Source organism: Cryptomeria japonica, chromosome 3 (genome assembly GCF_030272615.1).
Source record: "Cryptomeria japonica chromosome 3, Sugi_1.0, whole genome shotgun sequence".
Lineage (NCBI taxonomy): Eukaryota > Viridiplantae > Streptophyta > Pinopsida > Cupressales > Cupressaceae > Cryptomeria > Cryptomeria japonica.
This window is the reverse complement of record NC_081407.1, coordinates 834,251,299-834,323,387: the sequence shown is the minus strand read 5'-3', so window position 1 is coordinate 834,323,387 and position 72,089 is coordinate 834,251,299. Positions and strand designations below refer to the sequence as shown.

Sequence of the window (72,089 nt, the reverse complement as noted above, 5' to 3'; positions counted from 1 at the left end):
CAACTTAAGATTTAAAGCTCTAGCTATATATCTTTGAAGACTTGACTATGTATTCAAGGAAAAAGCCTTAGTTTTATTACAATTGATTTGTTTACCTAAGACATCATAATATCTGTTCAAAAGCTTCTTAATTGTCATCACTTCTCTCCTACATAATTGACCAAAGAGGATGGTGTCATCAACAAATTGTTGATACGTTAGTGGACTCATCCCAACTACTATTTTAATTCCAATACAACCACCTTCATTTTTAATTTTCTTATCACTCCTTAGATATTATGACATTATAATGAAAAGAAAGGGGGAAATTGGATTGTCTTACCTAGTTCCTCTTTGCCTGTTAAAAAATCCTTGAGATGCTCCATTTATTAGCACTGATAATTTTGGTGAAGATATACAACTATTGATCCATTCTATCCAATTCTTACTAAAACCAAATCTCTATAAAAATTCTTTTGAAAAACCTCTATCTACCTGGAAATCATAAGCCTTCATGATGTCTAATTTGAGAATAATACTAGCCCGCCTTGTGTTTCTTACTGAATGTACAACTTCATGAGCTATTATAGTTTTCCTTCTAGAATTGATCTTCCTAGAATAAAGGCACTATATTATTCTATTATATAGTTCTTAAGAGTTATTTTAAACTATTTGCGATAATTTTAGAGATTATTTTATATGTTGTGTTACATAAATAAATTGGCTTAGTATCCCCCATTGAGTTGACAATCTTATTCTTTGGAACCAAATCTAGGAATGTGTGATTGATTTCCCCAATGATTCTTCTCTTCTTCCTTGATTCTTCCACTACCTTGAAGATATCATCTCCTATTATTCCCCAGAAGTATCAAAAAGTCCCACCTTGAAATCAATCAAGTCCTGACGCCTTATCTAGATTCCTTTGGAAGACTACATTTTTCACTTCTTCTTTTGTTACCTTCTTAACAAACTCTTTATTTTGTTCATTAGAAATAATTTTTGGTATTGTTCCTAGGAATTCCTCCCCGACTTTCTTGTTAAAAGGTACTTCTTTGTTTAGCATTCCTACAAAGAATATAATTGCCTCCACATTTACTTCCACTAAGGTTTGCATTTTTTATTCATCCTCCCTTGAGATGTCTCGATTTCTACCACAGGGCTTTCACTTAGTTAATCTGGGCTATGTCAAGTGTGTTCATTGCGTACTAAATAATTCCCCTATTTTCAAAAAATATTTCCCAAAAATTCTTTTTTGTCACCCCTTTCCAATACACAACCTGAATTAAAAGCCCCCTATTTTCGCCAAATGTTTTATTTTTTCATAGCCAAAATTAAAAACCCCCCCATTTTTTATAAATAGGCAATATATTGTACCCTCATTTTTTGTATTTTAATCCCTCTAATATGAATGCATGTGATATAATATTGTCTATCTAGTGAAGCCCCCGTGATATCTACTTCTTCCCTTGTTTGCTATTGAAATTTTATGAAACAATTTTTTGTTTCTATCATCTTCTCGGAGCCAGATCTCCCTAGAATTCCTTCTCTAAAAACATTCTTCCCTTGCCATCATTTCATATAAATTTTCCTTTAGTGACTTTTTATTTTCATATTCCCATTCCTTTTTCTATAATTATTTCATTCAAATTTGATAATTTTTTTTCTATTCTAATTTTTTCTTGACAGATATTCTTGAATTGATCTTTGTTTCATTCTTTAAATTTCTCCTTAATATACTTTAGCTTCATATTTATTTGATACATATATGTTTTATATCCCTATTCTTCCTCATCCCACCATCAAGTAATAATAACCTCCAAGTTTGGGTCTCTTAGCCATATATTTTTTAATTTGAAAGGAATACCCCCTATCTGATTATTTTGAATTGACAAGAGTTGAACGAGATAATGATCTGATCCTGTAAAAGGGGTCACAAACACTTCATAAAACTACAATTGACTATCCCAATTGCTTTCACTTAAGGATCTATCTAATCTTTCTACATTATTGGTCAAACCATTTCTACAATTTGTCCATGTAAATGTGCCATTCAATTCCTGTAAATCCTTCAGATTGTTAATATGAAGTTTTGGAAGTTAGATTGAACAATGGAGATTTGATTATACTTCCCATTTTTTTCCTAATTATTTTAGGTTATATTAAAATATCCTGCTACCAGACCTTTTCTACCTCCAAACCCTTCTATTATTTTATTAAAATTGACCAAATTTCCCTTTTATGCATCATTTGGGTTGGGCCATAAATATTTATGATGTAATAATTATCATTTGCCTATAACATCCCACAAATAAATATAATCTGCCATTAAATATCTTCCATCATACTTTCATCCACCTTTAAAAGATTCCATAGCACACCTAGACCTCCCAGGGCTCCCTTAGATCTAACAAGATGTCCTCTCCATTGTTTCCAATTAATAAGTCTCATTTTACTTTCCCCTTTTTTTGATTTGGTGTCTTGTAGTAAACATATCTCTGCTTTTGATTGATCAATTTGGTTCTTAATCAAACACCATTTGTGAAGAACAATAATGCACCTGAAATTCCACATGATGATCTTCATTGTGACTAGGAAAGTTAAGCCTCTTCCCAGAGCTTGATGTTTTTTCCTTTTTCCTATCTATCCTACTAAGGATTTTAGATACACCCTTGATTTGTTGAATCTTTTCTCATCTTTTTTTCTATGATTCTAGGGCCATTGATATGATCCATTCCAACATTTTTTCTTGTATTCTTATTGCTTCATCTAACTCCAATTCTTCAAAATCCTCCTCTATATCTTCCGCTCTTACGTCTTCCAAGTCCTTAGATTTCTCCTTAATACCATTTCCTACTTGAAAATTCTTTTCTCTTCTTTCATACAACCTTCTTCTCTCTCCTAATAAAGATTCAAGTCCACTCCTCCACTCAAATTTACCAAATGTCATCGTTCATCTAGGGTATTCACACCATCTTTATCTACTACATCTATAATATTTCCTTCTTCTCTTCCTAAAGACTCAGTCTCTTTAAGAATAAAGATTGCTTATTTAAAAATATCATTCTCCTTGGCTAATGATATTGTTATGCTTCCCTCATTTTATTGTCTTACTCCCTCCAAATGATGTCAAATAGTTTGACGAAGCTTCTATGTATCTTTAAGGAGGACCACCAACTATATTTCTCTTTCTCTAATTTGATTGTTGGTTATAGTCATTTCCTCACTCCTCTAATCCTCTCAATTTGATTGGAAAACATCCATTACTTATATTGATGAGATCCACTTTCTTTTCATTGAAGGGATCTATGCACATTCTTTTCCATTTTGTGATGTTTCTTCCTATTCTATCTAATTGGTTCCATGGAACTCATACTTAGACTTGAAAGGTTAATACATTCTTGAATAGTTTTAGCTAATCCATTTAATTTAGTATACAATACTCACCTATCTCTAGGATTTTTTAAGAACGCATTTGTATTTTTCTTTTACTAAATATTACTTAGGGAGATTATTATTTAGAAGCCTCACTTTCTACTTGCATCTATCTCCCTTTGAAACAATATATATCTCCTTGTAAATCCCTATGTCTATATAAATTTCTACACATATGTTGGCCACATCCCCTATTCTACCATTCAAAAACTCATCCTCCACCTCTCTTAAATTACCTAAGGAAGCCCCTATTTTGATAATTACCTCTCTACCCCTGAACTCTATCCATAAGCCCACAAAACTCACCCATTTGATTGATTTATTAATCTAGAAGTTCATTGGGTAAAAATTTGGACTCCACTTAATCTTACTAAAACTACTGCCTTTAAAAAAATAAGGGCTTCGATATAGGATTTCATGCTTTAGATTCATGTTCATACATTCTAACAAAAACAAATCATTTTGAAGGGGTCATATGCTTACCTTTTCTAGGTATGTCTTTCTCTACGATTCCATTATCTCTTGAGTGCTTTCTCCCTTTGCTCCCCATTTAAAAATAGAGCATGTTCCTTTAGTTTGCATATTGTGAAGGTCGTGAGATCTGAAGACATGACAAATAGCTTATTACCTAGGTTTTTCTTGTTAATATTATGAAGATCTGATTAATACTGCAAGGGGGGGTGAATCAGTATTAACAATAACTTAAACTTTGAATCTAAATCCAACCAAAATCAGATCTGAAACTTCTTAACAAATATCTTCACTTCTACAATCAGATCTCACAATCGTTCAATCAGATTTGCAAAAACCATTTATCATAATTGTCAATGTCTTTGTCTCTTAATCAGTCATACCAATTTGATCATCCAACCAATCAATCTTATCAATCAGATCAAATCCTTAATCATTTCATATCAGTATTGGTAATCTCTGATAAACTATAAATAATATATCATAACTAGTATCACAAAAGTAATGCATGTAAACATAAACATCATAGAAAAGATGTTCCACACATAAACACCAAGTTTTTGACATGGAAACCCAAATGGGAAAAACCACGGTGGGAATTAGTACACACAATAACTTGTACTCTTTTGAAGTGTGCCTTGTTAGGAGCTTAACCCGGTTAAGAGCAGACCCTGTTAGAAGTCACTCGGTTAAGGGATTTGCCTATCACTCCAAGTAAGAGCTTAATGGTCAGTTGGGATCAACCTGGTTAGAGGATTTAAATACTCTTTTGTGAGCTTCCCTATTAGAGGACTTAGATGACAAAGGCCTATTAGGACCTACTCGATTAAGCGAATTAACCTGTTGTAACTGTTAGGGAACAATAGTGAAAAATGATCTGTCACTTTGCACTTTCAGCTTGCTAAATTAGATCTATTTTTTCTTCACAATCTACAACACTCGGGAAGATATCTATTTTCTCTAGGATAGCTTAACTCATTCTCCAAATGCCACTGACACATAAAACATCAATTGTGTTTCCCTAAATAACCATAACAAGTAAGTCGGTCATAAAACCTAATTACATTATGAATTTACAATAAAGATCATAAGATATCAATATACAGATCATTACAATAAATTACAATGCAATATTAGGTATTATTTATTTATAACCCATCACAAAAATATGATCTGTCCAGAAGTCAAACCCTTAAAACCATCCGCTAAGCACTTTGGAGATTCCTAAGAAATTCTACCATCTTCCGCACCAAAACATATTTAAAATCATTCACGTGGGTTGTGTCATGTTATATTCTTCATGTAGATTCACCACCAATCACCCTCAAATCAAAAATCATTACTAGTTTAGGGAATTCATCATTGGTCCTAAAACCCTACTAAAACCTTAGCACAACTCCATCAAAATTTCAAAACATGCCTCTGGTAATCAACATAGGGTGCGGTTCTGGTCACATACACAAATCCATTGTAAAAGCTTATGTCTCAAACCACAAGTTTCCAACCATCACCGATTTACTAATTCCGTCAAAATCTTTACTTTTACCGGTTGAAGTCCTAATTCTCAGTCCTACCGGTAAACCCTGCCAGACTTAAAAATTCTAGATCCATTAGACCAAATTACTTCTCCAACAAGTCAAACATAAAATTTCATCTATAACCATCATCTAACATTAATTGACATAGGTTTCCAACAATGACAACACTAATAACTGATCATGTCATCATCATTCCTCTACCGATACAATCAACAACTCATTTACATCAGTTATGCCAAACATGCCAACAATTTCCCCCTTTGGAATTGATAACAAAACCAATCAAATATACAATCATATATGCCAATCATCTGCATCTCTTGGTCTTCTCTTTCTTTTCTTCTCCTCAATTCTGATGATCAGATATCTTTTTCTTCTCCCATAACTAATTATCTGATTTCTTTTTCTTCTCCCCCTTTGACAACAATGCCAAACAAAAATGCATCACTTGACTTGAATCTGACCAGAGTTGTAAATCATATCATACTATATGAGAGTCTCTCCCCCTACCGAGTAGCCCATATCTTCATCAATCCATAGTGAAGAATAAACATAAAATGCAGAGGATTGATGCAACTTCAGCATCTTAGTTCTTTTGGTGTAGGGGTCTAACCCCTAGTTTACTTCTGAGAAACTCAAAACTAGTATTTGGCAAGGGTTTAGTAAATATATCAGCTAACTAATCTTTACTTTTCACATACTCCATCTTTACATGCTTCTCCTTAACTCTTTCCCTTAAGAAATGATACTTCAATTATATATGCTTGGTTCTTCCATGAAGTACATGATTCTTGGAAATATTTATTGCACTTGTATTGTCATAATAGATAGTCAATGGTTCAAACATCTCTATCTTGAATCCTTCTAGCACATGTCTCATCCATATGGCTTGTGTGCAATTCATGGATGCAGCAACATATTCAGCTTCAACTATATATTGAGAAACACAAGTTTGTTTCTTGCTTGTCCATGTTACAAGTCTTCCTCCAAGTAGAAAAGCTCCACCGGTTGTGCTTTTCCTATCATCCACATTGTCTGCCCAATCCACATCAATAAAAACATCTAAAATGAAATCACCTTTGCAGGGATACCATAATACATAGTCTAATGTTCCTTTAAGATATCGGAAAATCCTCTTAACAACCATCAAGTGACTTTCTTTGGGCTCTTTTTGGAATCTTGCAACTAACCCAACAACCTAAGCAATGTTTGATCTGCTATGTACAACATAATGTAGTTTACCAATCATAGACCTATATTCTTTTTCACTAACATTAGGTGAATCATCCCGCTTTGTCAACTTGCAACCTATTACCATCGGTGTTCCTACTGGTTTGCAGTCTTCCATTCCAAAAGTCTTTAGCACCTCTTTAATATACTTTTTTTGATAGATAAAGATACCACCATCTAGTTGTTGGATCTATAATCCAATATAGAACTTTATTTCACTGATTAGAGACATCTCGAATTCCTTTCTCATCTCATCAGCAAAATCCATACTCATATTAACATTTCCACTAAAAATTATGTCATCTACAAATACTTCAGCTATAAGCATCTTGTCTCCTTCAGTTTTTAGATAAATATTATTGTCCTCACTAGTATGTTGGAATCTAATCTTGATCAAATATGCATGTAACCTCTCATACCATGCTCTCGGTGCCTTCTTTAGACCATACAAAGCTTTATGCAATTTACATATCATGTCTTTATCATCGGTCAAGGAAAAACCAACTAGTTGTTCAATGTAAACTTCCTCTTCAATAATTCCATTCAAAAAGGATGACTTGACATCCATTTGATAGACTTGGAATCCCTTATATGCAGGAAAAGCTAGCAGCATCCTTACTCCTTCCAATCTTGCAACCAGTGCAAAAGTTTCACCATAGTCATCACCTTCTTCTTGTGCATATCCTTTGTAGACTAACCTTGCCTTATTTCTTACCACTTTTCCATATTCATTTAACTTATTCCTAAAGACCCATTTATTTCCTATCACATTCTTGTCTTCTGGTCTAAGAACAAATAACCATGTTTGATTTTTCTCTATTTGATCTAATTCCTCATTCATTTCTTTCACCCAATCATCATCCTTGAGTGTTTCCTTAACTATTTTGGTTTCCATTGTACAGATCAAACATGAATTTTCTCTAATCTTCCTCTTGGTATGCACACTTGCATTCTTATACCCAATTATCTAGTCCTGAGAGTGATTCAATCTTACATATCTAGGTATAGTCTGTGTTGGTTTTGCATCTTCCTCATCTGATTCACTAGTAAAATCACTACTTCCTTCATCACTATTCTTGCTTACTGGTTGAGCACCTAGTACTGCATTTTTTGGTTGATCATTATTCTGTGCTTCCAGTTCAAAGATTACCAGTCTTTCTTCATTATCATCTTTTTCAGGTTCAAATCTACCTGACCCTTCAGATTTACTTGACAAATCATCCACCTTTACATTACCACTTTCAACAATTTTCTTAGTTCTATTATTATAGCATTTATATGCTTTTCTCTTGGAAGAGTAACCAAGAAATATTCCTTCATCAAATTTTGCATCAAACTTTCCATTGTAGTTATCCTTTTTAATAAAACATTGGCTTCCAAAGATTTTCAAAATAACTAATACGGGGAGTTTTACCATGCCATAGCTCATAAGGTGTCTTATTGTTGTCATTCTTTATAAGTATCTGGTTTAATGTGTAGACAAGAGTACTGACCGCTTCTCTCCAAAATATCCTAGGAAAATTACCTTGTAATAACATTGTTCTACCAGCATCAACAATTGTTCTCTTCATCCTTTCTACTACATGATTTTGTTGTGGTGTCCTTGGAGTAGACATCTGTCTCTTGATACCCTTTTCACCACAAATTCATCAGATGTGATCACTAAAGACATTAGCATTTAAATGAAATAAGTTAACTCTTGTTTGTTTTCCTATAGCAATCAGTTCACTATTTCCTCCAAGAATTATGCAGATTCCACCATTAAACTTAAGTAAATAACCTTTATCATTGAGTTGTCCAACACTTAACAGATTATGTTTCAAAGCATCAACCCAAAATACATCATTCGTATTATTCTTCCCATTCAAAGAAATAGAACCTTTACCTTTCACCATGCAACGAGAGTCATTCCCAAACCTAACTGTAGTGTCATAAAATTGTACCTCGTGCAATTTTTTCCATATTTTGTGTCCTCAGCTCGGCGAAAACATCTTCTTCCCCAACCAAGACCTATTTCTACATTTTCACCCTTGACCCCTTCATGTTTTACCCCTAAGATAGCCTCAGGACCCTGTCTGAGCCCTAAGATAGGGTAGGATAGTGGCGTGGCACCTCTGTCCCACCTAGGACAAGGGTGTGGTGCCCCTATCCACCTTGGATAGGGTGTGGCACCCCTATCCCATCCTCTTAGGGTGGCCCCAAGATAGATCCCCCCGGCCCCATTTGCACTTTGGGATCCTAAATCTCCCTGATGTCGGCCTTTTATGAGATGAATTAATCTTCAAGAGGCACGTATAAAAGGGAATTGGTATTCTCATTTGCAGAAGGAGGAATGGGAGGTGACCTTAAAGAAAAGGGATGATAAGCAAGAATAGGCTTAGATATACATCATCAAGCATTCAAGCATTCAAGTCTTCTTCATTCATCCATTGAAGAAATATTTTAACATTCATTTTCAAGCATGTATGTGTGTTAGGGTTTTGTCATGTTACATGCCATTTCACGCAACACTTGTGTTTACATTCAAGCATTTGCAATTACTTTCTTTCAAGGTTGATTCGTCAACTGAGGTTTGACTGAGGCAAACCCCCATCCACAAACCCCTTTTCCTCTCTATTTTGTGTGTAGGTTGCAGGTGCGCAGCTATAATTGCAAGTTTGGGCTTCATTTGTAGAGATGAAAGAACCATTTTCATTTCATGGATTTTGTGGTGGACCATGTACATTCCCACCATGGTCCCAATGAATTTTCTATAAATTTGAAGGACAGATCCGTATCAATTTAATTATCCTAGATCCAAAGTTACAGCACGGTCCCGAACTGGTAGCTATTCATTTCACTAATTTTTTCTCTCTTTTCCACATAGTCAACAAGTCAACTTTCTCATTTACAAAAGAGGGTAAATCAAAATTCAACCCTTGCAATCCACTTGGAATTCACATCTTTGTCTCCCTTGGATTTGGATCTATTGGATTCAAGCCCCTCTTTTGATTGTAAAGTTCTCCCAAGTGAAAATCATCCTAGTGGCTTCCTTTCTCTCTCCTAGGTGGCGAGTCACTAAGATCCAATTTTCCACTTTACATTTTGGTGAACCCGACATCCTAAATCTTAATTTTGATTTCTCATTATTAGATCAGATTAATTGCAATTTGAATTTCAAAATTTCATTTCCAAGTTTGAACTTTTTGCAAATTTTAGAGGTATATTGCATAAAAACCCTAATTTTTCATTTTGAGAAAATTAAGCTTGTGAAGTGTAACATTTTAATGGCTTATTTTAGATCTGATTTCTATTTCAAAATTGCAATTCAAATATGTATCTTTCATCTGAAAATTCAGTGGTTAAATCATAAAACCCTAATTTTTAAAAATCTTTTATTTTCGACCTTTGGCTACAAGTTTGACACATCTAGACATCTGCAAATTGGCTATTTTTTTGAATTTCACATTAAAATCATAATTTCTATCATCCCTAAAAATTTTGAGAAAAGTTGGTCGGTCTGTGTGCGCTCTCGCCACGGTCCTTGGATTTTTTCCCAAAATTTTAGGAGACAGAATTGACTATATTTTTCTTCTTAGATCCAGAAAATCAGTGCCCTTTATCAATTTTAACACCCTCTAAGGTCAAACACAAATTCAAATTTAACAACTTCAAATTCAAATTTCAAATCTGCAATTCAAATTCTATTTTCCCTCCTTTATTCAAATTGTTTTTATGCATGTATGCAGTGAACATTATTATTGTTAACTGACATATGAGTTTCTTGTTTCATCATAAGTGCATATGGAGTTCCTATCTTATTTTTCTAATTCAATTTTGAGTTATATTAAAGATGTTCATGATGTTCCCTTTCATGCATATGAGGATAGTTTAGTTCTCCCTTTCATTCATAGCTATGATTTACCTTCTCCCGAAATTGATATCCTTAGTGAGGGCACATTGGTACAAAAAGGGAATATGGACACTTATTTCAAATATCTCCCTCCTAAAGATGAATTTTTGGAGAATTGTCTTCCTTCTTCTCCTAAAAGTACCTCCCTCATAAGGATTATTTGGTGCAAGAGGATGATATTATGACTACTTATACTAGTGATACCATATCTTATTTTCATGATATTCCCTCTAAAGATGAAGAATTTATTGCATATGATAGTCCTTTTTGTAATGAGTTTCTTGAACATAAAGATACCTTAGAACAAGAGGATGATATTATTTCTCATCATAATGCCCTCTCTCCCAAAAATCAAGAGCCTAACAGAAATCAAATCAATTCCATTCATGTTCCTAGGAAACCAAAAACTCTTCTTGATTATCATGTTGTGCCTTACACATATCCTAATTGTGAAGGGGAAAAAGCGAGACTAGGCTAACATGTCCTAATCCTACCTTTTGACACACATTGTGGAATATGAAAGAGCCTAGAGGTATCACACAATTGGCTACTTCTTTTTGTGGAAGAGAGAGCCACGGGCTACCTATTAGGATTTCTATTCCTTTGTTGTAATTGAAAGATAAAATGATACAAGTTCAATTCCTAACCCCAAAGTGCAAGTATGAACTACTAACAAGATTGCAGAATTGAAACTAGACAATGGAAAGTAGTAAACACAAGGACAAGATAAGAATGCAGATGCATACCCGGAGTTAAAATCTGAGTGAAAATGTTCGGGATGGGGGCGCAGGCGCCACTGTCCTGATTTTGCTCCTGAAACTGCTATTTGGTAACCTGAAAAGCTGTCTGAAACTTGTTGTCTGATAGAAGGACCAGGGCACCCAGCGCCCCTATCCCAGGGACTAGGGTGCCTAGCGCCCCTATCTTGGCAGGACTAGGGTGCCCCACGCCCCTGTCCTGGTCTTTTGCTCTGAAATTTGGTGTGTTGTTCTGTCTCGGTCTACTTCCGTCGGATCTGCAACTTGCGGCGTCGTTCGAATCCCGAAACCTGCACTTATATCTAAAAAGGTATGGTGGGCGGCTATATAGGGTTTTGCCTTATTAAAACCCCCGCTTTGGTGATTTCCACCTCCACGAATAGCCAAGTTGTATTGTAAAAGTAGTGTGTGTACAGACCTTGTGTGTGTGCAAGATCCTAAAATGCAAGTAAGCAAACTAGAGCAACCTAGAAAGTAAACCCTAATTTCTTGTAAATGATAATGTAAATGCTCCAAATCAAGATGCAAAGTGATCTAAAGCATGAATACAAATGATATAGTGAGGCTTATGCAAAGACATGAAAATAACATGAAATCATACCCAACCCCAAGGGAGGGGTACAAGCCAATCTTTAGTCAGTGATCCCTTATTGCTCTTCAATGTCTTCAAAGCCCTAAATGGATGAATGAAATTGATGAATGCTTGATGGATGGATGTTGAATGTTGTTGAAGTCTTCAAAGATCTGCTCTTTCACTGCATAGAAGGTCTCTAAAACTAAAATTCGGATCCTTTCAAATGAAGAAAGAGAGCTCTTATATATGAAACCCTAGGTCTTAATTTCAACTTTTGGCCAACCTAGAGATTGAATCTCCCGCCAATTTCTTGGGGTTAAGCTTTATTTTATGATTGGATCGCGCTCCTAAAATTTTGAGAAAAATGTCCGGGACCGTGTGCACTCCGGGCGCCATGGTCCTGACAAATTTTCACCAAATTTTCAGGGCTGTCGGATATGATGATTTTAGAGAGAATCCCGAAGTTACAGGTGATTTTGAGATGTTTTGACCCCCGAAATCAAGCCCCCAAGTTCAAAATAGGACCTAATTAGGGTTTTTAGATTAAATGATGTATTGGAAGAATAAAATGAAAGGGGCACAATTTAATGAAAAGGGCCCAACTTTATGATATGGGAGATGATAAAATAGAACCTTAGACCTAATTAATTTAATTAATTAAGTGCTAAAGGGGAAATACAATGCAAAATGCAAAATGCGCCAAGGCGGGTGCTAAACTAGGTGTGAAATTGTACCACCCTAGAAAGTGCGTACAATTTATGACGCTACATTTAGCCCCCACTTTAGCAGTTATATGAACACTACATGCATATGCAAGCTAAAGTACAGAAAAGTAAACATTATTTGAAAAAGGATATATCCATAAGTCTGTCGAACGAAGCCCCCAGCGGTATCTGCAGTACACAGTTAGGAACCGCACCCTACAAAACACACGTTAGATCTCAAAATCACCTAATGCTTACTAAGGAAGGTGATGAAAATTTGAGGGTAGCTATATGCCCCCCCCTGTTTCGACTTGCTAATTTTAGTGAGTTGAAATAGGGTATCATGTTTACCACTTCGAATTGTTAAAGAATATTGATGACAAATGCTCACAAGAAGATTTGATATGAGATCAAAAACTAATGGAGAATCATTTGGTAAGAAAGAGGACTAAATCTCAATTCCAACACAACAAAGAGTGTGAGGATTTGAGAGTTCTCTAACACAAGATGAAGGATGTAAATGGAAACAAAATGCAAAGAGAAGAAAAGAAAGGAAAAAAGCATGAATACACACATTGGTGATCCATGAGAAGAATAGTGAGAGAGAAAACATGGACTTCTCACCCCTAGATCTTGTCTAGGTGATCCATGGGAAAAGGACATTGAAAGCTAGCCCCTAGAGTCTGTCTAGGTAATCCATGTAAGGGAGGAGAGTGAGAAAGTATAGCCTTATGCCACTAGTTCCACTCAACCTCGTGCATGTGTGTGTAAGTGAGGTTAGATGCACCTCATAGGAGTCTATGCCCAAGTATGCTACAACCTGTATATGTATAGTACAAAAGCGTGACATCTCGCTCTAAGAGTCTGTGCTCTAGTTCCGAGAATAATCACCTTGCATAAAAGAAAAATGGAGACATCTCGCTTTAAGAGTCTATGATCTGGTTCCAAGAATGACCCATTGCTCAAAAAGTGTAATGTTTATGTCATAAGTAAAGTAGAACAAGGATAGCTACCTTCATCACAAAAGAAGATACCCCAAAAATGCAACAATGTCATAGATCCAAGCAAGAGAGTTTTGCACTCTTTTAGCATGGATAAGATAGTTGAAAAAGGGATATCTTGTAGTATGTGTAAAGGAGATCCTTAGAGGAGAAGAGATATTTGTACAAAAGACACCTATCCCCGAGAGGAATTGTCTTAGACAAATATAACATCTTCTAGAATAAGACAAAGAAGAGAATAAGAATGCAATACTTCTTCTTTTGTGAGGTGAAAGTGATTCTTAATGAAGGAGGACGCTCTTGTTAACCCAATTGGGAGAGTGAATTCATTATGGATGTATTTTACCAAGTGCAAAAGAGGTTGTACTCAAGGACTTACACCTCTTGTAAGAGAGAATCCTTGAACAAACAACAACAAATGCATACAAGGAATAACATCAAGTAATAAAGTTCACACCATCCACGAAATAGGAAAAGGTGGATCCTTAGATAAAAATAAGGAAAGATCATTGCCTCACAAGGATAAGGACAATGAGAAGGACTTACACAATCTACTACATGCAAGCAAGACATTAGTGTATGTAAAATGCTCCTCACAAGAAGTGGGTAGGATAAGAAAGAGAATACACATCTTCTCCCATATCTAGGAAAAGAGAATTCTAAAGAAAAGATGATCAATATTTCCACACTATTACCCCAAAGGGAAATTTTAACCATAAAAAGAAGAGATGTATGAAATCACTCTTGTCCCCATAGGAACAAGAGATAACATAGAAAATTAGGCTATTATGTTGCTTCAAAAATATGATTGCACTTGAAATTGTACCATCATGAATGACAATGTGCCCCCAGTAAATGAGCTACCAATGTCACATAATGATGAGCAACATAATAGCCATTAATGTTATTTAAAGACATGATAGATTGAATGAGGTATTTGAATATGACATGCCAAATGCTCAACTATAAGTGAGATCAAAAACATGTATAAAATGATAAAAATTGAAGAAGAAAAGTCACAAGAAATCTTAGAAGAGGGATGAGTGTAATTTATTAGAGCCTTATCCCTGGAGGAAAGGACTTTATGATGAATAGGAGATAAAGATTCATAAGTGTATTTAGAAATTTGAGGGGAGTCATAAAGAGATTTTTTCATCCCCAAGATTTCCTTGTGAGGGGAATGAGAGTTGATAGAAGTAGAAGATGATTTAGTTGAAGTGAAATCATCATCACTACTAAATATAGCATTCATATTGAGAGATGGTCTTTTAGATGCCTTGGCGGGCTTAGAAAGATTATATCCAAGTCCAAATGAATATTCATGCATGTTATGTTCTAAAGGAACTTTAATTCCTTGTTCATTTGTGCCACAACCATTTCCACTATAGCCACTCTTAGCCAAAATGTGAGAACCACAACCATAAAGGGATGCTAAATCAGAGAGAGATGGTGATGCCCCATAGGTCTGAATGCTATTTGTATTAGAGGAAGATGTTGAAGAGTTATTTGAATCAGAGGTAGCCACAAAGTTGTTATTGAATTGCTTAGACAAAGTGGGCTTCTCTTTAGTTTCTTCCTTAGATTTTCCCTTCTCAATCTTGGGCACTCTATATTCTCCTACAAAAGTAGGGTTAAAGTCTAAAGATCCCCAATCATCATCTAAGAGAGCCTTTTGGGGAGAAAAGATATCTTTGGGAGAAGATTCTGATTGAGTAGAAGGATCAAGAGTACTAGAGGGGACAAAATCCTTAAAGGAAGTAGATGCATTTGAAGTGGTAGAAGGATTGGAAGTACTTGAAAAAGAAGATCCAGTTCATAATGGCTCTTGAAGATTAGTATCAGCTAGCAAGGTGTATGTTATATTGTCATAAATGAATGGACAACTAGCATCAACTAGCAAGGTGTATGGACAACTTGCATACTATGAAGCCAAGGTCTCCCTAATAGAAGATTGTAAGTCAAATTACCAGAGATGACATGAATAGGTGTAGGTAAAGTAACAGGACATACTGTAATAGGTAAGTTTATGATACCCAAACATTCTTTACCAACATTATGAAAGCCTCGAATAGAAATAGAAGAATGTTTAATGAGAGAATGATCCACATTAAGATTGTCTAATAAATCAATACTACAAACATTAAGGCCAGATCCATTGTCCACAAGGGTTCGTCTTATAGCACTTTCATTGATAATAACTTCAATCATAAGAGGATCATATTGATTTTGAATTTCATGAGAAGGTAACTCATCTTGTGTGAACACAATTTGAGCTTTGGGTTTTCTTGTAGAATCAATCAGGGAAGCCATGTTATTATTATTATTATTAGGTGTCACTGTAGGTGGGACATCTAAATTTTTTAAAGCATCTTGTAACATCCCATGATAGGCAGGTGAAGTTTGAACTAAATCCCAAATAGAAATCTTTGCTAGAGTAGTTTTAAGTTGTTCAATAAGATCATAGTCCTTACTAAGCATTTGTGAAATACGAGGAGCTTGAGGAAGAATAGGTTGGGAAGGAGGAAGTGAAGTTGGGATAACTGGAGGAGGATTAGGTTGCCTATTGTTTCTTGTGTTATAGGTATGAGCAACCGCATTATAACTCTCTCTAGTCAGTTGCTTAGCATACTCATAAGGGCTCTTAGTAGAATGACCTCCTTGCACGTTAATAATAGGTTTCTTAGGAGTGCAAAAAGAATCATTAGCATAACCACCTTGAACCACTAAGATAGGCTTATTTAAAGGTTGAGAATTTTGAGAAGGACAAGCACCTTGGACAGTGAAGAGAGGTTTGTTAGGTGTTTCATTCACATGTATCAAATTGATTGAGGATGGTTTAGAGGAATGACCAAAAGTGTTGGAAGAATTATTGATAGTCTTCTCTTGCACTAAAATCTTATCACGGATTAAATCAATTTTAGGAGAGAGACAAGGGGTAGGCATTGATGTTCTAGTAGGAAGAGTAATACTAGGAAAGGTCATATCATCTTCTATCATCAAAGGATCTACATGGGGAATAAACTCTCTAGGAGAAGGATCAACATTACTCTCTAAAGTCTCACTTTTGAGAGGGAGATCTTTGAAAGAGATGTTAACCATCTTGCTTTGAATTAGGGTATCCTTATGAGTAGAACCAAGTTGAGGAGAGGGAGATGCTTTATTTTTAGAGGGAGAATAATTGAGATTCAAGGAAGGTGAGAAACTATCAAGGGAGTTTTCAATCTTGATTTCATCCCCTTTGGCTAGGGTTCTCTCATGGGGTAGAGAATAATTTACACCTTCTTCTAATGGTTCATCCCAAATAGTGAGGTTGTTGAAAGGAATGTTTGAAGTATTGTCAATTTCGGGAGAGGAGATAACATTGTTTATTAATTCCTCATCCTTAGGAGGGAGAGCATCAATAGATGTGTTAAACTCATCCTCTTTCCTCAGAATATGTTCAATATGATCTTTAGGGGAGAGGGAATTAAGGAAATTGCTTATTATTTCATCTTATTTCTCTAAGGGATGCTTATGGGTAAGACCAACTTTAGGAGAAGGGTAAGCATTTATCATTAATTCATCATCTCTAGTGGGAATTTTGTTGGAAAAGGAAATGCCATCACTAGGAAATGTAGGGATAATGTCATCTTCTTGCACAAAAGGATCCTCATGAAGGGAATGTTTTTTAGGAGCCACAAAGTCATCAAGAGCATCATCCAACAAAGCATGATCATATCTATTAAAAGGTTTATCTTTTGATTCAAAAGGAGACATCTCTTCATAGAGGGGATCATTGAAAACAACCATGTTACTAGATTTAGTGGAAGAGTTGATAGGAATGTACCCTTGAGAGGAATCATTCGACTTATCTTTCTCATCACAACGAAATGGCATAGTAACAATGTTTATGAGTTTTTGGTAAAATGAAGGCTTGGTATCTTTAGGGTTCAAAAACTCATCTAAAGCTTCATCTAATCCATCTTGGATATACTCATAATCAACATAATTGCACACATCATCATAAATATGAACATCTTGAAAATAAAAATCTAACATTTTGAAATAAAAATTGCATAAAACTTAAACACACAACGCCAAGAAACAAAGAAACACACTCTTTCTTTTTCCTCTTTTTTTTCTTTTTCTCTCTTTTTTTTTTTTTTTTTTTTTTAATGAAAATGAAACTTAAATGAAACACACTAAATCTAGATCTAGATCTAACAAATGTAATGCAAGAGAAAGCAATAATAAGTTTCACATCGGGTTCACCAAAAATGTGTAGGGGAAAAAGCGACACTAGGCTAACATGTCCTAATCCTACCTTTTGACACACATTGTGGAAGACGAAAGAGCCTAGAGGTATCACACAATTGGCTACTTCTTTTTGTGGAAGAGAGAGCCACGGGCTACCTATTAGGATTTCTATTCCTTTGTTGTAATTGAAAGATAAAATGATACAAGTTCAATTCCTAACCCCAAAGTGCAAGTATGAACTACTAACAAGATTGCAGAATTGAAACTAGATAATGGAAAGCAATAAACACAAGGACAAGATAAGAATGCAGATGCGTACCCAGAGTTAACATCTGAGTGAAAATGTTCGGGACAGGGGCGCAGGCGCCACTATCCTGATTCTGCTCCTGAAACTACTATTTGGTAACCTGAAAAGCTGTCTGAAACTTGCCGTCTGACAGAAGGACCAGGGCACCCAGCGCCCCTGTCCCAGGGACCAGGGTGCCTAGCGCCCCTGTCCTGGCAGGACCAGGGAACCCCACGCCCCTGTCCTGGTCTTTTGCTCTGAAATTTTGTGTGTTGTTCTGTCTCGGTCTGCTTCCATCGGATCTGCAACTTGCGGCGTCATCCGAATCCCGAAACCTGTACTTATATCTAAAAAGGTATGGTGGGCGGCTATATAGGGTTTTGCCTTATTCAAACCCCTGCTTTGGTGATTTCCACCTCCATGAATAGCCAAGTTGTATTGTAAAAGTAGTGTGTGTACAGACCTTGTGTGTGTGCAAGATCCTAAAATGCAAGTAAGCAAACTAGAGCAACCTAGAAAGTAAACCCTAATTTCTTGTAAATGATAATGTAAATGCTCCAAATCAAGATGCAAAGTGATCTAAAGCATGAATACAAATGATATAGTGAGGCTTATGCAAAGACATGAAAATAACATGAAATCATACCCAACCCGAAGGGAGGGGTACAAGCCAATCTTTAGTCGGTGATCCCTTATTGCTCTTCAATGTCTTCAAAGCCCTAAATGGATGAATGAAATTGATGAATGCTTGATGGATGGATGTTGAATGTTGTTGAAGTCTTCAAAGATCTGCTCTTTCACTGCATAGAAGGTCTTTGAAACCAAAATTCAGATCCTTTCAAATGAAGAAAGAGAGCTCTTATATATGAAACCCTAGGTCTTAATTTCAACTTTTGGCCAACCTAGAGATTGAATCTCCCGCCAATTTCTTGGGGTTAAGCTTTATTTTATGATTGGATCGCGCTCCTCAAATTTCGAGAAAAATGTCCGAGACCGTGTGCACTCCGGGCGCCATGGTCCCGACAACTTTTCACCAAATTTTCAGGGCCATCGGATATGATGATTTTAGAGAGAATCCCGAAGTTATAGGTGATTTCGAGATGTTTTGACCCCCGAAATCAAGCCCCCAAGTTCAAAATAGGACCTAATTAGGGTTTTTAGATTAAATGATGTATTGGAAGAATAAAATGAAAGGGGCACACTTTAATGAAAAGGGCCCAACTTTATGATATGGGAGATGATAAAATAGAACCTTAGACCTAATTAATTTAATTAATTAAGTGCTAAAGGGGAAATGCAATGCAAAATGCAAAATGCGCCAAGGCGGGTGCTAAACTAGGTGTGAAATTGTACCACCCTAGCAAGTGCGTACAATTTACGACGCTACACTAATGAGGTAATTGATGAGAATATAAGTGAAGTATCATATGATTTCTTAGTTCCTACAATCCTTTCTTCAATTCAGTCAAATACCCCATCTCCTACCAAAGAAGTTCCTAAAGAAGAACTCTTAGAGGATGATTGGGGGTCCTTAGATGTCACTCCTACCTTTTCTAGAAAGTCTAATATGCCTAAATTTCACAAATTCCCAATTTTTCTCTTAAAACAAATCTTGAATTTGATTGGGCCTCTTTAAACTTCAATCCAATTCCCCTTAAGAGTGAACCTTCTTTTGAACATACATGCAGTGGAAAAATGTTTGAATGTGAGCAACAAAGTCATGAGAAATCATACTTTCCTTTGTCCACATATTCTTCGCCATTGTGTTGTAAATCCATAGCTTCTCATTTTAATTTTGAGTTACAATAATAACATGTGTTGACCAATCTTATAAATTCCAAATTCATATCTCCTCTTTGTCCTAAACGAAGAAGAAAACATAAACAACATTCTCGTACTTCTTCTTTTTGTAAATATCATCAAAACCATGGCCATTCTACTAATGAGTGTCAAGCTTTGCAAACACAAATACAACATTGCATTGATTTAGGCATATTAAAAATAACATCTGACAATGAATGGCATATTCATCAATGATCATTTAAAATAAATTCAAATTCCTATTATTTTGCTCCTCACTATGTGATATAGTTAGCCTACCTATTGGGGGCTCTTTGTCATTCGTGGTGGTACAATTTCAGGTGAAATCATACTTAGTGAGCAACATAATACTCTATTTATTCTTGCCTCTATGCTTGGAGGGAAAGAATATTCCTTTTCCTCTTTCTAAGGTTTCACTATCTTCATTATGGAGTGTATTATTCATAAATTTGATGTCCTTTCTTGCATGTAGTTTTCCTTCATGTGAGCGCATGTCTATTCTGTGCTTAGGATATTTTCCTTGCTTGAAATGGTACATCTATTATGAATAATCTCTCCTTAGAAAACATTTGTGAACCTTCTTCTTCTTTCTCTCTCTTTGAAAATTACATCTTCTATTGCATTATTCATCAGCTTGATGTCCTTTCTTGCATGGAGTTTTCCTTCATGTGAGTGCATGTCTATTTTGTGAGTGGGATCTTATCCTTTCTTGAAACAGTACGTCTATTGTGAATAATCTTTATTTAGAGGAATTTTGTGAACCTCCTTCTTCTTCTTTCTATCTCTTTGAAAATTACCTCTTCTATTTTGTTGTTCATAACTTGATGTCCTTTCTTGAACGGAGTTATCCTTCATGTGAGTGCATGTTTTTTCCTTGGTTAGGATGTATTCCTTGCTTGAAATGGTACGTCTTTTATGAGTAATATATCTCTAGAAGTTGTGTAATTATTCTCATTGGCCTACGCTTGGGGGGAAATGATCTCTCTCCCTCTCTCTTTTTCTAAGGATCCACTTTTCCCTATTGTGTGGATGGGGTGAAATTTATTACTTGATATCATTCCTTGTGTGAAATTGTTGGTTTTTTTCTCAAGGGTTCTCTCTTATACAAAAGGTGTCAATCCTTGACTACAACCTATTTTCACACTAGGAAATGTACATGTATGATAAATTCATCTATCCCTCTCTGGGCTAAATGTGAGTCATCCTTCATCGAGAATCCCTTTCACCTAGGAATAGGAGGAAGGATTGCATTATTGTTCTCTTCTTTTCTTTGTGCTAGAAGATAATATATTTGTCTAAGACCACTCCTCTTGGGGGTAGATGTCTTTCGAAAAAAGATCTCTTCTCCTGCAAGGATCACCCTTAAACTTACAAAAAGATATCTCTTTCCAACTATATTTTCCTTGATTGAAGAGTATTACCTCTCTTGCTTGGATTTATGACATTGTTTCATAATGGATATCCTCTTTGTGTTGAAGGTAGGTATCCTTGTTCTTATTTCCTTAAGATACCAACATTAGCCTATGTTGACATCTTAAGGGCGAGGCACCCACACTACCTCTTTGTACTATACTTCTCTCATGCATTGTACAGTGGGACATTCTTGGAACTAGAGGGAAGCTTCTTAGAGAAAGCTATTGCAAATTTTCTTGTATAGTGGGACATTCTTGGAACCAGAGGGCAGCCCCTAAGAGCAAGGTGTCATCAATTTTATGTACAGTGAGACATTCTTGGAACCCTAGGTAAACCTCTTAGAGAAAGATGTCATCACTTTTTGTATAGTGGGTCATTCTCAAAACTAAAGCACAGTCTCTTAGAGAGAGATGATGCTACTTTTCTTTTATGTAGGGTGATTATTCTTGGAACTAGAGACAGTCTCTTAGAGCGATATGTCACACCTTTCTTGACACTTTTATACAGGTTGTAGCATACTCGATCATAGACTCCTACGAGGCACTTCGAACCTTACTTGCACACATAGGTGCTTGAGGATGGGTGGAACTAATGGAGTTACCACTCTCCTCCCTTACATGGATCACCTAGATAGGCTCTAGGGGTGAGATTTTCCATGTCCTTCTCTCCATGGATCACCTAGATAGGCTCTAGGGGTGAGACGTCCATGGTTTCTTTCTTCTTTACTTTTCTTCTCATGGATCACCAAAGTGTGTATTCATGGTCTCTCTCTTCTTCCTCTCATGAACCCATAGTTTTTTATTGATGGTTCATAGATGATGTCATCTTTCCTCTTTTATGTGATTGCTCATGTTTATGTGATGGCATTGGTTTTGTGTCCTGATTAGTTGTTGAGATATCTGAGTATCGAAGTCTCTTCAGTTAGTTGGTTTTTCATCTTGTGTCTTGTCTTATCGTGTGTCTTTTGTGCTTTGTTTTTGTTTTGTGCACCTTGTTCCTTTTTTTTTGTGTGCTCTTGCATATGTTTGAGTGAGTTAATATCCTAAGATTGGGGCCTTGGTTCCTCAAGATTGGTGACATGTTATACTCCTTGTGATCTTACTCTACCTCTCTCATCTTCATCTCTCTATCTCTCTCTCTTCTACTTTACCGGTAGTAGTGGTGTAAGCCATATTCCCTCTAAAGTGGGGGCTAAATGTAGTGTCATAAAATTGCGCATCCTGTAATTTAACAACATTTTAGGACCTCACCTCGACGACAGCCTCTTCTTCCTCAACCAAGACCTATTTCTATATTTTCACTCTTGAACCCTTCATGTTTGAGCCCTAAGATAGCCTCAATATCCTGTCAGGTCCCCAAGATAGGGTAAGACAGGGGTGTTGCGCCCCTATCCCATCCTCTTAGGGTGGCCCCAAGATAGGTCCCCTCATCCCCATTAACTCTTGGAGATCCTAAATCTCCTCGATGTTGGCCTTTTATGAGTTGAATTAATATTCAAGAGGAATGTATTAAAGGTAGTTGGTTTTCTCATTTGCAGAAGAAGGAATGGGAGGAGAACTTCAAGAAAAGGGATGATAAGCAAGCATAGGCAAAGATATACATCATCAAGCATTCAAGCATTCAAGTCTTCTTCATTCATCCATTGGAGTAATATTTCAACATTAATTTTCAAGCATGTATGTGTGCTAGGTTTTTTCATGTTACATGCCATTTCATGCAACACTTTTGTTTACATTTAAGAAGAAAAGCAATCATCATCAACAAGCTACAGATCTACAAGGTATACATTTTCATTGTTTAAATTCAAGCATTTGCAATTAATTTCTTTCAAGGTTGATTCCTCATCGGGATTTGATTGAGGCAAACCCCTATCCAAAATTCCCTTTTCCTCTCTTTTCTCTATGTAGGTTGTAGGTGTGCATCTGTAATTGCAGGTTTAGGCTTCATTTGCAAAGATAGAAGAACCCTTTTCATTTCGTTGATTTTGTGGAGGACCATGTCCATTCATGCCATGGTCTTGATGAATTTTCTCTAGATTTGTAGGTCAGATCCGTATCAGTCTAATTAGCTCAAATCCAAAGTTATAACATGATCCTAAATTGGTAGCTCTTCATTTCACTCATTTTCTCTCTCTTTTCCACATAGTCAACAAGCCAACTTTCTCATTTACAAAAGAGGGTAAATCACAATTCCACCCTCGCAATCTACTTGGAACTAACATCCTTATCTCCCTTGGACCTGGATCTACTAGATTCAAGCCCCTCTTTTGAATGTAAAGTTCTCCCAAGTGAAAATCATCCTAGTGGCTTCCTTTCTCTCTCCTAGGTGGGGAGTCACTAGGATCCAGTTTTCCACTTTACACTAACAACACCTCCATCAAATTCATTAAGAGTTAAGAACTTACTCTTGTCTCTGGTCATGTGATGTGAACAACCACTATCTATAATCCCTTCATTATTGTTTTCTACATGAGAAACTAGTGCCTTCTCATCAGACAATTCTTCCTTTACAGCTAAAAACACAATCTCTTCATTGTCATCTTCATCTTCAAATTCTTCATCAGATACCCCTTCATCCACTACAACATAACAGTGTTTTCTACCTTTCCCTTTGAATTTCTTGAACTTATTTTTCTTATCACTATTAGGGTAGTTAGCAGCAATATGACCAATCTTACTACAAGAGAGACACTTTAAAGGTAGCTTTCCTTTACACTTACCGGTGCCTCTTGGAAATCTCTTTGCTAGCAATTCTTCAAATTCTATTACTTGATTGTCAGTGTCTTCACTCTCCCGGTTACCTCCATGACTAGATCTACACTCATGACTTAGATATACATTCTTTCCTTTTCTTGCAGATGAACCAGTAACAAAATCTTTAAAAGAAGATTCAGTAGATTTTACCACACTATTGTTAAGACTATTTAGCTCAAAGGCTATAATATTACCAATCAAAAAGTCAACAGTTACCTTATCCTTTGAAATGGATCTCAATTCTTGGATTGCCGATACTCTAATAGCATACTGAGTTTTGAGAGTTATGATCATTTTACTTACCACTACATCATCATCAATTTTACCACCAACACCTTTTATACCGCCAACAATTTCTTTAATTCTCTTACCATACTATGCAATATTTTCCCCTTCTTGCATTTTTATGTCATCAAATTTTCCTCTGAAGTTTTCCTCATTTGCTCTTTGTACATGCTCATCTCCTCCATGAATTGTTTCCAATTTTTCTCAAACCTCTTGTGCGATTTCCAATCCTTGAACATCAATATATTTAGAATCAGATAAAATACTTAAAATAGCTTCAAGGGCTTGCACGTTCTCCTGCTGATCTTCAAGTTCATATGGTGTCAAGGGAGCAGTAGGAGTCACATATGATGTTTCACCATGTTTCCATTATTGAGCACCAACACCTTTGAGATATATCTTCATTGTCTTTCCAAATCTTATAGTTATCCTTGTTGAATTTCAGACCGTCTTTCTTCATCATCTAGTCTTCCTTAGAATCTTTTCCTCAAGGGGTTAAGCTTTTCTGCACACAGAGGACCAAAGCTCTGATACCATTTATTAATCTTATGAAGATTCGGTTAATACTGAGAGGGGGGTGAATCAGTATTAACAATAACTTAAACTTTGAATCTAAATCCAACTAGAATCAAATTTGAAACTTCTTAACATAAATCTTCACTTCTACAATTAGATCTAACAACCTTTCAATCAGATTTGCAAAAACCATTTATCATAATTGCCAACATCTTTCCCTTAATCAATCACATCAATTTGATCATCCAACCAATCAATCTTATCAATCAGATCAAATCCGTAATCATTTCATATCAGTACTAGTAATCTCTGATAAACTATAAATAACATATCACAACCTATATCTCAGAAATAATGTATGTAAACATAAACCTCATAAAAAGACATTCCACACATAAACACCAAGATTTTTGATGTGGAAACCCAAATGGGAAAAACCACAATTGGAATTGGTACCCACAATAATTTGTACTCTTTTTAAATATGCCTTGTTAGGATCTTAGCCTGGTTAAGAGCTTACAATACACCCGGTTAAGAGAAGACCCTGTTAGGAGTCACCCAGTTAAGGGATTTGCCTATCACTCCAGCTAGGATCATAATGATCTATTAGGATCAACCTGGTTAGAGGATTTAAAAAATATTTTGTGAGCTTCCCTTTTAGGGGACGTAGATGACAAAGGTATGTTAGGACCTACTCAGTTAAGGGATTTAAGCTGCTGTAACTATTAGGGAGCAACACTAAAAAATGATCTATCACTTGACACTTACATCTTACTAAATTAGATCTTGTTTTGCTTCACAATCCGCAACACTCAAGCATATGTCTATCATCTTTGGGACATCTTAACTCATTCTCCAAATGCCACTAGCACATAAAACATCATTTGTGTCACCCTAAATAGCCATAACAACTAAGTCGGCCATAAAACCTAATTACACCATGAATTTACAATAAAGAACATCAGTTGTTGATTATTCATAACCCATCACAAAAATCCAATCAATATAGAAGTCAAATCCTTAGAAAATCATTCCCAAGAAATTCTACCATCTTCTACACTAAAACACATTTCAAATCATTCATGCAGGTTGTGTTGTGTTATCTTCTTTATGTAGATTCACCACCAATCAACGTCAAATCAAAAATCATTACTGATTTAGTGAATTCATCACTAGTCCTAAAACCCTACTAAAACCTTAGTACAACTCCATCAGAATTTCAAAATAGGCCTTTTGGTAATCAACATAGGATGCGGTCTTGGTCACAAACACAAATCCATCATAAAAGCTTATTTCTCAAACCACAAGTTTCCCGCCATCACCAATTTACCGATTCCATCATAATCAAACATTGATTGGCATAGGTTTCCAACAATGACAACACTAATAACTGATCATGTCATCATCATTCCTCTACTGGTATAGTCAACAGCTCATCTACACAGTTATGCAAACAAGCCAACATTTCTTTCTCGATATATCCTACTTTTTATTTTTCATGATCCCTTTATGTTTGATTCCAAGAGCTACCTTCCCTCCCTTACCATTATTTATGTCTCTAGTGGGATGTCCCCTCTAGGATATTTCATTAATATATTTTCTTCCTACCCATTTTATTCTAGGGTTTCCTGTAAATTTACCTTTGAAAGTCCTCTCCTTTTGAGGATAGGGATTCCAAAAATTTGAGTACATCTAGAAGGTCTATTTTCTCAATCTTGACTTTCTACCAATAGGTATTTTATTTGTTCCTATATTTACACAACGCATCATCTCATTATTTTCAGTAGTTTAAAATTGCTCACACATTCCTCCATTTTTCTCTACCCCTTCTTTCTTCATTTCTTCTCCAATCTTCCTATAATAACCTTGGATATGAATTAGTCTTGATCTATGATTTCAACATCGTCTTCCCCACCTATCTTTCTCTTTCTTCCAAAAAGACAACAATTTAGAAAGTCATTTCTTTCCCTGCTATATTCCCATGTGAAATCTCCCAGTACAATACTTAGTGAAAAGGAACCTTCCTCCTATTTTGTTCACCATTATTTTTCATCTAGCATCGATCTAATCTCAAACCCGATCATCCCGATCATCTTGACTACAATGGATAGTCATGGTGATATTGTTCGAGGATTCGATCTTTTCGAGGGTTGTTCTCCTATTTTTGTTGTTCTTTCTGTGCTTGTATCAAGTGCTTTGTTAGCATTTATTTTCTATGATTGGACGATTTTGTTGTAAAGGGTTTCAGGTCCCTTCAAAATCTATTTTCTTTTAATAAAAACATGCAAAAAGAGAAACAAACAAAATTACCCAACCAAAGCAAGAGGAATTGAGGACCACCAAGAAAAAACAAACATTATTTACAATCAAAACAAAATTGAAATGTCCCAAACAAAGCATGATGTGAACCAAGGGAGAGAACAGAAGAGTCAATGCTTGTGATGAGCCGAACACGAACAAGGACTTTTACATTAACAAACCAGAGAGGAAGGATAATGAGGAAGCTAATAGACTCCTTTGGAGGCTTAGGACCAAGTTCCTCAACTATCTCTTCAACCACCCAAGCATTAATTCTATCTTTTGGAACAAATAAGGTAACACCATCAGCCTCTAGGTAATCTTTGATGCAATTTTTCTCTTCAATTTTGAAAATCGAAAGAAGTTCTAAAGGAAGTTCACATTTTTCTTGATTCCAAATTTTCTAGCCTAAAAAGGTTTCTCATCTTCAATATAGCGAATTTACATTTCTTATCCTCACCATATAGTCTTTAAGAAAAAGAATGGGAAGATTTCCATCTATATTTCTTATAACGCTACTTAAATCTCCCAAAAAAAAAATCTGCCTTGAATACTTTCTACACAAATCTTCAGTCTTTTTTTGAGAAAAGCCTTTATGGAGAAGTGTTGCCAGAATATTAATTATTTTAATTTACATAAAAATTACATTTTATGTATTGATATGTAAGAGAAAGATATACTGATAAATAAAAATTATTACATAAGTGATGGTCTGCTGGCCGCCTCTGCCCAAGACAAAGTTAAAACTCTACGCAAGGCCACTAACCATAACGATCGGGAGGGATTAAAAATACCAGGCAAGGCATAAAGCTAAAACAAGCAACCCCTTCCACGGTTTTTCATCAGAAAATACACATAGAGAGCATTATCTACTGTGGGTGGGAACATTATTTACGAAGCCCACATCTGAAGCAGCAAAACGACCTCCAAGAAGATCCGAACCTCACCAGATGCAATTGCAAATCATCAATCTAAACTGTAATTTTATTTATTTATTTTCACCAAATTCCCTAAAACTAGGGTTTCATTAAGGAAGCTAAAAGAACAGTAAAATCTGATACTAGAGTTTCACTTAGGAAGCTAAAAGAAGTTTAAAGGAACAACATTTTCTCGTCAAATCTATCCGAAATCCAAATATGAAAAGGTAATCATTAAAAATGTCATATATATATAAACTATGCCAGTGGTACATGATCTCTAAACGTATCTTATTTTTGTAGCATCACAGCAATATAGACCATGTGCTACTACATTTTCTTATTTAGAATGTCCTCAGTCAGACTCTGTCTGTGAAACCCTACACTACACAAACGAGAAAACAGTCTTGCAGGACTGCAAAGGAAATAATTCCTGCAAGCTCTACTATCAACTTCCACAACACCATGAGGCTTCAGCTCTGCAGAAATGCGGTTTATTTGCTCAAAAGACGGATTTCTCGTTCCACTAGCGAAAATGGACATCCTCTTTTGAGCTTCAATTGGCTTCCATCTACAGCTTGCGCTCTCCACGACAATAGCAGATCTCATTAGCCTGGAATCTGAAGAAAACAAAACAATACAATTATTTACAACATAGTATCGAATTGAAAAAACTGTACGAGAACAACCCAATTCGTTTTATAAAATCACAACTACCCAGTTGGTTTACCTGCTCCAGATCCATGATCCATTACGTTCAGTCGGCCCTAAACTTGAAATTACCTAACTGATGCTACCTTAAAAAACCCTAGATGCCTCAGCAGCTGAATATCCAAGGCAAATCCAAATACAAAATAATACAATTATTCTGGCGATAAACAATATCGCACGGAATTGAAAAAGCTAGACGTGAACTACCCAATTCGTTTTATATAATCACAAGTACCCAGTCGGTTTAATTGCTTCAGATCCGCCATCCATTATGCTCTGCCTACCCTAAACTTGGGGTTACTTTAAAAAAACCCAGCCTATTATCTCAGGTAAATTCAAAACTATAGAATTGTTTACAACATTGTACGGAATTGAAATAATTAGATGAGAAAAACCCAATTCGTTTTATAAAATCACATGTACCCAGTTTACCTGCTCCAGATCCGGGATCCACTTCTTCTTCCTACATATCAATACACATTCTTCAGAAATTTGCCGCAATCTTATTTATTAAACATATAATTTGATAGACGGGCTTGAATATTTTAACGCGCTTTCATACCTGTACAGAGCTCTTGTCAGATGACCTCTTGGAGCGGAACAATGAAGTCCAGTTTCGCACCTTCAATACTGAGGCTAAAGCATACATTTTTTAGATCAGTTTTTAAAATAATGTCAAGAACAACAAACTCGTAAGAATCTGTCTGGCTACTTACATCTCTCTGGTTCTTTCTTCCGTTTCTCTCTCCGAGCGCCATTTTGGAAGCAGCAGATCTGTCCACAGGACCATGGCGCAGCAGCTCTGTCCACATATCGATTTCACGTTCCACTTGCCTTCATCTGCTCAAAGCCCTCCTAACCCTTGCGCTCTCCACAACACTAGCAGATATGATAAGCCTCGAATCTGAAGGAAACAAAATAATACAGTTATTAACAAAATCGTACGGACCCAATTAAAAAATCCTAGATATGAACAACCCAATTCACAAGTACCTGCAGCAGATCCGCGATCCATTGTGTTCTGCAGGCGAAAACCTTCAAATATCCTTAGTAACTGACATTACTTTTGAAAACCTAGAGAGCTCATCCAGCTGAGTAACTCAGGTAAATCCAAAGCCAATGGTAAGGAGACAATGGAGATGGGAGGTATAAATAAGGAGAACGAAAGCGAGGGAGTTGGAGAGAAACGTGGAGGCAAAGTCAATGGGTCTGGTACTTGTGAGGAAATTTTATTTTGTTTTATTTTTTTTGGGTCCTCCTCTCTTCTTCTTCTTCTTCTTTTTTTTTTTGAGTCTGTAAATTGAAATATTAATGTATTGAAATTTGTTTTTATTAAATTTTAAATATTATCTAATTTAATTATTGGAGAAGATTTCAATCAATAAAAATTAAGATAATTATATATGAAGTGTAAATGCTAGGTATGAGTGAAATTAAACGCATATTCTAGACTTTTATTATAGACTTTTATTATAGTCTTTAATATGAACATGGTTAAAAGAATGTGTATGCACAAAAATGATAAATAAAAGCTCTTAATTTTTTACTAGCTTAGCATAGTAGTCTATAGTTCGCACACAATTAGAAGAATGTGTATGCACATATATGATCAATAATCAAGTTAACAAAGTGTGTAGTATGAACATGGTCACAAATGATTAGAAGAATGTGTATGCACGAATATGATCAATAACCAAGTTAACAAAGTCTATGGTACAAACATGGTTAGAAGAATGTGTATGCTTATGATAAGTTTTCAAGTTTTTAGTTGTTAAAAGAACATGATGAAAGAGAATAATAGTACACATTCAAAAAAATGTTTGTTGAATATAAAGTCTCACTACCAGAGACAAAGACCACTAAAATGAGAACAAAATAATCTTATCAAACATACTTTAGTTTCTATTGAAAACTATAACTAAAAGTTTTTCTTAAAAATACAATGAATTAACTGAAATATAATAATTTGTTATAAAACATAAATTATTATGATATAAATAACAATGATGGAAAATAATCTTATTATTATTACAAAATTCAAATAATATTTGAACATTACAAAAGACAAAAAAAATAAAAATGATTATACCAAGAAATAATCTTATAATTATAATTAAACCATATTCTTACTTACAATAAAAACTTTAAAATTAAAAATTTTATATTTAATTTAAAGTATAAATAAAACATGTATACTTTACTATTAAACAATGGATGAATGCAAGCCTTTCCAAAAGCAATAATAAATAATTTAGTAAAATAAGCAAGCATGGAAATCTTAAGAGAAATATGAATGAGACAGAGATTATCTATCTTTTTGAAGAAGTCCAGAGTGATGCAGATATGTTAGAAGGATCAGCAATTTTATGCCACTCTGTTGGCCCTCGGATCGATAGACCCAAAACAAAAGGGGCTTGGGTGACAAAAATTTGGCAAACGCAGGAAATTATTAAATTTGGTTGTAGTTGTTTCTACCGAATTCACCAGGGAGGCTTATGTAAATTTTGGGAAAGCACTCTCCACATGTAATAAAAGGCCGGCAAACTTAAATCCATTCAATTTTTCACCTCACAAAGAGCCTATTTCAATTAGATTATAATCCCTTCGAATTTGGAGTATTGGTCAAAAGAATGTCTAGTGAATATTGGAAGATTATTAGGACTCTAATGGACATCAAACATTGTTGAAGGGGTTTCTTATATTTATGCAAGACTCTAGATTGTCAATTAAGCCAATTCCAAAAGAAATTGGTTTGAGGGTTGATTGTCTTTGGAAACAAATGGTGAAAATTTAAGATACCTAATATATTTCTTTAAGATGGCATAGCAGGATGCATAATGTGGATTATTGCACTCAGAAATCCTAAACAAAAAGAATTTGGAAACCTAAATCTCTAAACCCTAATTCAAATGGGATCTGGACTATTTTGATCCAAAGAGGAATAAATTATCCACGATTAAAGAATAGACACATGGACAATTAAAAAAACTCTTGATTAGGGGGGATGCGCTGCATAATGTGGATCATTCCAGCCAGAAATCCTAAACAAAAAGAATTTGGAAACCTAAATCTCTAAACCCTAATTCAAATGGGATGTGGACTGTTTTGATCCAAAGAGGAATAAATTATCCACGATTAAAGAATAGACACATGGACAATTAAAAAAACTCTTGTAGGGGGGATGCACTTTTGGATTGCATGGAGGAGAGGGTGATCACCCTTAAGTTGGCAATACAATGGATTAAAGACAATGAAATGAACCCCAAGATTGGAAGACAAAGATATTAGCATTTTAATGAAAATGATTTTATTTAAACAAGTTGGAGGGTTAAGATTTAGAGAGAGAAAAAGATAATGAATTAATTAAATAAATAAAAGTATGTATTTAGTTAATAGAAGAAATGGGACTAGATTAAATAAATTTAAATATTTATTTAATAGTAAATTAATTATTAAATAATTAAATAACTAATAAATATTTATTTAATTGGTTTAGGATAATTTTAGGTGTCTACAGAAGGAATCTTCACAAGTGGCCCTGAAGGACCTTCAAGAGAAGTAATATTGATGAGAGGGATCAAAGGGGCAAAATTGTCCACAATTCTCCACATCAACCCCATTTGGGTCGAAAGGGGCAGGGAACCTAGATGCCAAAGAAGATACAATAACAATCAAAGGCAAATCAATCATAGGATTACCTGAGGAAGAGGCTCTTCCACCTAGACACAACACAAATCAACATGAGGAACCAAATCAAGAACTTGATCCATCCAAGGGCCATTCACTGATATCAAATCAACTATAATGGTCTTATCACAAGCTTCATCATCCAAAAAAGCCGACTGAAAAAGTGAAGCTAAAGAAGGAGCATTCAGTATCTCTATAGAACCCAAAGGAAGAGTCTCTAAAAAATCTCTCACATCACATGAAGCCATCAATCCAATCTCACCAATGGAAGGGGCAAGAGGGGACTACAACTTATTGAACACAAACTCAACCAAGGGGTAAGAATCGAAAACCAAAGGATAAGGAGGACCTTTCATAGAAAAATAAAGAAGATAAGGAATAATTTCCTTCCCATTGGGGCTAGGAGGGGGACCAAACTTTGGATGACCACTTTTCAGGCAAGCATCGCTTTAGTGACCCATAAAAGAGAACAACCAACACAAATGAGTGAATTTATGAAATTTTGTAACATAGAAACAATACTTCAATGAAATCTATAAAGGAAGCTCTTTAACATGCTCAACACAAACATAAATACAAGCAAATAGTAGTTTGGCTTTTTTCTTAGTGGAAAAATCAAGAGAATGAAATTAGTCAAAAGAGTTGGCAATTCCAACAGTAATCTCTTCATCCCAAAACTCCAAAGGAAAACACGAAAAGTGAACACAAGTTAAGATAGCACCATCCAAATGAACAGAAGTTTCAAAACCCAGGCACCACTTGCACAATAGGAAGTGCTTCTTACTGAAGAACTAGGGACCAAAAGTAAGAATATGAAGATAGACCTAGCTCAAAGAGAACAAAAATAGAATAATCTTATGCAGAGCACAAAAATGGTAATGGTTTCTTTAATAGATAAGTAAGAAGAGGCCCATTCCCTTACAACAATAATATTAGGGCATACTCCCAAATATTTATCCCGAAAGAGTTTCCCATTTTATCTAGAGTCCGATCCAAGGAGAGATCCTTAGCATTAAACCATTTCCAATAATAGAATGCTCAATGGAGATCCCATTAGTAGCAAAAGAATTCTCACTATTAAAAGGATCCTTCCAAAACCTAGAAGATTCATAGACACACATTTTAAGAGGGAAAGGACCCACTTACCTTAGCTTAGAGAATGACAACCTTCACATTTGCCAAATCTTTTTGCTCTAGTATAGGGTGAAAAGGGTCTAGGGAGAAGGACCCACCACTACTCAGGGATAGAAACACATCATGACTAAAGGAAGTAGTTTAAATATCAAGAGAAAAGGATACCTGCATTCGAACACCACTCCCCACTTGAGGTTGACACCATCTCAAAAACATCATAGGGACAAACCTATAATAGGAGAGGACCCTACACAACCACTTTTGCACCAAGAGACTCTTGCCAACTACTAGGAAAGTTCATTTAAACAATATACCAACCTAGATCTTATATTAAATCTACTCTACTTTGTTTATAGGTGTCATTGTCACAAATTAATTTATTTAGATTTGTAGTTACACACATAAAAGAGGGGAAAATACTATGTTATATATTAACTAATCTAAGTCAAACCCCTTGTTGGTGTACCCACATATAAAAATACAATGATTATGATAACAATCAAGTACCTCTAGGAGAGAAAATAGAGGTGGAAACACCAAAATGGAGGTTTCACTATGGAAAACCCCTATACAGGCCCAAAAGTTTTCCCCATCTGAGTATGTGTAGGTGGCAAACAACTTCAAGGAGTGTAGAGCTATTTTCAAAGTGGTCTCTAGTATTTTTTCATTCCCTTATTGTAAAGACAATGGTGCAGTGCACAAATACCCTAGTAGCACACTAGCATCCAAAGATAAGCCTTTGTTAAGTTGATGCTAAAATCTATATCTCACTAGGTTTTAGTTTTTGAACATTTAGTTTTACGCTACATGCTTCTATTATTCTACTATTTTTATTGTCTATCTTAGCATAGTTTTATTTTCTTACTATTGATCTTCTTGGCTCACCAAAGTTCTAGTTAAGTGAGGTAGTGAAGGCTAACTTATTCCTTGAGATGTTATCATCTCAAGGGTAGTTAATCTAGACCTGAACATTTTTCTAAACTTGACATGAATCACCTTATGTCGGATCTCTTCCTCCTATAGTTTGATGTGGTTTATAAGGCATTCTTGAAGGATCTCTTTGATATGTTGGATGATGCTCTAGGTGATATCCTAGAGGCATCTCCTTCTAATCATAAGGTCATTAAGACTGACCCAATAATATACTCTTCTTTGAAGAATGAAAAGTTTGTGAATGTGATCATAATCTATATCACTTCAAAGCCTAAGAGATTCATTAGTCTCTTGCTTAACATCATTTAGGAATGTTGGGAAAAATATAAGAGGATCCATGACAAGCATAATATATGGAGCTACTGCAAGTTCTAAATAAGGACCATGCTCTAATCATGAATCAATTTATTTGTCACTAGGAGACAGGATTAATGATTTTGAAAATATTGAAGATACCTCATGATTAGTGTCAATAATTTTCATACATATCATCATAATCATTAGCTATACACAATGTTAGCATCAACTTCATCATCCAGATTAATCATAATAGGATTTTTAGTGTGCAAGGGAAACGAGTGATCATTTTGCATAGATAACTTTAATTTATGATGTGGTTGATTAAGGTAAGATCCTCCCTAGGGTTAGTAAAAATTTGCGTAAATGGGATCAAGTCAACATTTTCCATCTTGGGCATTACAAAACTTAATGGTGAAGGCGACTCTCATAAAACCATCATTATGCTCAATAAGGTGGCTAGGTCGGACTAAACGGTTGCTCCTCTCATCAACAAATGTCACACCCTCCACCTTACCTTTGATGAAGTCAAATTTTTCCATGTGCGATGCAAGGAGAATAGGCTGGCGAACAAGTTAGCCAGTCTAGGCACGATGTTTAATAACTTGAAAGTTTGGCTCTGATTACATGAAGTTCCCAATGTCATTTGTGTCATGATCTCGAATGATATGCTCATTTTTTTTTGAAAAAAAAGGGGGTAAAGATTTATTTAGAAATCATAGAAATACAAAGAAGAGGCCTCAAGCCCACCAAGACAACAACAAAAAACTAAAAGGATCCTAAAGGAACCACCAGTACCACCACTACAAGTCTAGTGACCATAGCAGTAGATCCGGCCGTCGGATTTCCAATGATAATACCTTTTTGAAAAGCCCTGAGAAAGATGATGTTCCACAAAATAGGGCTGAAGGTCAGCTACTTTGGAATTGCACAAAAAAATAGGCTCATCTAGAGCATGGAAGGGCCTCACAAATGACAATAAAAAGAACCAAATAGAAAAGGGAATTTGATCCTACACCACAGGGTGCTCTTGCATCATCCTATCTTCAAGCATTAACCTATCTAAAGTTTCAAGATAATCATGAGGTATACCATCGCTACCACTAAAATCCCAACCATCAACATGCTCTGAAGCCCACTTGGCCAAACAATCAGCCACTCTTTTCCACTCCCTGGGAATATGACAAAAGGAGACAAATTCCAATGTGGTACACATTTGTAAAATCTGTCTGACCATAGAAGCTAATTTCCACCTCACATCATTCAAATTTTGTTTGTTCAACATGTCCACAACAATCTAAGAGTCTGACTCACAAATAATCTTTCTGCATCCTAAAGAGTAGCCCCGCTCAACAGCAATCTTAATAGCTAGGGCCTCCATAAGATTGTTGGAGTGCTACCCTGTGTAAATAGAGAAGAAAAAAACTGAACAACCATCATCACCTCTACCTTTACCTCCAATACCTGCATGCCCAGGATTCCCACAGGAAGAGCCATCAGTATTAATTTTTAAGATTCCCACAGGAGGGGGAATCCACCTTCAATCTTTACTTATCTGCTTCTTTGCATGACGAGATCAATTTCTATAAACACAGTCCATTTTAATGTTTTCCAATTGTAGATTCCTTACAATAGCATAATCACCTGGATCAACACTTACAGACAAATTGCATTTAGCCGAGATTGTCTCCTGAAGCCTATTAACTATCTTCTGCCACAGCTAAGAACTCCCTATATGTGAATCACAAAAGACCCTTCGATTCCTTTCCAGCCATAAATTCCAGATAATAAGCACTGGCCTAATAGCCTAGGCCACTTGAAGAAAAGAGGTCTTTGCTGGGGGTCTGCCCAAGCTATCCCAAAATTCAATTAATTAGGTAGCATGAAAACAAGCATGTTGCCAAGCCTCCCACCACTTGTGCCAAATATCCCTAGAGAAAGGGCATAGAAAAAACAAGTGGGAGCAGTCTTCCTCATTATGCATATAAAGATAACAGATAGATGGTCCCTGGAAGCCTCTCTTACGAAGATTATTCCACATGAGGCATTTCCTCTGAGCAACCACCCATATGAAGAAATTACATTTTGGCCAGGAAAAGCTATTCCAAACCTTCTTCCACTAGGGAACATCTGTTATACCATGCAATTGCCTATCAAGCTGAGCATAACCTTCAACAACATAAAACTTGCCTTTTGGATTAGGACCCCAAGCCAGAATATCTCTCTCCTTGAGGGAACTATATAAACTATCCTCCAAGTTATTAAACAACACCACACGATCTTCATCTGAACCACCCAAGGGCCATTCAAGAGGATCCTTCCAACAAGTCACCTCAACCTGTCCAATGCGCCTAACTATTTTAAAACTATCCACCATAACCCATCCAGCATCACTGAAAATGTTGGAAAGAGGCTGAAGCTGAGGGTAATGAGACAAAATAGGAGGGTGACCATCCAAAGAGCCCTGCCAAAAAAGAGCTTCACAACCTCTATTACAAATCCAGAAAAGACCATCTTTAATAAGTTGGGCACCTTTTTTAAGAGTATCCCATATACAAGAGCCCCTACCCACTAAACTGAGATGAGGAACCTCATGATCATTAGCACCAGGGAGATACTTGTGGGTTAAAATCTTGGCCCAGACCTGATCTTGAATGTTACACCACCTCCAATATAGCTTAGCCTCCATGGCCTTGGTAACCAAAGAAATAGATCTCAGGCCAAGACCCCCAGCATGTCTCGGTCTACAAACAGAGTCCCATTTAACTAAACTCCACTTAGAAGAAAGAAAACTACTAGACCAAAAAAATTGACAAGAAAGAGCATCAAACTCTCTCACAAAGCTAGAGGGGGGAGCCTGCACAAAACACCTATAAATGGGAAGTGCTTGCACCACATTCTTCAGAAGAATCACTCTTCCAGCAGAGGATAACCACCTATAGGTCCAATGATTAACCTTACAATGAAATTTATCCAAAATTCCTTGCCAAAATCTCCGCGCTCACCCCCCAAATCTAAAGGAATCCCAAGGTACAACAACGGAAGAGACCCCATCTGAAATCTGAGGATCCTGGCAATCCTATTCTAAACAAGCTAAGGGGTATTAAAGAAATATATGGATGATTTATCTTCATTAATTTTCTGACCTGAGGCTTTACAATAGATATCTAAAGCTCTCCTGCAATTCACTGCCTCATTGATTCTGACCCTACCCATCAAACCTGTGTCATCCACAAACTGAAGATGGGAGTAGGGAGGTAAAGCATTATTCCAACTCCAGCTTGGAATAAGACCATATCTCATCTGGGAAGTGAGAAATTTGCCAAGACCTTTAGCCATGAGAATAAATAAATAGGGAGATAGAGGGTCCCCTTGCCAAAGCCCCCGCGAAGCGCTAAACAATTGTGAGAGTTCCCCATTAATAAGAACTGAGAAAGAGGTAGAAGTCACACAAATAAGAACCCAATTCACCCACTCTTCTCGAAAACCAAAAGCCAAAAGGATCTTCTGTAAGAAATCCCAACTCACCCTATCATAAGCTTTGGCCATGTCAAGTTTAATAAACACAACCTTCTCCTTAGAGGAAGTCATTGAATGAATAGCCTCCATTGCTATCACAACTCCATCAAGGATCTATCTTCTATTAATGAAACCACCTTGCTCCTGAGAAACCAAAGTGTAGAGGAGAGGTTTGAGTTGTTCATCAATCAATTTAGTGATTATCTTGTAGACAACATTACATAGAGCAATAGGCCTATACTGATCCAAGCTATTAGCCCCCTCCTTCTTAGGAATGAGAGCCAAGAAGGTAGAATTCATAGATTTGAGCATTTGTTTATTCCTATGAGATTCTTGAACCACATCTAGAAGATCATACATTATAATCTCCCAAAATTCTTGGAAAAACTCAATAGGAAACCCGTCAGGGCCAGGAGCCTTGCCTTTTTTCATTTGAAACACAACCCCCTCAAATTTAGACAACAAAATGGGGCACAAGAGAGCATCATTCATTTCAATAGAGACAAGAGCAGGAATATAGTTCAGGATGGCCCTCTCTTCCACCATAGCTTCAGGATCCTCTTTGGTAAACAAATTAGAAAAAAAACTGATAGCTTCCATAGTAATTTCTTCTTTAGATGAAAGATGAACCCCTTCTGAAGAAATGAGCGAGGTAATAGAGCTACCATGCCTACGAGCCTTAACAGAATTATGAAAAAAGGTAGTGTTTCTATCACCTTCTTGGAGCCAATCCACACGAGACTTTTGTTTCCAGAAAATCTCCTCATGTAGCTCCCACTCTTCTAAGTCCTTTAGAGTAAGGGACTCAGCCATATTGAGCTCCACAGTCATCCCTTGATCCCTAATTTGAGGCGTAGCCTCATCTATCTTGGATTGAGCTGCCATCTTGTGTCTATGCAGGTTCCCAAAACATTGTTTATTCCACCTCTTCAGCCTATATTTTACATGTTGTAATCTCTTCCCAAAGGAGTACATAGCTTACCCATGGGCAGACACCCCTTCATACCACCAATCAACCATAAGATCCCTCAATGACTGATCACTAAGCCACATCAATTGAAATTTGAAAGAGGGATTTTTGGAGGTTCTAAAAGATGTAATAGAAAGCTTAATAGGCCAATGATCAGAACCCCTCCAATCAAGAATTTCTGAACTGGTGGACCACCTATCATGCACCCAAAAGTAGGAAACCAAAAATCTATCAAGCCTTTTAGAGATAGCCTCAACACCACTCCTCCTATTATTCCATGTAAAGACACCATTAATTGGCTTCACATCCATGAGATTCAAGAGACCAATATTATCTCTGAGTAAATTTGAGGAAGGATCACGCCTGAATAACCCACCTCGCTTTTCCTCCAAACTAGTATTGACATTAAAATCTCCAGCCAAAATCTAGGGTAGAAAAGGATCCTGAGCCCGAACAAAATTGATGTGAGCCCAAAGATGAGACTTACCCACAAGATCCATAGGAGCATAAATATTAGAGAAGAGGCATCTTTCTCCTATCTCAAAGCTAGAAGCGACCATAGAAATGGAAGACCTGCTAGAAAACCACCATAAAGGGGAAACTTTCCTTGGGTTCCAGAAGCAAGCAACCCCCCCTAAACTACCATGAGAGCTCACTCCCTGCCAAAGGCCCTGGGACCAGACACAGCAAGCACAACTAGACAAACCATACACTGAAAGTTTGGTTTCCTGAATAAAAACAACATCAGGAGACTCAGAGTCAATTAATCTATGAACAACCTTTTGTCTAGGGATGTTGTTCAACCCCCTTATATTGCATGAGAGTGCAATCATTTATGTGGTTGAGAGAAGTGATAATCAATTGGCTTTATAGACCCCAACTCAACCAAAGTATCACCAATAAGCTTAACCTTTTCGTGATCCATTTTTCATCCACTCCTTAAAGGTTTGTCTAAAGAATCCTTTTTGAGGATCTTCTATTGCAAGCCTAAAATAGGTGGGGCTTTGTTACTCTTCACTAAACTTGAAGCCACAATAGTGGAAGGGGGAGCAGACACCATGCCCACTGCACCTTCAGGAACCTATGACTCACAAAGATGTCTGTTGTCTTGAACATGGGATGGCAAATCCGTAACCATTTGAATATCCTGTTGATTCTCCAAAGATAGGGTCTGACCCTCTTTGTTGGAATCCCCATCCAGCACTTCATGCTGAAATTGGGCACCCAAGGACATTTCAAATGGAACTCCTTCCTCTTGGACCAAATCCTCTAGAACCTCAAACCTATTTAGCGTGACATCATTTTGCCTATCCAATCAGGTTCTCTTCTTTCCCTTATCTTTATTTTGAGGTTTCACAGGAATGAAGCCATCTTTATCAGCAAGACCATTAGGCATATGGGATTTCCCCCTATCTTCCCCCATAATAGAGTGAGGAGGATCAGAAACAGTTGGTTTAGAAGATTTATTTCTAGGGCATCTCCATTGTAAATGACCATATTCATGACAAAATATGCATCTAAATGGTAGGGTCTCATAGTCCAACTATTGGATCCAAGAAGATGTCCCCAAACAGATTTCCATAAAGTTTGGCAAAGGATTATTTAAATCAACTTCTACACATATGCAAGCGTAGGAAATTACCTTTCGATCTTGAGTTTGTGAAGCCAAACCCACAGGTTTACCAAGAAGCAGTGAGATTGAGTGAAGAATATCTTCTCTCCAGAACTCCAGCGGAAGCCTCAGCAATCGAATCCACACGGGCACACAAGAGGGAAGATGCTCAGTAGAATTAAAGCCAATATGCCAAGGTTTGATAAAGAGTCCCACCTGGTTGAAAAATAAGGGCCACTTTCAAAAGCCTTGTTCCTGTCTACCAGGTTGGAAAAAATAACCAGAAAATAGTTATTGGCTACCATAAGTAGGTCCATGTCTCCTTCAGGATTCCAAACATGACGTGCCCAAGACTCTAAAATAGGTATAGAGAGGCGAAGACTGATGAATTTGCATATGAGAGCATGGTTGCACCAATATTCAACATCCTCTGAAATTTTTTCAAGTTGAATAACTAGAACTGGGCGATCTTGGGATCTCTCCAAATAACCATTCACCTTTTTCATGCGAAAAGACTCTTTCAAAGAAGAAATGCCTGCCCCTGATTGGGAATAACCAATGTGTTCCTTTCCACATGCATGCATCAAATTAGACGGATCCGCCATAGCCAGATCTCTAGAGACCAACTGAGAAGAGGATACTCCTCTATTCTCCATGGATCCAGAGAAAATACCAAAAGAAGAAAAATAAAAGGGGCGGAAAACCCAACCCCAAAACCCCACAAACCCCAACGACAACATAGAGCAGAGGAAATAGAAGAGGGTTGCAAAAAAATGTTGTGGTAGCCCAAAAAACCCCACCACGAGCAAGAAAAAGTTGACCCTCAACAAGCAAGAACTCCCCCCCTGGAACGAAGCAAGCAGAGTGCAAATAACAGGCTAGGGCACTTTGGGCCTAGCACGACATCCATGTACACACAGAGCCATTACTTCGTTCCATTTCACGTCCAACGAATGACATGCTCATTAATAATGTGTAATCTCAAGATTATTTTTTCAGTTTTTTCTATTCTTTCCCTTTCCTTTCCAAGCTAGATAAGGTGGTAGAATTTTATTTGTGTTGGTACCCACCACTGTTTCTTTCAGACTTTTCTCTTTTACACTTTGGCCTCTAGGTTTGTGACTATGAGAGGAGGTTTGAATTATATTGAACTATATGAGTGCTATAAGTTCAAAAATAATGGTGAGATCTATAAAAGGGTATTCTTACATTCCAAAAAATATATTATTTATAAGAGTAGGAGTTGTTGAAACAATGAGTTTTTTTAATTTTTTAATTTTTGGTAATTAGACGAGCAAGGTGGTATAAAATATACATTTAGTTGACATTTATAGTTGGAAAAGTTGTGGCCCATATATAACTTAGCTATAATGAATCTCTATAGGCCATATGTTTAACTAAAATTAATTTTCTATTAGAATTACTTATATTCACTTATCCTGATAAGTTGGCCTAAAACGTAACACGGTTTTTTGCGTTTACTAATCTACGACCTTCACTCAAGCCTAGAAAAATGATGATATGAAGATTGGGAGCATTAATTTTGTGATGTCTTAAGAAACTGTAGTGAAAGCTACCAGGTTGGCTTTGAACGGTGTTGCCTTTCCAAAAAAACATAAGGGGAATTAGAAGTAAGATTTTGACTGGTTCTTTCAATTTGGTGAAGAGGTTTCTGAATTCCAAAGTGGCTACAATCATGAGGATCTCCCAAGTATTTGGAAGGAGGCTATCCTACTCTTCATGAAATACTTCATGCTCGATGGTAGGAAGAGAATATTTCACCTTCAGATATTCCCTATGTTGAACCACCTGTGATATGGGAGAAGAATGAACTTTTGTTACCGGTTTTTATCTTCCTTGCCTCAATTTATCTTTAGGGCTATAGCTAAAGGAAAAACCCCTGAACCAAGGTATTATTCATAGGCTTCTTTATTTTCATTTTGACCAAACGCCCTTAGGTGGGATCCCCACTATTGAATTTGGGCTCACCCATGAACCCAATTTGTTTGTTGACCTCATTATCACCCCATCCAACTCTATTGAAGTATCTCATTCAGGTCGTAAATTTCCTGATAGAAAGTACTCTGCATGCATGGCGAAATTCAAAGCCATTTCCACCTCTAAAAAGGATCTTGTTAAGGAAATCATAGGTTGAGAAGCATAAGGAGTTCAAAATTTGTTGAGGATTTACATTCTGACTTATTTTCCTATGATGAATCAAACTCTAAAACCATGGGCTTGGATTGGTCCCTGACCAAGAATGTTAATGTTGATGCTAACCCTCCTTATCCTCTGACAAACCCTCCCCCTTTTACAAATACCTAAGCCCTTGAGCTCGATCACAGTCCTCACCAAGCTTATGAAGGACATTCACAACGATGTGCAAAGGTAGGATGATTTAATTGAATGGCTTTTTGTGTAGATGAATGTGGAGATAAGGAAGATAAATAGATTCAAGATAGTTGCTAAAGTCAAAGCTAGGGCTAATATGTGAGTTGAGGGATTGGATGAGGATAGAGTCTCGAAGGTGGCTAATGAATTCATTGATTTAATAGAGAGCTCGAACAAGGTGAATGAGAAAATTAATGACCTCGAAGCTAAGCTTAAAATGACTGGGACAAAATCAGAGATGGAAGAAATTAGGTTATCCCAAAAGGCTCTTAAAGTTAAATATGAGGAGGCCATCTCATCTTGCAGGAAGGCTACCAACATGCATAAATATTCTCTCTAAGATATCTAGACCATATAGATTGATCTTAATAGGAAAAAGGAGAAGAAGTGTAAGTAGATTGAGGCTGTGATTGTGAGTGCAGAAAACATGGATTCCCTAGTGAAAGCTACCTCAGATTCTACTCCAGCATCTTCTGGCTCTAGGTTTTGGTGTTCCAAAAAGGTTTCATTTCTTGACAAAGTCATAATTTTATGTGAAGATTTGTAGGATAAACATTCCCCCATGTAGTTTTCCATCTGTTTATGCCTTTTATGGGTAGTTTTGCTTGTTTTTATTTTTTGGTTGGTCTATTTATTGGGTTTTGATCTTTCTAGGTTTTTAGTCTCTATGTTGGTTCTCAGGTATCCTTGTTTGGTTTTTTCTTTGTGTTAGTGGCGGGTTTCTTTGCTAGCTACACATCTCTCATGCACCCTAGGTGTCACTTTGCAGATATATAATGGTATAGACCTATCTCATTTTTATTAATCAAAACATTCTCCATCTTAGTGGATGAAATCGTTTAGGAAGAAATCTCATGAGACATGGCACCACATCTTTTTTCATAGTCTCTTTTTCACATTATGATTTCTCTTGGTATGATTCAAAACTTGTAAAGGTTGGGGATCAATCAACATAGGATTATTTTCCTCCTTTATAAAAGGATCTGGAGAAACCTCATTAGGTTGAGTGATGTAGGATGCTACATTTTTACCGCTATAGGATGTAGGAGGTGAGACTGCAACATATATACGAGTATATGTAGTCTTTAATTCTAGCTTGGGGATGTGGAAGATGAAAATCCATAGGTGAAGAATCCTTAGGTTTACTCAAGGCTAATATCCTTTCATATTTCACTTTTGATAAGATAAGAAAAAATTATATCTTGACTAGGTTGCAAAGGTTCAGGTTTCTATGGCCAAAAGAAATCAAAAGTGATGTTTCCACAAAGTTGAACGTGGTTCACCACTAAGTGGCTACGTCCACCAGAAACACAAGGAGTCCTTCTATTAATCAATAACTCAATACAACTCTATCAAGCATGGATTGTATTTATAATCATATAGAGCCTTCAAACAAAGAGTCTCTAGAAGACAAATGGTCATGAATGTTGGGCTTCACATCCCAACAATCTCCCACTTGAAGCTTAACTGACACAACCATGCTCTCAACATTCCCTACATTTCCAATTCTTCACCTCGCAATCAGGCGCATCAAAGACTTCAATTTTGCTAGATTTTTCTCACAAACACTACGGATAAGGCTTTTCCAATTCAAATTAGATTTAATAATTCTTTTATCACAAACATCTACCTTTTCAATCACAAACTTGTAGATTAATCCACAATGAAGGATACCATGTTCTGTAGGGTCAAAATATACTCCATCAACATCTCTTGCTCCTGTGCTCCCCCTCGACAAAACATCAAAATAATCTTCCTCGTGCTTCTCCTCATGTAGGTTGAGGCATTCTTGGTTTACCATAGAAACATCATACATGTTGTGACCGATGCATAGACTTTGTAACAAACTGTCCCCATCTTGGTCATTTTGAACAGCAGTAACTTTAAAACTACTCACCAACTCCATCAAATCATTGCAAGGATTAAGTAACGGCTTTACTTGCCCAAGCTTTTCCTTAATTGTAGACTGCTCATTAGCCATGTTTCCCCAAGATACCATAATGAAGAAGTTATATAAACACTCATTGTAATAAACGTCCACCTTGCAAAGAAGTGGAATCAATCATATTTTCTACAAGCTTTGGCATGGCGGATAAATTGTTGTGCTGGTCCATTGAGTCAAAAGAGGAGTAACCTTGTTTTCTTTGTTCTGGTTATCATGAGCTTGAACCTTGGCCCGAGACATCATCACCATGACATCCTCATACTCTGGCTCCATACCCTAGCGACACTGGCCATCATCTTGTAGTGAGGAATCATCATTTGATTGATAACCGTTCATTGCAGCCATGGATAAATAGTGGGGAATTGGAACTTCTCATGCATGAGCATGACTCTCCTTTGTGCCCTTATCTACTTTGTGCAGAGTAAGATGATCCTCTAGCAAAACTTCCATGCTATAATCCGATTTCCTAGGAAACTCCTTAACAGTCAATCTGTGACTCTGACACTCAACTTGAGCATCTATTTAAAGTCTCACACCAGCCAATGTAATGTGGTTTTCCAAATTCACAATTTTTGTGAATATCCTAAAATCTACTAGCGTGGCTATCAATTTTCTCTCAATATAAGGAATGATATTGGCATCGAATGTTTTCTCACCACTGCATCCTCCATCTTCGCAAATATCTTTCACACTGGACTTGACCTCTTCGACTTCCAAAATTTGAACTTGGCACATGACATCCTTATCTTCTGTAGTCATTTCTACTAGCTTGTCAACAGAACCTGAAACATTGCCCAATGTGGTAAAAATTATATTGAGTGCAACCAATTCCTTTTTCAGCTCTTCATTTCTTTTTTCTAAAGAAAACTTCCAGTCTTTGGTAAATTGCTCTTTCAATTATGCCATTTCATCTTCCATACAGCATATGCACTTTGCAAGAATAAAATTTTCCTCCCATAGTTTCTCAATTCATTCATATAGGTAATCTTTCGAGTTGTAGGTCTCACCTTCTTCAAGGTCATTTTCATTCGCCAATTCCGAGATTGCATCCTCCTCACCCCAATAGACATCTTCCTCATCTTGGAAGGCAAACAAACTAGTCTCTTCTTCTTCAAACAACCAATACAACAAACCCTCTTCTTCTTCAGATGAAGTCTCCTCCTTTTCCCAGCCATCCCACCAATGTTGTTTGCTTTCAACCTCCACTTGGACATCACTCTCTACTGAGTCTAGACTGCCCAGAAATTTTTCGATGACTGATTTGACTTCATTATCTGAATCAACTTCATCATCTAAATCTTTAGCTTGTTTGTCGATAACATAAAAGCACCTAGCTCCGAGATCAAACACAAAGCAAGGGCACCCATATCTAGGATCAACTACCCAATCAGATCCCATCTCTGCTGAAAATTTCACCATAGCTGTGATACCAATTGTTAGTTATAAATGAGCAAAGAAATTAATACAAAATAGCAGAAAGGTAATAACATAAACACAAAACACATTGTTTAACATGGTTCACCACTAAGTGGCTACACCCACCAGAAACATAGGGAGCCCTTCTATTAATCAATAATGCAATACAACTCTATCTAGCATGGATTATATTTATAATTATATAGAGCCTTCAAGCAAAGAGTCTCTAGAAGACGAATGGTCGTGACTATCGGGCTTCATATCCCAACAGTTGACCTTAAGTTCACCAATTCAAAAGTTAAAGTTACTTTTTCCAAAGAACAAATCTCCTCCAAGTTTGTATAAGAGGTTATTCCTATTTTTTATGGTAGTCATAGAGAGGAGGATAATCTCATTAATGGAAGAATGGGTGGCCACAAAAAAGGAAAGAATCTTGCCTCTTGTGATACCCTTCAGTAGAATGTAAAATAATGTGAAATGTTTGAAAATAGTGGGCTCACTCATTTCTTTCTATCAATGAATCACTACAACAAACAACTATATGTTATGTTTCTCAATTCATGGGAGTAGGGATGGGTTACTATGGGAATTCTTAATTTTTACTTTACAAAGTTGATTGTGCATGCTATGGGTCTTAGGCTTAAAGGGTTGAAAGGTTGCCAAATGCATTAGTGACAATTACAAGAAGTTTGCGGATAATTTGAAGGAAATGATAAGATTAATAGACACCCAAACAACTACAATAGAGACAAGCTTCGTATTCCTAAGAGTTTGATGAGTTTCTTTATGAAATATTTTACTTTAGAATAAAGGTTTCAAACTATTAGTAATTACCATTTCCCCATTAAATCATATTAGACATCTCTACTAGTCCACTCCCATCAATTGGAATTTATGAAGCCCTCATTGAACCAACTAAATGACATCCAAGAAGGTCCAAATCTCAACAAATGAAACATGACATCATCAATATAAGGTATTTCTAACTGACTCTTTTGAAAATCAAATTCTATTGATATTTTATCAAATATTAAAAAAAATTCAATTGAAAAATACATTTTAAATTTGAGATAATGAAAAAAAATACTTCAATTGAATAATATTAATAAATGATGTTACATACATAGGATCTAAGTTTGATATCTTTCAATAAAAAACTTAATAAATAAAAATAAATATTTTAAATTTCATTTTAAAGACCACTATGATTGAAATATCATAAATAATTGATACTATATGAATCATATAACAACAACCAAGGTGAGGAAAAGGCTACTTACATTGGGCTTCAACTTGCTTTTTGTGGTGGTCATAAAAAAGGATGGCTTGAATATGATTCCCTAAAAATATTTAATTCTTTGATTAAACATATGACTCCTAGCTGGACAATTAAACACTTAATTCAGGATTGCCTTGACATGATTACCAAGCCAGATGAAGTTCGAGTAACGCATGTTTTTCGGGAAGGTAATCAACTTGCGGACTATGCAACTAACTTGGGTGTGGTTTATGATAAAACCAAATGATGGAGGGAAGGGGAAAATTTCTTGATGCACTTGTGTGAACTAGCACAAAATGATGCTACAACTATGGTGTATTCTCAATGGATGAATATTAGTGATGTCATCTTATCACATGCGTAAAATAACTCCCTACAATAATTGGAATCAACATAACACTAGGGTTTCTAGATTGTTCTTGGTATCCTGGTTTTGTGTCTTCTGGTTTTGGTCTGGTTATGAGACAGTGAATCTTAAAATTGGCAAGGGCAGCTCGAACATGGTGGGAGATTAAAAAAGGATTGAGTTGTCTTCATATCAAAAGTGGTAGAAAAATAAGGATATGTGGACTAAGATTACAAATGGAGGTCTTGTCCCATACATTAAAAAACTGAATGGTCATGAGCCTAGAGTGATAGAAGGGTTTGTTAATGGTTGGAATAATAGAGTTCTCAGTGTCTATGGTGCTGAGTTTAGAATTGATGAGAATTTCATTATGAATATCACTGGGTTACAGATGAAGGGGAAGAAGTTCTACTGAGAATGCAAGGTGATGGACGAAGCCCTCTCTATTTTCTTTGATAAGAAAAGAGAAAGAGACAGAGTTAGGAAAATGATTGATGGGGGCTACAATAGAAAATACCTAATGATCCTTTGGGCTGATGTTGTGGAGGTGATTATAAGGTAGGTTACCTTGGATAGTTGTTTTGTCAATATATTTTCCTATCATTTTACTATTTTGAACCAGTTTAGACATGATAGGAAAATATCTCTACCATTTTGTTTTCTCTCTTCTTAAGAGAATAGTCTTTCTAATCATGCAAAAAATTATAAAAATCTTGTGTTACATGGGGAAATTATTGTTCTTATTATGGAATGTGATAAAAATAATGAAGTTAAGCCCTCGTTGGCCCACAAAATTGATCTAGTAACCCCAAAACCTCGACTAGTCGTGATGTGCATGTTGTGTCGGATACTGAAATTGAGGATGAGAGGATGTCAAGTGAGATGGCTATAGATGGGCATGACCTTCAAGGGTCAGAAGATGACCCAGAGTATCTGCCCTATGATGAAGATGGTCCCCCCCTAAAGGTCACTACTAGCACTAACAATAGCAGAATGTGTAAACCCCCCTTTTAGATGTAGCAAAAAGGAACAAAATCCCTCTGTCGCAAGAGTTGGGTAATGATAGCCTTAAGAATGAAAAGGTGGGGAAGTCTATGGATTTGAATGATAAAGGTAATAAATATATTAAATTTCATATCCCCCTCAACTTGGACCAGGTGGACCCTGATAACAATAAAAGGGATACAATGGATTTTGACTTGCTACTGGATAATTCCACCTCCAATCAAGAGATGTGCTTTCATTAGGTTATTAGTGAAATCCTCTTCTTCAAGAGGAAGTAAATGATATTATTAATACCTTCACTAAGACCTCAATGGCTAATAAAATTGATAAGCTGTTTAAATTGACCCAGCAGCTAGTTGAAGATGTTAAAGTCATGAAAACTAAGCACGAATCCAAAATTATGAGTTTGGAGAAAGAATAGGAAGACCTTAAGGGAAGTCTCAAGAATTTGGTTGAGAATAGTTAAAAAGCTATGAAAAAAAGTGCTAAAGGCCTTTAAAGGTTGAATAAGAAAATCAAAATCCATAAAGCTCAATTGATCAACAGTATTCAGACATTTGCGACTACATCTAAAAGGAAAAGCCTAGTTACTAATCCACAGGGATCAGAGGTTCAGGTTTTTACAGACACATCTATGATGACATGGAGCAAGAATTAAGAGAAAAGTACCACAAGGAGAATCATGAAGGAGCTAGAAGACATCAATAACAACTTTATTAAGAAAAATTCTGATCTTTTAAGAGCTCTTGTTTAGCTTTTTGTGGTTTTCCCGAAGCTTTAGTGTAGTATTATTTTGGGCTCTATGGGGTTCTACCCCTGTTTCTTTTACTATTTGGGTGTTGAATATGGACTTTCTCGTTGTTGTTTTGCATTTTTTGTATTTGGATTTGGGTTTAGAACTCATTTTATCTTAATAAAAAACAACCAAGCTGAGCACAAATAATCAAATAAAAGTAACTAAAAAGCATAAGTAAATAAAGATCAAAATTATGTAGACACATTACAAGATGGAATAATGAAGCATCAAATTTTGATTTAACGCATGCACCATATGAATTTGTCCCTCAATAAGCTCGGTGCATATAAATATCCTAAGGTGAATTTGTCTGTTAGGCTTAAATTTTTTATTTCAATCTAATATGTAATCCTAGGGTTTCATTCAGAAGCTAAAATAAAACATATTCTCCTGGACAAATCTTATAGAAAAAGATACATCATTAAAAAAGTATATATATATATATATATATATATATGTGCGTGCTACATGATCTCAAAACATATCTTATTTTGTAGCATCACAACAATATAGACCATGCACTACTACATTTTCATATTTAGAATGTTCTCATTCAGACCGTTTTTATGAAACCCAACACTACACAGGAATCCCAACATCCTCACATATCAAGATACAAAAGAAATAATTCCAATTTTTTGATGAATTCCTGCATGCTCTACTCTCCACTATCCAATGTTTTGAAATGAATTTCAAAAACCCTAAAACCCTAAGACCTAGAGAGCTTACCCTATTGATTATCTTGAGTAAATATATAGCCAATGGTCGGGAGACAAAGGACATGGGAGGTATAAATAAGCATAAATAGTTAAGATGCATGATTTTTAAGTTTTCAAATTATAGAAATTGTTTTTGTTCAATATAATTGGCTCAAATAATTTGGATGTTTTAAATATTTTAAAGTTTAACTAGGTGCTTTATTAGGTAATAAAATTGTCATTTTTTTTTCTAATAGGTAATGGGCCAAAACCCATAAGGTGTACATACCCTACCCTATTTGTGGGACTTGAATTTGTGATCTCTATTTTAAGAACACAAGTTCTCCACCACTAAGCCAACTCAAATTGTACATTTAAAATAAAAATATTCTAATAATTAAAGTATTAATATTGATAATAATATAATAAGTTGGGGTGTCCCCGTGGTGCAACAGTTGTTGCAACTCTGTTGAATGACAAAGGTCTAGGGTTCAATTCTTTGAACCATCTTGTGGCAAAATCACTGGTTTGGAATCTATACATTATGATGATGATGCCAATGTGAGTATTACGGTGATGATGCCTAGTTACCAAAATAAAATAGGTGAAGGAGTATGAAGGGTTGCACTAACAAGTTGGTGGCAGGTGTATGGCCGCGCTGCGATGGCAAAGAACATGAATGGTAAATGGTTTGTAGACCTATCACCGATTGGAGGACATCGACTTCACCTTAAAAACATTGGCAGTGGAGCAAGGAGGGTCATGTAAAATGGATGGAGTGATAAAGGATTATGATTGGTAGAGAGATAAGGACGTAGATGGACTGATAAGGGGGTCATGATTAGTGGAGAGATAAGGGAGTCCAAGCCTAAGGAGGCATAAGGTATCCGAGTGGAAAGAGAAGAAGAAGAGGCATAAAGAAAGCTAGAGAGCAATAAGGAGAAATGAAGGACAATAGACGGATAAGGAAGAGATGTCTAGGGTGAAGTAGAAAGGATAAGAAGATGCACAATAATTAAGGAAGAGATGTTTAGGGTAAAGTAGAAAGGATAAGAGGATGCACAATCATAGATAAAAATGAGATATACTAATGTCTCAATATGTTAACCATGGAGAGGGGTCCCCCCAAGCTCTAGTCAAAAGCGATACGGGGAACTATCTGTAAAGTAAAAAATTCAACCCTAATGATTCCCCACCTAGGAGAGAGAAAGGAAATCACTAGGATGATTTTCACTTGGGAAATACTTTACATTCAAAAGAGGGGTTGAATCCACTAGATCCAAATCCAAGGGAAACAAGGATGTGAATTTTAAGTGTATTGCAAGTGCTAGAATGTAATTTGCCATCTTTTGTAAATAGAAGAGTTGACTTGTTGACTAGACAGAAAAGAGAGATAAAATGGGCGAAATGAGGAGCTACTAGTTTGGGATCATGCTTTAACTTCAGATCTAATATATTTAGACTAATATGGATCTTCCCTACAAATTTGGAGAAAAGTCATCGGGACCACATTGAAAGTGCACACAGTCCTCCAAAAAATTTGTGAAATGAAAAGGGTTTCTTCATCTCTGAAAATGAAGCCCAAACTTGCAGTTACAGTTGCGCACCTACAACCTAAACACTGAAAATAAGGGAAGAAGGGTTGTGGATAGGGTTTTTCGTTAGTCAAACCCCAGTTGAGGAATCAACCTTGAGTGAAAGTAAATGCTAATGCTTAAATGTAAATGATGGAAATGTATACCTTGTAGATCTGCAATTTATTGATGATGATTTCTTTTCTTCTTGAATGTAATCACGAATGTTGCTTGGAATGGCAAGTAAAATGGCAAAACCCTAACACACACATATGCTTGCAAATTAATGTTATAATGTTTCTCTAATGGATGAATGAAGAAGACACATGAAGAAGAAGACTTGATGTATGCTTGAAGACTTGAATGCTTGAACTTCGCCTATCATGTATTTGATGTATTTCCTGTATATGCAAATGAGAGGACCAACTCCCCTTTTATACATGCTTTAGAAGATTAATTCATCTCACCAAAGGTCAACATTGGGGGGATTTGGAATTCCAAAATAAAGATAGGACCGAAGGGACCTATCTTGGGGCCACCCTAAGAGGGGGAGATAGGGGCACCACACCTCTATCCTACGGGGAAAAGGGTACCACACCCCTTTCCTAGGGGGGAAAAGGGTGCCACCCCCCATACTACCCTATCTTGGGGTCCGGATAGGGTTCTGAGGCCATCTCAGAGCTCAAACAGGAGAAATTCAAGGGTGAAGGTGCAGAAATGGGTCTCGGTTGGAGAATAAGATACCATCACCAAGGTGAGGGCCTTAAATATGGTTAAAATTACAAGGGTCATAATTTTATGATACTACATTTAGCCCCCACTTTAGCGGAAGCATGACTTATGCCAATACTGTCGGTAAAGTAGAAGAAATAGAGATGCAGATGAGAGATACGGAGCAATACCACGAGGAGTATAAGGCATCACTAATCTTAAGGAATAGAAGCCCCCAATCCTAGAATCTTAACTCACTCAAACATATGCAAAAGCACACAAAATAAAAAGAACAAAACAAGACAAATCTCAAAAGACATGCAATGAAGACAAGAAACAAGACCACAAACCAACTAACTGAAGAGACCTTAATATACAAATGTCTCAATAGCTAATTGAAACACAAAGCCAAATGCCATCACATAAACATGAGTGATCACATAAAAGAGAAAAACGGACATCATTCATGAACCATCAATAGTAAAGCTATGGTTCATGAGAGGAAAGACAAAGGACATGAATACAGACTTTGGTGATCCATGAGAAGAAATGCGAACAAGAGAGAAACCATGGACATCTCACCCCTAAAACTAGGTGATCCATGGAGACAGAGGACAAGCAAATCTAGTCCCCAAAGTTTGTCTGGGTCATCCATGTAAGGGAGGAGAGTGAGAACACCATTAGTTCTACCCAGCCTCATGCACATATGTGGAAGTGAGATTCAAAGTGCCTCATAGGAGTTTATGCTTGAGTACACCACAACGTGTAGAAGATGTATAGTACAAATGTCAAGAAAGTCATGACATATCGCTCTAAGAGTCTATGCTTTGGTTCCAAAAATAATCACCCTACATAAGAGAAAAGTGGTGTCATATCACTCTAAGAGTCTATTATCTATTTTCGAGAATGACCCACTGTAGAAGGAAAAAATGATGACATCTTGCTCTAAGAGTCTGTGCTCTGGTTCCGAGAACGATCCATTGTACAAAGAAAAAGTAGTGTCATCTCACTTTAAGAGTCTGTGCTCTAGTTCTAAGAATGACCCACTATATAAGAGAAAAGTGTAGAGATCTCATTCTATGAGGCTGCCCTCTCATTTTGAGAATGACCCACTGTACAATGCATGAGGGAAGTATAATACAAATGAGAGGTGTGGGTTCCCCTCTTAATATGTCAACATAGGTTGATGTTGATATCTTAACAAAATTAGAATACGGATACCTACCTTCATCACAAATAAGATATATATTATGCAACAATGTCATAGATCTATGTAAGAGATGGAATACTCTTCAAGAAAGGATAAGATAGCTGAAAAGATATATCTTGTTGTAAGTGTAAAGGAGATCCTTGCAGGAGAATAGATATTTGTTCAAAATACATCTACCCCCAAGAGGAGTTGTCTTAGATGAATATAAAATCTTCTAGAATGAAGCGCATGAGAGAACAAGAATTCAATCCTTCCTCCTATCATTAGGTGAAAGGGATTCTTGATGAAGGATGACTCAATTTTAATCCAATGGAGATGGGTGAATTTATTATAGATGTACCTTACCAAGTGTGAAAGATATTGTAGTCAAGGACTTACATCTCTTGTATAAGAGAGAACCCTTGAGTGAACAACCAAAACTCTACACAAGGAATGAAATCAAATAATAAACTCACACCATCCGCAATATAAGAAATAGGGGATCCTTAAAGAAAGAGAGAGGGAGATAGATCATTTCCCCCAAGTGTAGGACAATGAGAATAATTACACAACTTCTAGAGAGAGATTACTCATAAGAGACGTACCATTTCAAGCAAGGAATACATCCTATCCAAGGAACAGACATGCGACCGCATGAAGGATAACTCCATTCAAGAAAGGACATCAAGTTATAAATAACACAATAGAAGAGGTAATTTGCAAAGAGAGAGAAAGAAGAAGATTCAAAAAATTTCTTTCAAGGAGAGATTGTTCATAATAGACATACAATTTCAAGAAAGAAGAAGATCCCACTCATGGAATAGACATGCACTCGCATGTAGGAGAACTCCATGCACAAAAGGACATAAAGTTTATGAATAATATACTCCATAAAGGAAATAGTGAAACCTTAGAAAGAGGAAAAGAAATATTCTTTCCCCCAAGCATAGAGGCAAGAATAAATAGTCTATTACATTGCTCACTAAGTATGATTGCACCTGAAATTGTACCACCATGAATGACAAGGAGCCCCCAATAGGTAGGCTAACTATGTCACATAGTGAGGGGCAACATAATAGGAACTTGAATGTTATTTTAAATGATCATGATGAATATGCCATTCATTTTCAGATGCTATTTTTAGCATGCCTGAATCAATGTAATGTTGTATTTGTGTTTTCCAAGCTTGACCCTCATTAGTAGAATGGCCATAGGTTTGATGATATTTACAAAAAGAATAGTTTTGAGAATTTTGTTTATGTTTTCTTCGTCATTTAGGACAAAGAGGAGATATTAAGTTGGAATTTAGAAGATTTAGTGGATTTACAAGACAATGGAGAAGAAGATGTGGACAAAGGAAAGTGTTATTTCACATTCAACCCTTTGTCCATTGCATCCATGTGTATGTTCAAAAGAGGGTTCACTCTTAGGGGAATGAGATTGAATTTTAAAGAGGCCCAATAAATTCCAAGATTTGTGTTAAGAGGAAAATTTGGAATATGAAATTCAAGCATCTTAGACTTTCTAGAAAATTTAGGAGTGAAATCTAAGGACCCCCAATCATCCTCTAAGAGTTCTTCTTTAGGAATTTCATTGGTAGGAGATGGTGTATTTGAGTGAATTTAAGAGAGGATTGTACGAACTAAGAAATCATATGATGCTTCACTTATCTTCTCGTCAACTACCTCATTAGTATATGTGTAAGGCACAAAATGATAATCGGGAAGAATTTTTGGTTTCGTACGAATGCGAATGGAATTGGTTTTGTTAGGCTTTTGATTTTTGGGAGAAAGAGCACTATGATGAGAAATAATATCATCCTCTTGTTCGAAGGTATCTTAATGTTCAAGACACTCATTAGAAAAAGTACTATCATATGTAATTAATGCTTCATCTTTAGAGGGAAGATCGTGAAAAGAAGGTATGGTATCCCTAGGATAAGAAGCCATAATATCATCATCTTGCAGCAAATAATCCTCAAGGGGTAGGTACTTTTTAGTAGAAGAAGAAACAAAATTATCTAAAGATTCATCTTTTGGAGGGAGATCTTTGAAAGAAGTGTCCATATTCCCTATTTGCACAAATGTGCCCTCATTAATGAGATCAATTTTTGGAGAGGGTAAATCACAGGTATGAATGAAAGAGAGAACATCATATGCATAAAAGGGAACATCGTGAACATCTTTAATGTAACATAAAATTGAATTAGAAAAATAAGATAAGAACTTAATATGCACTTATGATAAAGAAAGAAACTCATCATTTAACCATAATAATGTTCACCCCACACATGCATAGAAAATTGAATAAAGGAGGGAGAATGGAATTTGAATTGCAAATATGAAATTGAAATTCCCTCTATATGTGGAGATCCAAAGAGAATGGACAAATTTGTTCAAGAGTAGAATGATGTGAAACCCTCAGGAATGAACAAAATGGTGGTAATGGGAAGGGATTTTATGGGTCTAATGGGGCGATGTGGTTTGGCCTCTTAGGAGAAAAAAGTGGGAAGATGAGTATTCTGCCTTTTGAAAAACAAGCCAACCATTTGTTTGGATGGAGATACTGGGTGTGAAGTAGCAGTAGCTCAAAAGTTTCTGTTAATAATGGGATTGATTGGGAGGTTTAAGGGTATTTGGCCAATCCTGGGAAAGTTACACAAATGGATTTTAGAGCCATGGAGCCCCATTTTGGATGGGGATTCATAGATGTTCCCTGGGTATTGTAATTTATTTGCGGTGGTCTTCAATAGTGTACACAATAGAAAGAAGCTATTGTGTGAGCACCAATGGAGTTGGGAAGATAAATATTCGCTACTTTTGAAATCATGGCATCTATATTTCAACATAACTTTTGAATCCTTTCATAAGATACCAACATGGGTAAGACTTGGGCCCAACTTACTGTTGCATTTTTTGATTGAATCTTTTTTTGAAGCTATTGGTAATAGTTTAGGTAAATTTTTAGGAGTATATTAGGATTCTCTAGGTTTCTTTCATACCACCTATGCTCATATTTTTGTGGAGATAAATACTAAGAAGTCTACCCCAATATATTTCTGCTTAAAATCTATAAATGGGAGCTGGGTGCAACCTACGGATTATGAAAATATTTTGTTTAGATGTAGATGGTACTTCCAAATAGGTCATATGGTTGCACAATGCATTAAAAAAAAAAGGCTTCATGGTGGAAGGAGGCAGATCTAGAACTTTATGTGGTTGATAAAGAAAGATCCAAAGCTTCAGAGATAGATTAAGGTTATGTATCCATTGAAAGACAAAAGGAAAAGGACTTAGAAAATGCCTTAAAAGGGAGGAATAAGAAGGAGGTAAATAGGGCTACTCTTGCTGATTGTTTAGTGGGATTGAAAGAGTCTATGAATAAATCTTCCTGATCCTTGGACTTGGGGAATTATCACATTACAAACCTGAGGGCGTCAAGGGAAGGTGAGCTAGCAAACCTAGGAATTATAGACATAGAAATCCCTTGTATTCCTAAGGAGGAGCAAGACTTCTATAAAGCCACAATGATTCGATAGAAGGAAGTTGCAAAGACTTGTATAAAGCCACAATGATGGGATAAAAGGAAGTTGCAAATTTGGAAGAGGGTTGGAAAATTGTGAAAGGGAAGAAAAATATGTGGTAAAAAAGAGATGGATCTCTGAATATGCTCCTTAGTTCTCATATCAAAGATAGAACAAAAAAATAGAGATGATATTAGTAGAGATTAGGGGTTGTAATAGCAATGTTCAAGTGCCTATATTTGAAATGAGGCCATTTTGGGGTAGGGCTTAGTGAATGCCAAACTATTTAATTAGTGGGATATTTGGCAATATGGTCTGCTTGACATTATGTAATGATTTATCTTTATTGCAAAATAAGTCAGTTTAACTGTAATAATAAGATTATTCTTGTTGTAATCATTTTTTTTTTGTCTTTTGTAATGTTCAAATATTATTTTTAAATTTTAAGGTAATAATAAGATACTTTTTCATCAATGTTCTTTATATCATAATAATTTATGTTTAATATTAAATTATTATATTTCAATTAATGTCAATGTCAATTTGGATTAATTCATTACATTTTTCGTAAAAAAATTTAGCTATAGTTTTCAATAGAAACTAAAGTACGTTTGGTACGATTATTTTGTTCTCATTTTAGTCTTGTTTGCCACAGAGAGTGAGAATTTATATCTGCCCAACATTTTTTTGAATGTGCACTGTTATTGTCTTTCATCATGTTCTTTTATCACTGAAAACTTGCATACACATTTTTCTAATCGTGACGGTACTATAGACTAAGTTAAGCTAGTTGAGTAGGTAAAAATTAAGAACTTTTATTTTATCATTTTTGTGCATACACATTCTTTTAACTATGTTCATACTATAGACTATGTTAAAAGTCTATCTTTCGTCTTTGCATTCACTCATGCCAAACATTTACACTTCATATATACATTGAAATTATTTAAAATAATATTTAAAAAAAAATCTTATATATAAACTATAAAATTTAATAAAAAGGAAATTGCAATCCTAAAATGGTTTACAATTAATATTTCGATTTACACTCGAAATAATCATTTACAATTTTCTTGTGATGTCCGAAATCCCAACCCAACCCATAACCTACCTCTTTCTGTCACGCAACAAATTTTTATCTTTACCAAAATTTATTGACTTTGCCTCCACGTTTCTCTCCGACTCCCTTGCTCGCGTTCTTTCTCCTTATTTATACCTTCCATCTCCTTTCTCTCCTTACCATCGGCTTGGCATTTACCTGAGTTAGTCGGCTGGGTGAGCTCTCTAGGTTTTAGGGTTTACGATCGGCTTTGGATACTCAGCTAGGTGAGCTCTCTAGGTTTTCAAAAGTAATTTCAGTTAGTAAAGATATTTCAATTTTTTGGCCGGCAGACCATAATGGATCGCTGATCTGCTGCAGGTACTTGTGAATTGGGTTGTTCATATCTAGTTTTTTCAATTAGATCCGTACGATTTTGTTAATAATTGTATTGTTTTGTTTTCTTCAGATTCCGGGCTTATCAGATCTGCTAGTGTTGTGGAGAGCGCAAGGATTAGGAGGGCTTTGAGCAGATGGAGGCCAACAGAAAGTCAAAAAAGAATATTGGACTCCATATTCGCGAGTGTAATGAGAAAGCCATCTGTGGACAGAGCTGCTGCGGCTTGGTCCAGTGGAAGGCAAGAAAGTCTTCTACTGGTTTCAAAATGCCGCTGGGAGAGATAAACGGAAGAAAGAAGAACCAGAGAGATGTAAGTAGCCGGACGGGATTCTTAAGAGTTTGTTGTTCCTTACATTGTTTTTAAAACTAATCCAGAAAATGTTTATTTTAGCCTCGAAATGGCCTGCAGTATTGAGCTATGTACAGGTATGAAAGCGCGTTTATATATTCAAGCCCGTCCATCAAGTTATGTGTTTCATGAATAAGATTGGGGTGAGTTTCCGAAGAATATGTATTAATATGTAGGAAGAAGAAGTAGATAGCGGATCTGGAGCAGGTAAACCAACTGGGTACTTGTGATTTTATAAAACGAATTGGGTTGTTCTCGTCTAGGTTTTTCAATTCGGTACAATGTTGTAAATAAGAGCATCGTTTTGTATTTACCTGACATACTCAGCCAGATGAGCCCTCCAGGATTTTTTAAAGTAACCTCATTTATGCAATTTCAAGTTTAGGGCAGGCAGAGCGTAATGGATCCTGGATCTGAAGCGGTTAAACCGACTGGGTACTTGTGATTATAAAAAACGAATTGGGTATTTCACGTCTAGTTTTTTCAATTCCGTATGATATTGTTTATTGCCAGGATAATTGTATTTTTTTGTATTTGCATTTGCCTGAGATACTCAGCCGGTGAGCCGTCTAGAGTTTTTTATAGTAACCTCAGTTAGGTTATTTCAAGTTTAGGGCCGACAGAACATAATGGATCTGCAGCACATAAAACCAACTGGGGAGTACTGATTTAATAAAACGAATTGGGTTGTTCTCATATAGTTTTTTCACTTTCGTACTATGTTGTAAATAATTGTATTGTTTTGTTTTCTTCAGATTCAAGCCTTATCAGGTCTGTTAGTGTTGTGGAGAGCGCAAGCTCTAGATGGAAGCCAATTAAAGCTCAAAAGAGGAGATCGGAGTCCATTTTCGCTACTGGAACGAGAAATCCGTCTTTTGAGGAAATAAACCGCATTTCTGTAGAGCTGAAACCCCATGGTGCTGTGGAAATTGATAGTGGAGCTTGCAGGAATTATTTCCTTTGCAATCCTGCAAGACTGGTTTTTCTTTTTTGTAGTTAGGGTTTCATAAACAGAGTCTGACTGAGGACATTCTAAATATGAAAATGTAGTAGTGCATGGTCTATATTGCTGTGATGCTCAATGTAGCACTTGCATAGTTTTTATATATATGATATTTTCAATGATTATCTTTTGATATTTGGATTTCGGATAGATTTGAGAAGGACAATATGTTGTTCTTATAAAGTTCTTTTAGCTTTCTAAATGAAACTCTAGTATTAGATTTTACTGTTCTTTTAGCTTCCTGAATGAAACCCTAGTATAAGGGAATTTTGTGGACAAAAAAAATCAAATGCAAGAATAAACTTACACTTTAGATCGAAATAAATTTTTTAAGTCTAACTGAAAAATATACCTTAAGAGCTTGATACCTGCTTATTAAGGCAGAAGTTCATATGATGCGTTGGTTTTCGTTTATTGTCATGTTACTTTGTTAAAATTTATTTGCCCAAACCTCCACACCAAATTTTGATCCTTTGTTCAGGCCACCGTCTAATGTACCTACACAGTTTTGATCTTATTTTACTTATGATTTGATTATTTGTGTTCAGCTTGGTTCAGATTCAATTCATGTAATATCAATCAAGGTGCTTTTTTGATTAAAAAAATCTGATATTAAATTTATAATATGTTTTTTTATTTAATTAAGCTTTTGATTTTTAGATATTAAACATAGATTCTATTTATGTAACTTCATTTATTAATGATATTCAATTGAACTTTTTTTTTTTTTTCAATATCAAATTTAAAATATATTTTTGAATTTTTTTTTTTTTAATATTAGATGCGACAGATTTTTACCTACGGTAGGTTTGTGAGTATGAGGCCCTGTCGATGCTGGATAGGAGAAAGATGCATTTGAGTAGGGCGATGGGTATCTGGCATATACCTTGTCCAGTACTTATGATTTGCAGAATTTCGAGCGGATGGATTCTACCTGATTTTGGAGGACATGGGTTTCCGGTTGGATGGAGTAGGTGTGTTTATTTCATGGTACATGATTGTGCGTAGTATGCCTGGGGATCCACGATGTTGGCTCAGTTGTACCATGATATGCATCTCGTGGTGTACAGGGAGTATGCCAGCTGATCTGCAGGAGTGAGACTTCTCCGAATCTGGGCTTGGGAGCATATTGCAGTTACCTGACCACTAGGTGTATAGGATAGGCGGGCCCGACGACCATATATAGATAGGTATAGGGGCCTGCTACATTATACATGGATAGGATCGATATGGTTTTTGTGCCGCATTTTTGATGAGCTTATGCAGTTCACATAGCAGCCATTTGTGGATAGTGAGATATGGAGGGTGGATTAGCCACTACACTAGGTCGGAGTGGAGAGGTGGTTGTTTGGAAGGTCTATATATATAATGGAGTATCATGCCCCTTACGGAGTAGCGAGATAGTTTAGCTTGGTCCACGATATAGTGGGAGACATACCATTGTATCCTCAGACGACACAAGAGGAGATTTTTTGGGGCCCGATGGTGAGTCCATTGGAGGGTAGGATAAGTTTCCAGATGGCACCTTATTTTATTTGGGATAAGTAGCTCAAGGTAGGAGACAATCCAGGGAGCATAGGACGATACAAGAGCTGGTGGGAGGCACATTTTCTAGTGCGCCTTACCATTCCTGGCATTCTGGAGGATGATGAGTTGCAGTCGATAGTAGATGAGGTAGTCAGTGGAGAGGATGATGGACCCGATGAGAGGGTTGTGGTTGTAGTAGGGAGGGGTGTTGGAAGACAGTAGAGGAGGGTTAGAGTTGTATGGAGGAGAGAGCCCGAGGCAAGATAGGGATAGGAAGGAGCACTACCAGTAGGGGAGGCAGCTGAGGGAGAGGATGGTGGGGGAGAGGAGGTCGTACCATGGATATTGCAAAGGCACAGGTAGAGGGTGTAGGGTCAAAGTCTAGGGGAGGAGTGTCATAGGATAATTTTGATAGAGTCCAACAACAAAGAGATGCCACTCGAGCAAGACTACAGTCGCTCAAGGATTAGCTATAGATAGAGAGGGCTAGGAGGCAGAGTTTAGAGGCAAAGGTGGATCAATTTTGGTGGTAGATAGTAGACTTGATAGAGAGACTCCATACCACGAGGATGGAGGTAGATGATTTGAGGAGGGATAGGGAGGAGTCTGAGCAGATGTTAGAGGAGGCATGGTCAGGGACTACGATTAGCACCTTACAGGATGTTCTCCACCGGTAGGATGATGAGCTAGAGGAGTTGTGGGGCCGAGTACAGATGGTAGAGATAGATGCCACACGACTGCGGGGGAGAGGGATGTGGCATGTCAAATGTTGGTCCCCATAGGACATGGGAAGATGTAGTTTGGAATGATGTGGCAGAGGGAGAGGGCGGAGAGGGCAGGTCAATAGGTGGCCTATTATAGGGGGTATACTACAAAGTGGTACCTACGGTGCAACGAGTAGCCTCATACACTAAGAGTCTGCAATCTCATAGGACATAGAGCTAGCGGCCCACATAGAGCCAACAGACGAGTAGATCGGTGGGTTTTAGGCCACCTAGAGAAGGTGGAGCAAGAGGGTAGGAGGTGCTGAGGAGGGAGCTAGGGAGATAGGTGTAGAGAGCTAGATTCATTTTGGATTATGTATTATATTTTAACCCTTCGGGGTGATCAATGTATTATGACAGAAATATTCATCTTTTTGAGCTTATATATATATGATGTGTGGCGACAGTGATTCGTGTACCTTATTATGATGGACTCTATTTATTATTTTATGATGTGATGTTTGGATGATGATTATGGATGTATTGTGCTGACCTATTTGTGATATAGGGTAGATGCTTATATATGTATGCTTATGATGTATTACTGACATGTTTATGGATGTAGGATGAGTGATTATGCATGTCCACATGTTTTGATGTGCATATATGTTGTAGATGAGGATGTTTAATGTATGATGAATATGTACTGCAATAATAGATGTAGATGCAAATGATTTATGATAAATGATAAATTAGTCTAAATGCAATATATATGAGGAATGAATGATGAATGCAATGCCACCTACATAGATAATGCAATGTAAATGATCAATGCTATGCAAATGATGCGATCTAAATGAATGATGAAATGAATAAGTGATGTAATGTAAATGTAAGATGGACAATGAATGTAATCTAAGTGAATGAATTAATGCCATCTAATATGAATGGATAGTGTAGCTTAAATGATATATGCAATGCAATCTAAGTGGTTAATGCTTGTGAAAATGATAATCTAAGTGAATAGTGTAATGAAATGAATAGATAATGTAACCTAAATGAATAGATAATTGAATCTATATGAATAATGAAATGAATGATGACACCTAAGTAGATAATACGAATGAATAATGCAATCAGTGATGCATTCTAAATGAAGAATGTTTTTTGTGAATATACCAGTAGTAATACAATGATATTAGATAGAAATAGAAGAATAGGGAAGAGGGTGGGGGGGTAAATTAAAGACTCCATGGGATTATAAGATTGGTAAAATTAGGACTTTATGGAATGATGGGTAGATTTGTGCACAAAAGATGTGGAGATCCAACCTAATTTGGTATTGCCCTAGGTAACTCGCACCACTTATTATAGGAACCAGGATGCCATGAGAAACCCAAGTCATGGACTAACTCACAGTCAAACATAAATTTCTTACATAGAGCTATGTAAGTGTTGAGGATTTGTGATACAAAGTTGTGGGTACGTGTAAGGAAACCCTCAAACATAGTGATACCTCTTGTACATGAGAAGGTAAGTGTTGATAAACACTAGTACCAGGTCATCAGTTCATACAAGAGAGATCAAAAACATGGCATGCTATGAAAATATGCCCCAGTATGCACCTATTGTAAACATACCTAGATATGGAAGATCTAGGCAGTCGTAGATAGATGCAGTCATAAGGAAAAAGATGCAAGTCAAAATGAAAATCCAAGAAATCAAACAAGTCATCCATACATGACCAACTGATGCCTCTTGCCAAGTGTAATATTAGGATGGAGGATTAAACAGCCAGGCGAGGGAAGGATTCATCCCTAGGACAAAGGATAGGGTGGGTGGATTTTGGACTAGTTAATTGACCAAATGGCCTTGTAGATTAACTTGCAGACTGAGGACTAACCTCAAGACTTGATGAAGCTCACACAGAGGCACAGGCTTAGGAAGTAGGAGACATAAGCTCAGTTTGATGGGACAACCTTTATTCATGATTTTGGGGAAGACTTATCATCATACGAGAGATTATTCAAGTGGGAGTGGAGGAACATCATGAGGATGATGGATATGAGGTGATGGAATGTTGACCTGATAGATGATGGATCTAGATTATTTACCTTAGCGCTTGCATGCACGTTTTCACCATGGTACTTGCCCATAGCACCACAAAGTGGTTTTCACTAATGGACGAATTGGTTTTTCGTTAATTTTTTCTTTTTTTTTTTGGGGTCACAAGGCGCCTTCTTACAAGGTTTTCACTAGAGTGATGATCTTTTTCTCATGTTTTTTGTATTTTTCCTGATTTTTTAATTTTTTTAGGTTCATGATGTTCATTAGATCATCCAAAGGATCTCCTTTAGGAGTAGTCTACTGATATGCCCTTGATCCATATTTTGTTGTAGTCATAAGAACCATTAAAAAAAAGTGATTCAAGGAGGTTTCACAACTAGTCAAAACAGTAGAGCTCGAAAGTTTCCCGTAAAACATAAATGACTTTTGGAATAATAGAATAGTTCTTATATTTCAACACTAAAAGTGAAAGAAGACATTTGATGTAGTAATCTGATAGTAGTGTAAAACTAGCAATTCCATGTTGGTGTTCAATAGGTACGCCAAAGAGGTGTGGAAGGTCAATTAGGGAAATTCTCAATATATTAGTTGTATAATATTGTCTATTAAATAACGTCAATTGGTAGGCCATTTAGCATGTGATATTTTTTGTGCAAGAAAGGTCTTAATGAAGAAATAATCTTAAAATCAACTATGCATCCACCTACAAAGATCCAATGAGAAGTGAAGTAAAACCTATGAATTGAGAAGATAATTAGGCTTATTTATGTTCAAATATGGAGAGAGGAAGTGATGGAGTGGGGAAGAGAGAGAGAGAGAGGAGATGGGCATAGATATAGATTAAATAGATAAATATGTAGAGAGAGATGTAGTAATCTAGAGAGAGATAGAAAGATAAATATAGAGATATAAAGTGATATAGATATCGAAATAGAGTGAGGGAGAGATAGAGGGGTTGGGAGAGAGGATGAGATAGCAAGATTGAAATAAACAAAGATTTGGAAGAAGAAGTGTGAAGAGATAGAGATGAAGAGATAATAAGATATATATATAGAGGCCTAAGAATAGTGAGAGGGATAGAGAGGGACAAAGAGGGAGAGATATAAATGAATAGAGGGAGACATGTCTAAAAAATATAGGGAGAGGGAGTAAGATAGATTGAGACATTAAGGGAGACAAATAGATATAGATATAGATATAGATATAGATATAGATATAGTTATAGATATAGAGAGAGGGAGAGGGAGAGATAAAGATAGAGATAGGTAGGAAGATAAAGAGGGAGAAATAAATTAGAAGATATAGAAATATATAGAGGAAGGAGAATGAAAGATGGATCTACATGGTGATATAGAGTGATAGATAGTAATGAGTGTTTATGTGAAAATAGATAATGGAACAATAATATTGAAAGAGTAAAATAGATTCAACCATGAAACCCTAGTCTAACAAAAACAAAGATCCACCATAACATATGAAGCATACCTAAGACAATGCAAATCAACAAAAATCACAAAGATTATACCATCACATGTCCAATAGGGTTTGAATCTCCATTCTTCCTATCTCCATTGATCTTTCTTGATATATTTGCTCTCAGATTTTGTGTGTGCACAAGAGCTCAACAAAGAACATAAATGTGGTTGCAAGTAGGCTTGATTGAATATGAAAGTTTGAAAGCGTAGTTGGGATTTATTAGGAGATTGATAATGAAACAAGTATCTCCTTATATAGAAGACACTGTAAGAAATAGAAGGATAAGATTGAGATGTGTAAAAGATAAATGGTTGGCTAGGATAAGAGGGTAGGTAGAGAAAATAATGAGAGGGTAAGTAGTATAGGAATTAAGAGATAAATGACATGTGTCATGGGTAGAAAAGGATAATGAATTAATTAAATAAATAAAAATGCATTTAATTGATAGAAGAAGTGGAATCAATTAAATAAATGAGATATTTATTTAATTTAGGAAAAAGGTAATTTAAATAAATAAAGGTATTTATTTAAATGAGAAATAAGGCTAGAAGAGGATAAATGAATTAATTAAATAAATAAAGATTTATTTAATTAATTAAATTATTAGGCTTAAATAATCAAATAAATAAAAGTATTTATTTAATTAGATAGCACAATTTTAGGTGTCTACATTTTGCACCTCTTTGAGACAATTCATCTTGTCGCGTTGTTTCAAAGAAGATAAGATAAATTAATACAAAGTTGCCCCAAGATGGGGCTGATATGCCCCTTCGAGAGATTGAATGAAAATGTCTGAAAAGATCGCACACAATCTCTCGATAAGAGAGAAAGGCTAGAATAGCTTGGCAAGATAGGATAGAGTGACATAGTCAAAGGATAAAGAAGATTGACACAAGAGACTAGGGCTAGGGTAGTCTATAAGATAGACTATGACAGAAAACATCCTCATTGTCATCCACACACCTAAGAGATCAGAGTGCAGAGAGAGAAGAGAGTAGTCAACAACGATGGCCTTGGTGCACAGATTCAATCACGTTCACCGATATCAGAGGCCAGCAGATGCAGGAGATCCGGTGAGTACCACAAAAACTCCTTGTACCTTGTTGCATTAATTGCTTTCATAAATACACGTTAGTTAGGGTAATAAATGCGCATTAGGTATGTCTAGAAAAATGACAAGCAGGGGGAAAAATGTTAAAGCGCGTCAGCGTTGGTGCCCGGCCTATCTGGGTAGGATAGGCACATCTGTGCTGGTGCCAAACACGTCTATGATTGTAATAGCATCTCTATTCAATGCGAGCACGTCTGTGCATGACAGGTGCATTTATGTCTTCAAGGTCAAATCAGCAGTTTTGTGATAATCATATGTTGTCAATTGGATAAACTACTAAGTGGATACACCCAGACAAGTCTTCTAGGGAAGACTAGGATAACAGATAGGGATAGGATTGACAATTCTATGATAGAACATACATTGCCAACCAGGAAAATACTCAAATGGATACACTCTAGAAGAGGCCCTAGAATGGTTAGATTGAGGCACTTTGTGATGAATAGGGAGTACCAAAGAAATTGACAATTCTGTGATAGAACATACTTTACCAATTGGATAAGGCTGAAATTGACAATTTTGTGATAGAATATACGTTGTCAATTGGATAAGCTAGTCAAGAGAATATAGTTAAGTAGGTTCGATAAAAGATAGGATCAAAGCAACACTTTGTGATGAATAGGGAGTACCACTAGGATAAAAAGAAGCACTTTGTGATGAACAGGGAGTACGACTAAGATAAAAAGCAACACTTTGTGATGAACAGGGAGTACCACTAGGATAAAAGAGAAACACTTTGTGATGAATAAGGAGTACGACTAGGATAGAGTGCCATATGATAGATATAAGCACTGAGATAAAAAGCAACACTTTGTGATGAACAGGGAATGTCACTAGTTGACACAGTTGATTTGCTTAACTGCAAGAGGACCTACCGATGCTAGTGTCATGAGAGAGATTCCCTTCAACTCAGAGTTTACTATCAGAGCTGACATTTGAGGATAGAGTAGCGGTTGAGGTCATGGGACTGTGATATATTCTGTATGTGTGTGAGTTTCGGGTGAACATGGGTTTGTTGACTGCATTGGCTGAGAGATGGCACTCAGAGACATGTATGTTTCATTTGTCGATGGATGAGATGACAGTCACTTTAGAGGATGCATATAAGATACTGAGGATACCAATCGATGGGGAGTTAGTTCCTTACGATCGAGAGGGAGATAGGGATGCACTGAGACGAGTGTTTCAAGATCTAGGAATGGAGATGAGGGCTGGACATGTGGCTTGGGACACTATAACACAAACATGATTAGAATTGTTGGTGGTGCTTGCAGGAGTTATCAGTGTGTTCCTTTGTCTGGACAGGGAGACACGAGGGTTGGCTCTGGGATGGGGGAGGACTATGGAGACACTGGTGATTGAGCACACCAAGTTTGCATGGGGGCCATGACTGCAAGCACAGGTGTATTATGAGCTACATCAGTTTGTGTATCACAGATCAATAGGATTGGGATGCAGAGTGACACTGTTGCAGGTGTGGGCATATGAGCATTTGTTGGTTACATGATCAATACATTTCAGAGGTAGAGGATATGGGCCTAGCTATGTACATTTATATGATATGATTACATCACAGCTACGGATTGGGAGACTGGAGTATTGGCATAGGGTGATTGATGAGATAGACAATGTGGTATGGAGGTCATACCGGGACTGTGAGAGTGGGAGGATGATACAATGGAGCTGCCATATGTATTCTGGAGCAGGTATCTGATAGGGACAACATTGTATATCATTGAGTGGTAGTTGACAGATAGGTTATGCAAGTAGTTTGGCAAGATACAATGGATGCTATGGGGGTCAAGGATGTATGCATGGATAGTGAGGGATCAGGTGCATTTAGGTCTGTTATTGTCATATGATCAGGTTGTGACATAGATATTGGAGATGGCGGAGGCGGGGCGCAGTGGCAGAGAGGAGAGTAGCTGAGAGGAGAGATGGATGAGAGGAGAGACAAGTGCATGTAGTGAGGGGTAGAGGTAGATTGCCATTATAGGTACCAGTAGTATAGGTTCCTAGAGAGGTATAGGGATGGGGACAGGGATAGGGACAGGAGCATCCACAAGAGCAGTCACAAGGATAGGGTGAGGGGAAAGAGGAGGAGGATGAGCTACCATCCTTGAGGGATATTTTCCAGGGATAGGCAGATGAGATCCAGGATCTGGAGAGGGATATGACTAGGCTCAGGAGATAGTTGAGGGACACTGAGCAGGAGAGGGATTAGGCTATTCAATGCTATACATAGGTTGAGACAACACCAAGGGCAGGGAGGCAGGCAATAGAGGACACAGGTGCCGGATAAACCTATGTTCTATGGGTAGGGGAGGAGATAGGGTATTGGAGAGACCTATACTATGGAGTGGTGCCACTAGATCAATGGGCTAGGAGCTTCCAAAGACCATCATGGACTACGACGACCACTAGAGGGAGAGGCAGGAGACAAGCATCTAGCGGTGGGGTCATGGGTCCTCCACCACCACTAGGTAGAGGGGGTAGGAGAGATGATCCTGGGGTAGGTAATTCTAGGGCTCAAACTCCATCAATGCTAGCTGGCTCTAAGAGAGGGAGTTCATCATAGCCTTAGAGGGCTCCCTATGTATCAATTTTGTACCATTTTGTATGATGACACCTTTGGGTGATTGAAGCCATATGATTTTGACATCAATGTATCATGACACTAGTGATTTTGATATATATATAAGATGATTCATCTCTGCAACAACTATATGCACGTGGACCTATGCGATGCATGTATGTACATAATGAAAATGCAATATTTTTGTTCTTTTATGTTTTATATGCTATGCAAATGCAAATGTGAATGTATGGAATGTAGATGCAGAGGATTATTTACATGATGAAAACATAAAATGTGCTAATATGTGTTGTGTGTAGGATGTGATGTAATTGTGATATCTATATGTATGTAAGATATGCTAATATGTGGTAATGTAGGTGCAAGCTACATGAAATGCAAATTTATTTTGGCATGTCATTATACTCAGTCATGTGATAGTAGGCTATACGGACTCAACAAGGACAATGGAGGTCAATCAAGAAAGAGGGATGGAAGGTAGAAGATATGGAAGTGAAAGAGCTTCTTGTGTGTTACCATCATTGAGCTTTATTATGGAAAAAGAGGTTATGACAATCAAGGTATATGTTCGACCCAGAAAGTCATTGTACCTATTTGCATGGAGATCAGACAGTTGCAAAAAATGAATGCCCTAGTTCACACTAGACTCACAATGTCCTCATATCGTTGGACAAGTCATAGCATTACTAAGAGATAATCCATAGAGAGAAAATAAAAATAGGTGACGATACCCCATCCTTGCCTTTCTAGTCAAAGACATCCTGGAGATAAAATCTCTAGTTAGAGATATCCTTGAAAAACTAAAAGACATGTCACCAAAAAGATAAAATCAAAAGAAAACCAATACTTGACACCAACATCCACTGTAGTCCTCAAGTTTAGTGTCTCTTGTCACTTGTAGAAGTCTCATTTGATTGTGGTCACAATGTTTTACCTTCACAAAAGGATAGATAGCACTGAACCATAATGTTGTCTGAGTCTATTGAAAGATTTGATTTGTTGAAGCCCATTGTTGATGTTGTGTCTAATCTAAAACTAACTGAATCCAGGAAATTGATACTTTATTGCGGAGAAGATGAAACTTTATTGTGGATTTTTGATGCAAGTGTTGTTTTATTATGGATTGTGCACGGATAGACTGGAGAAAAACTGGAAGAAACTGTACTCCTCAGAATATGTGATCCGCTTAGTTCTACACCCATCACTAGACATAGGATTTGCCTTAGCCATAGATAGGAGCTGATTTATGATGGATGGAAAGGGGTGAAAAGGGAGGTTTTATTATGAATGGCTAACCAATCGTAGGTAGATTGATAACAAGCCATGATGGGATTGGATAAGTTTATTATGGATCGATAGGTTGTGAGTGTGTGCAAAGTGATAGGATGAGATTCAATCCTGAAGGAGGGAGGAGAAATGTCTATACACATGGTACCGATGACTTGGTTTTCACCATGCTACTTTCCCAGGGTGCCACCGAAGTGGTTTTCACCATTGGATGAATTTATTTCTCTTGACTTATTTTTTTCTTTCTTTTTTTGTATTTTTGAATATTTTTTTAATTTTTTTGTATTTTTTATATCAGGATATTCTGAAGAGCTATGTGTAAAACCTGACAAGGTTCATGTTGTTGATTGGATCTTCCAAAGGTTTGCCTTCTTGTGTCAAAAGATGATATGTAGCTGATCCATAGACTGTGGTGATGACATAGGGACCAAGCCAATTTGGTTCGAATTTTCCCTTCTTCTCTCCGTCTTGCTGATTTTTAGAATTTTCCTTGAGAACTAAGTCACCCACCTCAAATGTGTGAGGCTTAACCTTATGATTGTAGCTTCTATGTTCATTGAATAAATGATATGTTTCTCCCTTGATTGTCTTCCTTGATAAAGAAACTAAGATAGAATTACTAGCATGTGGACTAAATAGGCCTGTATGTGCAGCACATAAAGAAGTTTGGGCATCCCTGATAACAAAGTC

The 72,089-nt window shown here is 36.5% G+C and overlaps 1 protein-coding gene across 1 annotated transcript; it reads right to left on the bottom strand.

Moving 5' to 3' along the window:
* Positions 1 to 28,373: 28,373 nt before the first annotated feature.
* Positions 28,374 to 45,339, bottom strand: LOC131874394 (uncharacterized). Its single transcript, XM_059217746.1, has 4 exons — positions 45,033 to 45,339; positions 29,378 to 29,451; positions 29,248 to 29,278; positions 28,374 to 28,724 (listed from the first exon to the last, which is right to left on the bottom strand). Exons 1-4 carry the CDS (start codon positions 45,337 to 45,339, stop codon positions 28,435 to 28,437), a joined length of 702 nt encoding a protein of 233 aa, XP_059073729.1. The 3' UTR covers positions 28,374 to 28,434.
* Positions 45,340 to 72,089: the final 26,750 nt, after the last annotated feature.

Excerpts from the sequence above, each read along its gene's own strand:
- LOC131874394 (XM_059217746.1), bottom strand. The coding sequence starts at position 45,339 with ATGGCTAATGAGCAGTCTACAATTAAGGAAAAGCTTGGGCAAGTAAAG. Across the intron at positions 29,279-29,377 it reads CTGACAAGAGCTCTGTACAG|GAAGAAGAAGTGGATCCCGG; the intron begins GTATGAAAGCGC and ends ATTGATATGTAG. Across the intron at positions 28,725-29,247 it reads GGATCCCGGATCTGGAGCAG|ATTCCAGGCTAATGAGATCT; the intron begins GTAAACTGGGTA and ends TGTTTTCTTCAG.